Source organism: Salmo salar, chromosome 07 (assembly GCF_965601325.2).
Source record: "Salmo salar chromosome 07, fSalSal1, whole genome shotgun sequence".
Classification (NCBI taxonomy): domain Eukaryota; kingdom Metazoa; phylum Chordata; class Actinopteri; order Salmoniformes; family Salmonidae; genus Salmo; species Salmo salar.
The window spans coordinates 58,124,607-58,187,500 of NC_138297.1; the positions used below are offsets into that span (position 1 = coordinate 58,124,607).

Sequence of the window (62,894 nt, forward strand, 5' to 3'; positions counted from 1 at the left end):
TACCAGGGAGGAAGGATGGTAGCAGGGAATAAAGATGATAGTAGGGAGGAAGGATGGTAGTAGGGAATAAAGATGGTAGTAGGGAGGAAAGATGGTAGCAGGGAATAAAGATGGTAGTAGGGAATAAAGATGGTAGTAGGGAGGAAGGATGGTAGTAGGGAATAAAGATGATAGTAGGGAGGAAGGATGGTAGTGGGGAGGAAAGATGGTAGTAGGGAATAAAGATTGTAGTAGGGAATAAAGACTCTAGTAGGGAATAAAGATGGTAGTAGGGAGGAAGGATGGTAGTAGGGAGGAAGGATGGTAGTAGGGAATAAAGATGGTAGTAGGGACGAAGGATGGTAGTAGGGATTACAGATAGTAGTAGGGAATACAGATGGTAGTAGGGAATACAGATGGTAGTAGGGAATACAGATGGTAGTAGGGAGGAAAGATGGTAGAAAGGAATACAGGAATACAGTAAAGATGGTAGTAGGGAATAAAGATGGTAGTAGGGAGGAAGGATGGTAGTAGGGAGGAAAGATTATAGTAGGTAATAAAGATGGTAGTAGGGAATAAAGATGGTAGTAGGGAGGAAGGATGGTAGTAGGGAATACAGATGGTAGTAGGGAATACAGATGGTAGTAGGGAATACAGATGTTAGTAGGGAATAAAGATGGTAGTAGGGAGGAAGGATGATAGTAGGGAGGAAAGATTATAGTAGGGAATAAAGATGGTAGTAGGGAATAAAGATGGTAGTAGGGAGGAAGGATGGTAGTAGGGAATACAGATGGTAGTAGGGAATAAAGATGGTAGTAGGGAATACAGATGGTAGTAGGGAATACAGATGTTAGTAGGGAATAAAGATGGTAGTAGGGAATACAGATGGTGGTAGAGAATACAGATGGTAGTAGAGAATACAGATGGTAGTAGGGAATACAGATGGTAGTAGGGAGGAAGGATGGTAGTAGGGAATACAGATGGTAGTAGGGAATACAGATGGTAGTAGGGAGGAAAGATGGTAGAAAGGAATACAGGAATACAGTAAAGATGGTAGTAGGGAATAAAGATGGTAGTAGGGAGGAAGGATGGTAGTAGGGAGGAAAGATTATAGTAGGGAATAAAGATGGTAGTAGGGAATAAAGATGGTAGTAGGGAGGAAGGATGGTAGTAGGGAATACAGATGGTAGTAGGGAATACAGATGGTAGTAGGGAATACAGATGTTAGTAGGGAATAAAGATGGTAGTAGGGAGGAAGGATGATAGTAGGGAGGAAAGATTATAGTAGGGAATAAAGATGGTAGTAGGGAATAAAGATGGTAGTAGGGAGGAAGGATGGTAGTAGGGAATACAGATGGTAGTAGGGAATAAAGATGGTAGTAGGGAATACAGATGGTAGTAGGGAATACAGATGTTAGTAGGGAATAAAGATGGTAGTAGGGAATACAGATGGTGCTAGAGAATACAGATGGTAGTAGAGAATACAGATGGTAGTAGGGAATACAGATGGTAGTAGGGAGGAAGGATGGTAGTAGGGAATACAGATGGTAGTAGGGAATAAAGATGGTAGTAGGGAGGAAAGATGGTAGTAGGGAATAAAGATGTTAGTAGGGAGTGAAGATGGCAGACACTACTTCCTCTACTATGTTCTCTAACATTTTTTTTCTCTCTCTTTCTCTGCTCACAATCCCGAAGCGGAAGTGGGGCCTTTGCAAAAAAAGCAAACCAAGACCCTTTAGGGTTAAGCAGTAACCCCAACACACCATAACATCAACACACAGTAACAAAAACACCATCCTCCCGGAGTCAGTTTTGTATTTTCCCCACTGATTTATTTAAGATAATCTTTGGTCGTAGTCCAATGACCGAACGTCAATGGCAAGGGTATAACACATTCAGACGATTTCTTCAGGTGCCAGAGAGTCCCACAAAAGAGACATTCTTTGGTATGGATTACCTTTGACCTTAGTACAACATGGCATGTGACCTGATGGCTTCTGGGGTCCGGTGTCACGGTCCCTGGAGAGGTCAAGCCTAGTTTCAGGGGTCAACTATCCTCCAACTTTGCTTCCTGTTGTGTGGGGCTCGTTGGATCAGGAGTAGGCTCAAAAGGGTGTAAACCACGGAAAATGAAGCCTGCTGGGTATTTGCGCAGTGTCATGAGCTGTTGTGAGTTTGTTTGTTTGTATCATATTTCAAGCAGTCTATTTTAAAAGGAAACATGCTGTTTTTCCGTAGCGAGAGCAAGACGCCAACATTGGGTAGGGTGAATAATAATCTCCACTGGCTTCCTGTTGAAGCTCGCATCCGCTACAAGACCATGGTGCTTGCCTACGGAGCTGTGAGGGGAACGGCACCTCCGTACCTTCAGGCTCTGATCAGGCCCTACACCCAAACAAGGGCACTGCGTTCATCCACCTCTGGCCTGCTCGCCTCCCTACCTCTGAGGAAGCACAGTTCCCGCTCAGCCCAGTCAAAACTGTTCGCTGCTCTGGCACCCCAATGGTGGAACAAGCTCCCTCACGACGCCAGGACAGCAGAGTCAATCACCATCTTCCGGAGACACCTGAAACCCCACCTCTTTAAGGAATACCTAGGATAGGATAAAGTAATCCTTCTAACCCCCCCCCTTAAAAGATTTAGATGCACTATTGTAAAGTGGTTGTTCCACTGGATATCATAAGGTGAATCCACCAATTTGTAAGTCGCTCTGGATAAGAGCGTCTGCTAAATGACTTAAATGTAAATGTAATATAACGTTAATTAACCTTATGGCTAAAACACTGATTCTCAAACAACTAAATTACTGTACAACATCATCTTTCTAGCTATCCCAACAAACATACGCCAAGACAGATGTGTCATATCATGTGCAGACAAAAGGATAGTCACAAACCTAACATCTTTAAGTTCATAGGTGTAGGGTGTGAGAAAAGTCGCTAAAGCAATTAGAGACCTGGGGGAGGATTGAGAGGAGGACGGGGGCGCTGGCGTGGGAATCCCCAGTGACTTCGACTGGAACGGTGGCCAAACGAATACAGGGTCCGGGTGATGATCGGTTATGTAACTCTGTGTCCCGGAACAGCTGAAGAACAGACCCGGGAAAAAATGTGTGTTCGATTGCATGCCATGTGTTTTATTTTGGATTTGGCGAAGAAGTCTGGAGTGAGGGTTGTGTATTAGTTTAGGGGTCTGTGTATAAACAGAGAGGAGTGGTTTAGGGGTCTGTGTATAAACAGAGAGGAGAGCTTTAGGGGTCTGTCTATGGATAGAGAGAAGAGCTTTAGGGGTCTGTGTACAGACAGAGAGAAGAGCTTTAGGGGTCTGTGTACAGACAGAGAGAAGAGCTTTAGGGGTCTGTGTACAGACAGAGAGAAGAGCTTTAGGGGTCTGTGTACAGACAGAGAGAAGAGCTTTAGGGGTCTGTGTACAGACAGAGAGAAGAGCTTTAGGGGTCTGTGTACAGACAGAGAGAAGAGCTTTAGGGGTCTGTGTACAGACAGAGAGAAGAGCTTTAGGGGTCTGTGTACAGACAGAGAGAAGAGCTTTAGGGGTCTGTGTACAGACAGAGAGAAGAGCTTTAGGGGTCTGTGTACAGACAGAGAGAAGAGCTTTAGGGGTCTGTGTACAGACAGAGAGAAGAGCTTTAGGGGTCTGTGTACAGACAGAGAGAAGAGCTTTAGGGGTCTGTGTACAGACAGAGAGAAGAGCTTTAGGGGTCTGTGTACAGACAGAGAGAAGAGCTTTAGGGGTCTGTGTACAGACAGAGAGAAGAGCTTTAGGGGACTGTGTACAGACAGAGAGAGGAGAAATGAAGGGGCCCATCCCAGCTGGCTCTGGTAGTATGTGGATTATACTGGGATAGATAAAGGACTTTGTTTTGGGGCAGACTGCAGGCCTCCCAGGCCCTATCGCCCTCCTGCTAACGCTAACCAGATGCTGCTATGAGTGCGTCTGCTGAGGGTCTGCTGAGAGGGTTGATGCTGTCAACACACACACATAGGAAGTGCAAGCAGACACAGGCAGCCACTCATACACACAAACAAGCACATGAACAGACACACAGATGGGTGTTGGCCTGAGAAAGACAGTAGAGAGCCCAGATTATTGGCCCTGGACACACCTGATGTTACACAAGTTGTAGTTGATTGTTGTCAGCTTTGACAGAGTAATTTATCCAATATTTTATGGGTCTACAGAAGATGCATTTGATGAAAGCCACATGGTTTTGACTGTGTTTTGTTTACTTTAATGAGTGAAAGTAGCTGAACCTGTGGCAGTAAACTGGATATTCTTTCTTCCTGTACTCTACCCCCCCCCATTCTCTCTTTCTCTTCTCCATATCTCCATCCCTCTTACTCTCTTTCCTACCTCCCTCCTTCCCTCTTCTCTCTCCATCCCTCTCTCCCCCGTCTTTCACTCCTTGCCTCCCCCCTCTCTCTCCCTCTCCCTCTCTCTCCTTGCCTCCCTCTGTCTTCTCCCTCTCCCTCTATCTCCTTGCCTCCCTCTCTCTTCTCCCTATCTCCGTCCCTCTCTCTCTTTCCTACCTCTCTCCTTCCCTCTCCTCTCTCCTCCCTCCACCTCCCTCGTCTTTCACTCCTTGCCTCCCCCTGTCTCCCTCTCCCTCTCTCTCCTTGCCTCCCTCTCTCCTCTCCCTTCCTCCATACCTCCCATTCTCTCTCCTACCCTCTCTCTCTCTCTCTTACTCCTCCCTTCCTCCATCCAGCATCCCCCTCCCTCCATCCATCCCTCTCACTATCTCTAACTCCATCCCTCTCTCTCCCCCCCCTCTCTCTCTAGGTGTGGCGTGATGCAGGGACCCAGGTGTTTTTCTCCTACGCTGTATGTCAGGGGGTCCTCACCTCTCTGGGCAGCTACAACAAGTACAACAACAACTGTTACAAGTCAGTGTGACACACCACTGCACACAGCTTCCCCTTCAAAACTATATTTGAATCGTCACATAAAAACTAAAATATTTTTGAGTACTTCAACTGTGCTTGATTTAGTTTGCGCTTTACGAAAGGAACCAATGGAATAGTCACAAAACTGAAAAACTGCACATCGCAGTACCTTCCTGTGAGGTTGCATAAGCAAACACTACATGATTGTGATTTTACACACCTTGTTGTGTTCCAGGGAGTGATAGGGATTTTACACACCTTGTGTGTTCCAGGGAGTGATGGTGATTTTACACACCATGTTGTGTTCCAGGGAGTGATAGGGATTTTACACACCATGTTGTGTTCCAGGGGGTAATAGTGATTTTACACACCATGTTGTGTTCCAGGGAGTGATATTGATTTTAACTACCATGTTGTGGTCCAGTGAGGGATAGTGATTTTAACTACCATGTTGTGTTCCAGGGTGTGATAGTGATTTTACACACCATGTTGTGTTCCAGGGAGTGATATTGATTTTAACTACCATGTTGTGGTCCAGGGAGGGATAGTGATTTTAACTACCATGTTGTGTTCCAGGGAGTGATGGTGATTTTACACACCTTGTTGTGTTCCAGGGAGTGATAGTGATTTTAACTACCATGTTGTGTTCCAGGGAGTGATAGTGATTTTACACACCTTGTTGTGTTCCAGGGAGTGATGGTGATTTTACACACCATGTTGTGTTCCAGGGAGTGATAGTGATTTTACACACCATGTTGTGTTCCAGGGGGTAATAGTGATTTTACACACCATGTTTGTGTTCCAGGGAGTGATATTGATTTTAACTACCATGTTGTGGTCCAGGGAGGGATAGTGATTTTAACTACCATGTTGTGTTCCAGGGTGTGATAGTGATTTTACACACCATGTTGTGTTCCAGGGAGTGATAGTGATTTTAACTACCATGTTGTGGTCCAGGGAGGGATAGTGATTTTAACTACCATGTTGTGTTCCAGGGAGTGATGGTGATTTTACACACCTTGTTGTGTTCCAGGGAGTGATAGTGATTTTAACTACCATGTTGTGTTCCTGGGAGTGATAGTGATTTTACACACCTTGTTGTGTTCCAGGGAGTGATGGTGATTTTACACACCATGTTGTGTTCCAGGGAGTGATAGTGATTTTACACACCATGTTGTGTTCCAGGGGGTGATAGTGATTTTACACACCATGTTGTGTTCCAGGGGGTAATAGTGATTTTACACACCATGTTGTGTTCCAGGGAGTGATAGTGATTTTACACACCATGTTGTGTTCCAGGGAGTGATAGTGATTTTACACACCATGTTGTGTTCCAGGGAGTGATGGTGATTTTACACACCATGTTGTGTTCCAGGGAGTGATAGTGATTTTACACACCATGTTGTGTTCCAGGGAGTGATAGTGATTTTACGCACCATGTTGTGTTCCAGGGAGTGATAGTGATTTTACACACCATGTTGTGTTCCAGGGAGTGATAGTGATTTTACACACCATGTTGTGTTCCAGGGAGTGATGGTGATTTTACACACCATGTTGTGTTCCAGGGAGTGATGGTGATTTTACACACCATGTTGTGTTCCAGGGAGGGATAGTGATTTTACACACCATGTTGTGTTCCAGGGAGTGATAGTGATTTTACGTACCATGTTGTGTTCCAGGGAGTGATGGTGATTTTACGTACCATGTTGTGTTCCAGGGAGGGATAGTGATTTTACACACCATGTTGTGTTCCAGGGAGTGATAGTGATTTTACACACCATGTTGTGTTCCAGGGAGTAATGGTGATTTTACACACCATGTTGTGTTCCAGGGAGTGATAGTGATTTTACACACCATGTTGTGTTCCAGGGAGGGATAGTGATTTTACGTACCATGATGTGTTCCAGGGAGTGATAGTGATTTTACGTACCATGATGTGTTCCAGGGAGGGATAGTGATTTTACACACCATGTTGTGTTCCACGGAGTGATAGTGATTTTACACACCATGTTGTGTTCCAGGGAGGGATAGTGATTTTACACACCATGTTGTGTTCCAGGGAGGGATAGTGATTTTACACACCATGTTGTGTTCCAGGGAGGGATAGTGATTTTAACTACCATGTTGTGTTCCAGGGAGTGATGGTGATTTTACACACCATGTTGTGTTCCAGGGAGTGATATTGATTTTGACTACCATGTTGTGTTCCAGGGAGTGATAGTGGTTTTAACTACCATGTTGTGTTCCAGGGAGTGATAGTGATTTTACACACCATGTTGTGTTCCAGGGAGTGATATTGATTTTGACTACCATGATGTGTTCCAGGGAGTGATGGTGATTTTGACTACCATGTTGTGTTCCAGGGAGTGATGGTGATTTTACACACCATGTTGTGTTCCAGGGAGTGATATTGATTTTGACTACCATGTTGTGTTCCAGGGAGGGATAGTGATTTTACACACCATGTTGTGTTCCAGGGAGGGATAGTGATTTTAACTACCATGTTGTGTTCCAGGGAGTGATGGTGATTTTACACACCATGTTGTGTTCCAGGGAGTGATATTGATTTTGACTACCATGATGTGTTCCAGGGAGTGATAGTGGTTTTACGTACCATGTTGTGTTCCAGGGATTGCGTGGCACTCTGCATTCTCAACAGTGCCACCAGCATCTTTGCTGGATTTGCCGTCTTCTCCGTACTGGGATTCATGGCTCACTCACTCAACGTGGACATGAATGAAGTCGTTAAAGGAGGTGGGCCTCTTTCCTCGTCTTCATCCCTTTTTCAAAGTCACACTCCATACTGCAGAGGTGAAGTTCGTCAACACCTTGATATAGAATGAGATTCCTTCATTTCTGTTATATATCGTGTGAAGCTGGGATCTCCAACTCTGGTCCTAAAAATGTACTAGGTGTATAGGTGTTTGTTCCAGAACAGACATATTTGATCAAACAAATTGTGGTCCAGACTGAAGATTATAATTAGTTGATGTGAAATAGGTATGTTAGTGCTGTGGCGGAACAAGAGCCTGCAGTCCCAGTATCTCTCCCAGTAGAGATGGAGAAGCCTGTGCTATAGGTACGATACTGCTCACTGTCATAACCAATAATGGCCACAAGAGGGCCCTTCAGCCCAATGTACCACACCATAAAACTATCTCAACTGGTCTCCACACAGCATTAAGCCAACACATCAACAGCTGAACAATTCCATATGCATTTTTCAGTCCGGTGATATTTACCTGCAAACATTAATAAACGAATGTGTGTGTGTGGGCTATTTCCCACAGGACCTGGTCTGGCTTTCATCGCCTATCCCAAAGCCGTGTCCCTGCTACCAGGGGCCCAGTTCTGGGCCGTCCTCTTCTTTATTATGGTTATCTTACTGGGCCTGGACAGCCAGGTACTGTACAGGGACATGTTGGGGTGTGTGTGTGTGTGTGTGTGTGTGTGTGTGTGTGTGTGTGTGTGTGTGTGTGTGTGTGTGTGTGTGTGTGTGTGTGTGTGTGTGTGTGTGTGTGTGTGTGTGTGTGTGTGTGTGTGTGTGTGTGTTTGATAGAGTTGTATTTAATTTATTAAGCTTAAATCAGATAATGTGTAATTTTCAGTTGACAGGATACATCTTTGTGCATGTGTGTGTGTGTGTGTGTGTGTGTGTGTTGTGAACATGTTGTGTGTGTGTGTGTTCCCTCCCAGTTTGTGTGTGTAGAGAGCTTGGCCACATCCATCACTGACATGTTCCCTGATGTACTGCGGAGGTCTGGCCGGAGAGAGATCTTAGTACTAGTCATCGCTGTAGTCTGCTTCCTACTGGGTCTGCCTCTCATCACTGAGGTAGGAGAGAGGGAGAGAGGGAGTGGTGGAAGAGAGATATATATAGAGGGTGGAAGTCAGAGAAAAAGAGAGATGGAGGGAGAGAGAGAGAGACGGATGCTAGTAAACTCTTCAATAGCACTAGGAACAGCAGTTCACCTCTGACATCCATGTCCTTCTGTCCTTCCCATCAGAATGGGATAGTCCTCTTTCAGTTGATTGACTCGTACGGCGCCAGTGGGACCAGTCTGCTGTTCATTGCATGTTTTGAGTGCATCGCCGTCGCCTGGGTCTACGGTGAGTGACGTCACTATTAACATGATTGTACCGACTATGTTTACTGTAGTAACTGTTCTAATCGTTAAAGTGAATCTATACTCTAAGGGCCAGTTTCCTGGACCCAGATGAAGCCTGGTTCTGGACTAAAATGCTATTTCTAGGAATATTCTCCATTGGGCATGCTATTTAGTCCAGTACTACAATGGGTCTAAGGACAGTCCCAGCCAGTCACAACATGTTCATACCTGTACATGAAGTGTTTCCATACATTCACAGTAACATTACGTCTACATTGAAGTTCTATTACCAGTCTACAAGTGGGACACATGGTAGACCACTGTGTCTCAACATGTTTTCAGTCAATCGAGGGGGGATCATGTGTGTGTGTTTCTATCAAAATGAAGAGATGGATCTCCACTAAAAAAAAAGTGTGGATGGATTGGCTTTCCAGGTGCGAACCGTTTCCTTGACAACATTGAAGACATGATAGGCTACCGTCCTTTCCCTTCGGTGCTGAAGTACTGCTGGCTGTTTGTGACACCTCTCATCTGTGGGGTGAGTAAGACAGACACCTGTGTCACCTCTCTCTCTCTCTCTTTTCATCTTTCTCTCTGCGTCTTTCTTTATGCTCATGTTCTCTTTTTCCCATTATCTCTCTCCTGCTTTCATCTTGTTCTATTTCTTTCTCTGTACCTTTTGCTCTCTCTATCTTAATGTTTCCTGTCTCTCCCTCGTGGTCTGTCTCTCCCTCGTGGCCTGTCTCTCCCTCGTGGCCTGTCTCTCCCTCGTGGTCTCTCTCTCCCTCGTGTTCTCTCTCTCCCTCATGGTCTGTCTCCCTGGTGGTCTCTCTCTCCCTCGTGGTCTCTCTCTCCCTTGTGGTCTCTCTCCCCCTCGTGGTCTGTCTCTCCCTCGTGGTATCTCTCTCCCTCATGGTCTCTCTCTCTCCCTCCCTCTTCCTTCTAAATTTGCATTAAAACACATGTATATATTCCTTCTATCCGCAAATGATTAGCAAATTACATTTGTTGATCACTATCTTTCTAATACCCTTTTCACAATGCTGAGCTGTACTGGAATGGCCTGGGTACGCATCACCCAGTTGCTGGAGCTGTGCTGGAAAGCACAATGTGAAAATAAAATATCCCAGCCAGCACAGTACAGTTCAGGCTGGCCCTATAGTGGGAACCAGGTTTAAGTCGACAGTATCCAAGGCTAACCTTCCATCTCCACCTCTTCCTGGTTCTCCTCAGATCACCCTGGTGTATGACACACTGACCAGTTCATCAACCAATCTAAATCTAGAGTACGCACCTGGGCCCTGGGCCTCCCGAGTGGCCTCTCTCCTCATCCTCACCCCGCTGATGTGCATCCCTGTCTACATTCTGCTGTGTCTGTGGAGGGTGAGTGTCTATACCTCACCTACCGTCACTCCATCATCACCCGCCAGGCACCTACTGGGTGTCTACTCATAGATGTGTTGGTTTAGGGGTGGGTGGTGGAGGTATATGTGTATACATTTTAATATCTGTGTGTGTGCGCGCGCGTGTGGGGATGTGTGCATGAACGTGGGTATTGTGGTTTTTCTTCAGTGTTTTGACCATGTCCTTCCTCCCAGAATCCTAAAGGGATGACCACTCCGTCCAGTGACCTGCGCCAGGCACGGCCACACGAACCCAGACTCACCGTGTGTGAGCGTGTCATCATCCAGGGACAAAAGAAACCCCCCAGGATTGCAGGGGATCGGGATGAGAAGCTGGCCATGGAGGAGATCAGTGGAGTCTTGTGTTGATGACATCATAGAACCTCGACCGTCAGGGTGCCGGGCTGCCTGGTTGGTCTATGCAGGGATACCATGAAAGTCTGGGTCGTATTCATTATGGCGTCAGGTAGCCTAGCGGTTAAGAGTGTTGTGCCAGTAACCGAAAGGTCAGCTGGTTCGTATCCCCTAGCCAACTAGGTAAAAAATCTGATGCGCCCTTGAGCAAGGCACTTAGCCATAATTGTTCCTGTAAGTTGCTCTGGATAAAAATGACTGCTAAATAACTGAAATGTAAAAATTTGCCACCAAGCGGAAGAAAAAGGACTGAAAAAGGAGGGACAGCCTGAACTTGTTCAATAAAAAAAAATGCTACGCTGTGCTCTAATGAATACCTCCCAGACTTCAACTGACCCGACATGAATGGCTGATACATTAGGGCAAAGTCAACACCAACAAAAACAAATGGTTGACATTTCAGATGCATCATGCTACAAATGTTTACACCTGCTCTTGAATATTCAGAGGTGTTTTCTCTCTGTTGTATCTGTTATTGTTTACTTTTCCTCCTGGATTGTTATTTTTTTTTACCATTTTGATAACCTAGTCCAGAACCCTTTCATATACCTCATATGTTACACTAATGAACCTTGTATATTTCAATGTGCTACATTTTTTTACTTGCCCCATAAACAACTTCCTCATAATTAATCAAAAGTTTTTTTTGTATGTTTACTTTTAACCTTTATTTAACAAAATTCCTATTTACAATGACGGCCTACGCCAGCCAAACCCAGACGACGCTTGGCCAATTGTGCACCGCCCTATGGGACTCCCAATCACAGCCGGTTGTGATACAGCCTGGATTCAAACCAGGGTGTCTGTAGTGACACCTCTAGCACTGAGATGCAGTGCCTTAGACCGCTGCGCCACTCGGGAGCCCCCAAAGATGCTAATGACTGATACCCGTTGTATTATTCAACATATTTTCACTATACATGGCATCCATGTTGTTACTTTCCGTCAATCACTCGGTCTGAAACAACAAGCGGCCAGCCTCAACTTGTTCCCACTGTCAATTACAAATCAATCTATTCTAAACAGGACTTTCCCTTGCTCCTGCAATACAGAACACCATGTTGTTCACCAATACCATACCTCGCCCTCCCCTCTCGCCCATATGTACAGACCTGGGTTCAAATACTACTCAAAATAATTTCAAATAACTGATATGTGCTTGATTGAGTTTGCCTGGCTTAATGGACCCATAGAATAGTCCCAACATGTTAAACCCCGCCCACCTGGCACTCCAGGCAGACAAGAGCCAACACTCAAAGATTATAAATAATATTTGAACCGAGGTCTGACACTGTATGAACTTGGACAACCTACAGTATATTGGTTGGTGGGTAGGTCTACATATGTGATGTCACAGGGGGCATGGGGGGCGATGCCGGAATGGGATCCTATCGTCTCTTTCCTGGTTCTGTGTCTCTGTCATCAGGCCACTGCTCATCCGGGGCTGCCATCCATGTAATCTGAAGCGGCATTCAATTAACTGGCAATTCATCCATATGTCCTTGGGCTCCTCGCAATACCATCCGCACTGTGGAATTGTGGTACCTAACCTTGGGGCAATGCCTCTCTGTCGGCCAATTATAATCTGGGAGAGATTTTTTTGTTGTTGACGTCAGGTAATTAAATATGAGGAAGTGGTTGTTGGGGGCCAATGAGAATGCTAGGCTTGTGTGAAGGGTCCAGTCAGCAGGCCAATAAGAGGATGGGGATTACGGGTGGGGGAGTTAATAAAATTCAAACCACCATTTTGGATGGATGGGTTGGCTCCAGTTAAGGGCCCCTAGGGGCCTCAGGGAAACCGAGAACAAGAGGCCAGGAGGTCCATCCAACTAATTACAGTATCTGCTCATCCACAATGACTGGTCATTCTATCCCCACTTCCTTCCATGCATACACACTAGGAGTAAAACATACACTAAATATACACTGCTCAACAAAAATAAAGGGAACACTAAAATAACACATCCTAGATCTGAATGAATGAAATAATCTTATTAAATACTTTTTTCTTTACATAGTTGAATGTGCTGACAACAAAATCACACAAAAATAATCAATGGAAATCCAATTTATCAACCCATGGAGGTCTGGATTTGGAGTCACACTCAAATTTAAAGTGGAAAACCACACTACAGGCTGTTCCAACTTTGATGTAATGTCCTTAAAACAAGTCAAAATGAGGCTCAGTAGTGTGTGTGGCCTCCACGTGCCTGTATGACCTCCCTACAATGCCTGGGCATGCTCCTGATGAGGTGGCGGATGGTCTCCTGGGGGATCTCCTCCCAGACCTGGACTAAAGCATCCGCCAACTCCTGGACAGTCTGTGGTGCAACGTGGCGTTGGTGGATGGAGCGAGACATGATGTCCCAGATGTTCTCAATTGGATTCAGGTCTGGGGAACGGGTGGGCCAGTCCATAGCATCAATGCCTTCCTCTTGCAGGAACTGCTGACACACTCCAGCCACATGAGGTCTAGCATTGTCTTGCATTAGGAGGAACCCAGGGCCAACCGCACCAGCATATGGTCTCACAAGGGGTCTGAGGATCTCATCTCGGTACCTAATGGCAGTCAGGCTACCTCTGGCGAGCACATGGAGGGCTGTGCGGCCCCCCAAAGAAATGCCACCCCACACCATGACTGACCCACCGCCAAACCGGTCATGCTGGAGGATATTGCAGGCAGCAGAACGTTCTCCACGGCGTCTCCAGACTCTGTCACGTCTGTCACATGTGCTCAGTGTGAACCTGCTTTCATCTGTGAAGAGCACAGGGCGCCAGTGGCGAATTTGCCAATCTTGGTGTTGCACAAAGGCGGAGGTAGCGGTCCTGCTGCTGGGTTATTGCCCTCCTACGGCCTCCTCCACGTCTCCTGATGTACTGGCCTGTCTCCTGGTAGAGCCTCCATGCTCTGGACACTACGCTGACAGACACAGCAAACCTTCTTGCCACAGCTCGCATTGATGTGCCATCCTGGATGAGCTGCACTACCTGAGCCACTTGTGTGGGTTGTAGACTCCGTCTCATGCTACCACTAGAGTGAAAGCACCGCCAGAATTCAAAAGTGACCAAAACATCACCCAGGAAGCATAGGAACTGATAAGTGGTCTGTGGTCCCCACCTTCAGAACCACTCCTTTATTGGGGGTGTCTTGCTAATTGCCTATAATTTCCACCTGTTGTCTATTCCATTTGCACAACGCATGTGAAATTTATTGTCAATCAGTGTTGCTTCCTAAGTGGACAGTTTGATTTCACAGAAGTGTGATTGACTTGGAGTTACATTGTGTTGTTTAAGTGTTCCCTTTATTTTTTTGAGCAGTATAGTATCTTCTCATTAGGCCATCACATCACTTTGGTGTCTAATTTGGAACCTGTGGAATATAGACCATTCTGGTACAACCAACCTGGGAATTGATCTAGTGTCAACAACACAATTCGCACTCCAAAGGCTAGCGTTCTGAACATTACCCTAACTAAACTGCACGAAGCTAACCAACTCCGCTACACCTGCACCAACAGCATCCAAGTTTTAAGTCAGTTCCGAATCCATAACATTGTGCCATACTGCTGTCTGCAAATCACCAATGAGGATGCTTGTTCCCACATGTACCCAAGCTAACAGTGAGGAGGCTACAGTCCAAAATACATTGCTCTCTGATAGCTGTGACTTCAATGAAAGAGAAATATATTGAGTGTAAATTGTGTTTTGGACAGTGTGATACAGTGTAGTACTGGATGATCTCCGTTCCAGACTATCCTATCAACGGGACCTGAAAAACTGTAATATCCTATGTTTCTCAGAGTCATGGCTGAGCAAGGACATGAATATACATCTCACTGGTTTTTCTATTCATTGTTAAGACCAGACGGCAGACTTGGGTAAGACGAAGGGAGGAGGGGTGTGTCTCTTTGTTAAGAACAGCTGATGCACAATTTCTAATGTTTTTACTCGCCTGAGTTAAAATACCACATTTATAAGCTGCAGACCATTCTATTTACAGAGAGAGTTTTCATCAATATTTTTCATAGCTGTCTATTTGCCACCACAAACCAATGGTGGCACTAAGACCGCATACAAGAATCTGTATAGGGACATAGACAAGAAACAAGAAAATGCTCATTCAGAGGCAACGTTTCTCAAGGCCGGTGATTTTAATGCAGGTAAACTGAAATTCTTTTTACCTAATTTTTATCACCTCTGCAACTAGAGGCGACAAAACTCTAAATCACTTTTACTCCACACAAAGAAGGCCGTCCATCACCTTCACTTTGGGGAATAAGACCATAACTCTATCCTCCTGCTTACAAGCAAAAACTCAAACAAGAAGTTGACCAATGAAGCTAATGCTAAGCTACAGACTGGAATATGTTCCGGGATTCATCCAATAACATTGAGGAGTTTACCACATCAGTCACCGGCATCATTAATAAGTGCAACAACAACATCGTCCCCACAGTTACCGTACATACCCCAACCAGAAGCCATGGATTACAGGCAACATCTGCACTGAGCTAAAGGCTAGAGCTGCCGCTTTCAAGGAGTGGGACACTAATCCGGTCTTGCTACAACCTCCAATAAGTCACTAAACTTTGCTGGCTCTGGCGCTCAACGGATTTGGCAGGGCTTGCAAACTATCACAGATTACAGGGAAACCCTGCCACGAGCTTCCCAGCGACGTGAGCCTACTAGACAAGCCTTCTATGCTTCACGGCATGCCACACTGGACCATGCATGAGAGCACCAGCTGTTCCGGATGATTGTGTGATCTCACTTTCTGTAGCCGATGTGAGTAAGACCTTTCAACAGGTTAACATTAACAAGGCCGCGGGGCCAGACAGAATACCAGGACACGTACTAAGAACATGCGCTGACCAGCTGGCAAGTGTCTTCAATTACATTTTCAACATATACCAGACCACCGTAGTCCCCCAAGAACGCCAATGAACCTGTCTAAATTACGATCATCCCATAGCACTATTGCCATCTATAGCCATTAAATGCTTTGAAAGGCTGGCCATGGTTCACATCAACACCACCATCCCAAACACCCTGGATCCACTCCAATTCGCATACCGCTCCAACAGATGCACAGATTACACCATCTATATTGCACAGCACACTGCCATCACCACCTGGACAAAAGGAATACATATGTAAGAATGCTATTCATTGACTAGAGCTCACCATTCAACACCATAGTCCCCTCCAAGTTCATCACCAAACCCAGGACCCTGGGACTGAACAGCTCTCTCTGCAACTGGATCCTGGACATCCTGACAGGACACCTCCAGGCGGTAAGGGTAGGCAACAACACATCCGCAACACTGACCATCAACATGGGGGCTCCTCAGTCAGTCCCCTCCTGTACTGCCTGTTACCCACGACTGTGTGACCGCACACTACTCCAACACCATCTTCAAGTTTTCTGACGACACGACAGTGGTAGGACTGATCACCGACAACGATGAGGCAGCCTATAAGGAGGTGGTCAGAGACCTGGAAGTGTGGTGCCAGGACAATAACTTCTCCCTCAACGTCAGCAAGATAAAGGAGCTGATCCAGAAATGGAGGGCTGAGCAGGCGCCCATCCATATCGACGGGGTTGTAGTGGAGCGGGATTGAGAGCTTTAAGTTCCTCTGTGTCCACATCACTAAGGACTTAACATGGTCCACACTTCCAGGTGAGCTCTCTGCCATCCAGGACCCCTATACCAGGCAGTGTCATAGAAAGGCCCAACATATTTTCAAAGACTCCAGCCACCTAAGCCATATCCTGTTCTTTCTGTTATCGCACAGCAAGTGGTACCAGTGCACCAAGACCGCTAAATAGATAATCAAATGGCTACCCAGGCTACCTGCATTTACCCTTTTTTGCATTGCCTTTATGCACACACACTGGACTCCCAGACCACTCACACACACGCACTACATAGGCACACACACTTTTACAGTCATCACACAAGCTGCTGGAACTGTCTATTATCTATGCTGTTGCCTAGTCACTTTAACCCTACCTATATGTACATAGCTACCTCAATTACCTTGTACCCCTGTACATCAACTCAGTACTGGTGCTGCCTGTATATAGCCATGTTATTTTTCCTGTTATTTACTGTGTATTTATTTGTCTTGTCACTATTCCTATTTTTTTGTTAATTTAGTATCTTTATCTCTAACTTTATCTTTAACTCTGCATTGCTGGAAAAGGACCCATGAGTAAGCATTTCACTGTTAGTCTACACCCGTTGTTTATGAACAACATTGACCTGGCCAAGGCTTTCGACTCTGTCAATCACCACATCCTCATTGGCAGACTCAATAGCCTTGGTTTCTCAAATGATTGCCTAGCCTGGTTCACCAACTACTTCTCTGATAGAGTTCAATGTGTCAAATCGGATGGCCTGTTGTCCGGGCCTCTGGTAGTCTCTATGGGGGTGCCACAGGGTTCAATTCTTGGGCCAACTCTTTTCTCTGTATACATCAATGATGTCGCTCTTGCTGCTGGTGAGTCGCTGATCCACCTCTACACAGACGACACCATTCTGTATACATCTGGACCTTCTTTGGACACTGTGTTATCAACCCTACAGATGAGCTTCAATGCCATACAACTCTCCTTCCGTGGCCTCCAACTGCTCTTAAATACAAGTAAAACTAAATGCATGCTCTTCAACCGATCGCTGCCTGCACCTGCCCGTCCATCCAGCATCACTACTCTGGACGGTTCTGACTTAGAATATGTGGACAACTACAAATACCTAGGTGTCTGGTTAGACTGTAAGCTCTCCTTCCAGACACACATCAAACATCTCCAATCCAAAGTTAAATCTAGAATTGGCTTCCTATTTCGCAACAAAGCATCCTTCACTCATGCTGCCAAACATACCCTTGTAAAACTGACCATCCTGCCGATCCTCGACTTCGACGATGTCATTTACAAAATAGCCTCCAATACCCAACTCAATAAACTGGATGCAGTCTATCACAGTGCCATCCGTTTTGTCACCAAAGCCCCATATACTACCCACCACTGCGACCTGTACACTCTCGTTGGCTGGCTCTCGCTTCATACTCGTCGCCAAACCCACTGGCTTCAGGTCATCTACAAGACCCTGCTAGGTAAAGCCCCCCCTTATCTCCGCTCACTGGTCACCATAGCAGCACCCACCTGTAGCACGCGCTCCAGCAGGTATATCTCTCTGGTCACCCCCAAAGCCAATTCCTCCTTTGGCCGTCTCTCCTTCCAGTTCTCTGCTGCCAATGACTGGAACGAACTACAAAAATCTCTGAAACGGGAAACACATCTCCCTCACTAGCTTTAAGCACCAGCTGTCAGAGCAGCTCACAGATCACTGCACCTGTACATAGCCCATCTATAATTTAGCCCAAACAACTACCGCTTCCCCAACTGTATTTATTTATTTATTTTGCTCCTTTGCACCCCATTATTTCTATTTCTACTTTGCACTTTCTTCCACTGTTTTACTTGCTATATTGTATTTACTTTGCCACCATGGCCTTTTTTGCCTTTACCTCCCTTATCTCACCTCATTTGCTCACATTGTATATAGACTTATTTTTCTACTGTATTATTGACTGTATGTTTGTTTTACTCCATGTGTAACTCTGTGTTGTTGTATGTGTCGAACTGCTTTGCTTTATCTTGGCCAGGTCGCAATTGTAAATGAGAACTTGTTCTCAACTTGCCTACCTGGTTAAATAAAGGTGAAATAAAAAAAATTACAAAAAATGAAGCATGTGACAAATAAAAATGGATTTGATTTGTAAACGAGGAATAGATTTGACAATTATGTTGTGCAACAGTTCAAGCCTCACACTCCATCATCCTGTAGTTTTATGTAAGGGATATTTCCCAAGTCGAATGACAGACAATCACAGAATCATATTTGAATCCATTGAAACAACAGCAAAGCATATAACTATAATGATACAGGGAGAGACCCAGATGCAGACCCGGGAGGCAGATGGTTTGAGTCTCTGATATTTATTATAAAACAAGGGGCAAGCAAGAGACAGGTTGTGGACAGGCAAAAGATCATAAACCAGGTCAGAGTCCAGGAGGTACAGAGTGGCAGGCAGGCTCGAGGTCAGGGCAGGCTGAATGATCAGACAGGCGGGCTAAATGTCAGTGCAGGCAAAGGTCAGAACCGGGAAGACTAGAAAAACAGAAACTTGGAAAAATCAGGAGCACAGAAAAACCACGCTGGTTGACTTGACAAGACAAACTGGCAACAGACAAACAGAGAACACAGGTATAAAAACACTGAGGGTAATAGGGAAGATGGGTGACACCTGGAGGGGGGGGGTGGAGACAATCACAAGGACAGGTGAAACAGATCAGGGTGTGACAATAATGGCTATTGTATACTCAACAGATACATGATGTGGCCATATTATAACGTGCTCTGTACCTCATTATTTACAGGGCTGGATAATCATTTGGAGCTGGTTAGGTCATTTTTGAATATAGCATCCTGGCTAGGCTACTGGGACTGACACTGCTCAAATAAAACTACACAAGGGACAATGCTGAGAATAAATAGCATCACTGTTTATAGTCACTACAGTACAACACACACACGAACACGCACTCTTTCTCTCTCTCTAGGCCATTTTCCAGCCTAGCAGATCGGTAGGCTAGGCTATTAAATGCTCTGCAGCCATGCAAAAGTGCTGAGTCAAAACCCCCATAATTAATAGATTAAAGTCAAGCATGTCATAGTGGTAATGTGTTGTTCACAACTTATATACCGTGCTATGAAACAATCTATAATGGTTCATTCAAACTATAATGAGGTGACCTGCACGGATAGGATAAATGTGGAATGTTTTTTTCCTGGTCCGGCACATTTAACATATACGGGCAGATCACCCAATTTCAGCATGTTTAGCCGTTATAAATCGTTGCATACTGTATATAAAGTGTGAACAACACATTGCCGCTATGACATGCTCTTACAGCTGGGGTCATTGGGTCTAGTGATAAAGAATGTAGAAATTGTCTGCCACTGACCACAGTAGTTATGGTGTTAGCTAGCTCAGTATCATTGTGGCAGACAACCAACTGCCAAACCTCTGCATAACCTCTGCATAACTTCAGTAACACACATGCCAGACTTCATCCTCAATGTAAAAAAATAGGAAAACCCATTTGCTTGCTGGCCACAACAATAAACAGGCTTGTCTACATTTCAGGCCCCACATCGTTTTACACTAGGGACAACATGGTTTCTGTGAGGGTCACCTTTAGTGCTGGTGTGCGTTTTTCTTCACAACACCACACAGTGCAGACTCTCATTCGCTGTTCAGTGGCGCCTGAAAGTGTCCCATCATCTTGTACATACATCACTCTGCGATCCTTCAGTCGGCCGATACCCCATGTCCACACACACACACACACACACACACACACACACACACACACACTTCATGGTCCTTCAGTTAGCCGATACCCCATGTACACACACACCTAACTCCGTGGTCCTTCAGTTAGCCGATACCCCATGTACACACACACCTAACTCCGTGGTCCTTCAGTTAGCCGATACCCCATGTACACACACACCTAACTCCATGGTCCTTCAGTCGGCCGATACCCCATGTACACACACACACACTTCATGGTCCTTCAGTCGGCCGATACCCCATGTACACACACACACACACACACACACACACACACACCACACACACACACACACACACACACACACACACACACACACACACACACTTCATGGTCCTTCAGTTAGCCGATACCCCATGTACACACACACCTAACTCCGTGGTCCTTCAGTTAACCGATACCCCATGTACACACACACACTTCATGGTTCTTCAGTTAGCCGATACCCCATGTACACACACACACACACACACACACACACACACCACACACACACACACACACACACTTCATGGTCCTTCAGTTAGCCGATACCCCATGTACACACACACCTAACTCCGTGGTCCTTCAGTTAGCCGATACCCCATGTACACACACACCTAACTCCGTGGTCCTTCAGTTAGCCGATACCCCATGTCGCACGCACGCACGCACGCCGCCCACGCCCCCCCCCCCCCCCCCCCCCCCCCCCCCCCCCCACACACACACACACACACACACACACACACACACACACACACACACACACACACACACACACTTCACTCCATGGTCCTTCAGTTAGCTGATAGTGCTTGGTGCCTATACATCTTCATCAAAGCTTAATGGAGCCGGCAACTGTTTGCTGCTCTCAGCAAGAAATCACATCACAGAAAGCGGAGGGAATAAAAACTTGGATATGCTGCCGGACATTTCTGAGTGACCTGACGTCGTTCGAATGAGAGCGTCTGTGAAAAAAGAAATGCCACAGTTTATAGCAGACAAAGAAAAGATCCAAAAGAGAGTGAGTGAGAAAAGGCTTTGATGAAAGTACTGCGGAAGAGAAAGTAAAGTACAACCTTTCCTCACAGACCCAGAGTCATCAACCAACATATTCACAGCCATATTCTCTGTTCAATCAGTGCAATTTCCCATATGATGGGGCTGTGAAACTGGGGGACCTTTTATAGTGAGCTGCATATTCCGAGGCATAAAAATACGTTATCTGGAGTGATTGAACATGGCTCAGGGTTTTGAGAGGTGGAGAGTGAGTGAGAAGTCTGTGGATGGGTCCTGTAGGAGAGATACATTATGTCACACTGCTCCAAGTCCCCGTGAGCCATAGATCAGACAAACTGTGAAGGGAGACCTCTATTTGTCCTCATCTCCCCCTCTCTTTAACTCTCTCTCCCTCCAACCTCTAACTCACCTTATAAACTATCTTAACATAACTTCTTACTTGTTCTCCTTTTATCCTCTCCAGACTCTCTCTCTTTCGCTCTCTCTATTTCTCTCTTTCTCATTCCAACTCCCCTACACACTCTCTTCGTTCTCGTTTCTCCCTAAATTGCGCCAATAAAGGTTGTTTTAAAATGAGAAATAACCTTTCTTCCTCCCAGCTCCCTCTCTACACCTCCCTCTCCCTCTCTACCTCTTCCTATCCTTCCTCTCCCCCTTCCTCCCCTCTCTCCCCCTTCCTACCCTTCCTCTCCCACCCCCTCTCTACCTCTTCCTATCCTTCCTCTCCCCCTTCCTCCCCTCTCTCCCCCTTCCTACCCTTCCTCTAACTTGCTCCCTCTTCCTCGCTCCACTTTCCTCTCCCTCTCATCACCTTCCTCTTCCCCTTCCTACCCTTTCCTCTCCCTCCCTCGCTCCTCCTTCCTACCCTTTCCTCTCCCTCGCTCCCCCTTCCTCTCCCTCTCTCCCCGTTCCTCTCCCTCTCTCTACTTGAAGTGTCCCTACTGCTAGGCCCATTAGCAGTGGAGAGATTTATACTCCCGGTGTCCCCTGCTTTACCGGATGAGACCTCCACAATATTATCTATCTATATATATACTGCTCAAAAAAATAAAGGGAACACTTAAACAACACAATGTAACTCCAAGTCAATCACACTTCTGTGAAATCAAACTGTCCACTTAGAAAGCAACACTGATTGACAATAAATTTCACATGCTGTTGTGCAAATGGAATAGACAACAGGTGGAAATTATAGGCAATTAGCAAGACACCCCCAATAAAGGAGTGGTTCTGCAGGTGGGGACCACAGACCACTTCTCAGTTCCTATGCTTCCTGGCTGATGTTTTGGTCACTTTTGAATGCTGGCGGTGCTTTCACTCTAGTGGTAGCATGAGACGGAGTCTACAACCCACACAAGTGGCTCAGGTAGTGCAGCTCATCCAGGATGGCACATCAATGCGAGCTGTGGCAAGAAGGTTTGCTGTGTCTGTCAGCGTAGTGTCCAGAGCATGGAGGTGCTACCAGGAGACAGGCCAGTACATCAGGAGACGTGGAGGAGGCCGTAGGAGGGCAACAACCCAGCAGCAGGACCGCTACCTCCGCCTTTGTGCAAGGAGGAGCAGGAGGAGCACTGCCAGAGCCCTGCAAAATGACCTCCAGCAGGCCACAAATGTGCATGTGTCTGCTCAAACGGTCTGAAACAGACTCCATGAGGGTGGTATGAGGGCCCGACGTCCACAGGTGGGGGTTGTGCTTACAGCCCAACACCGTGCAGGGCGTTTTGCATTTGCCAGAGAACACCAAGATTGGCAAATTCGCCACTGGCGCCCTGTGCTCTTCACAGATGAAAGCAGGTTCACACTGAGCACGTGACAGATGTGACAGAGTCTGGAGACGCCGTGGAGAACGTTCTGCTGCCTGCAACATCCTCCAGCATGACCGGTTTGGCGGTGGGTCAGTCATGGTGTGGGGTGGCATTTCTTTGGGGAGCCGCACAGCCCTCCATGTGCTCGCCAGAGGTAGCCTGACTGCCATTAGGTACCGAGATGAGATCCTCACACTCCTCAGACCCCTTATGCTGGTGCGGTTGGCCCTGGGTTCCTCCTAATGCAAGACAATGCTAGACCTCATGTGGCTGGAGTGTGTCAGCAGTTCCTGCAAGAGGAAGGCATTGATGCTATGGGCTGGCCCGCCCGTTTCCCAGACCTGAATCCAATTGAGCACATCTGGGACATCATGTCTCGCTCCATCCACCAATGCCACGTTGCACCACAGACTGTCCAGGAGTTGGCGGATGCTTTAGTCCAGGTCTGGGAGGAGATCCCTCAGGAGACTATCCGCCACCTCATCAGGAGCATGCCCAGGCGTTGTAGGGAGGTCATACAGGCACGTGGAGGCCACACACACTACTGACCCTCATTTTGACTTGTTTTAATGACATTACATCAAAGTTGGATCAGCCTGTAGTGTGGTTTTCCACTTTAATTTTGAGTGTGACTCCAAATCCAGACCTCCATGGGTTGATAAATTGGATTTCCATTGATTATTTTTGTGTGATTTTGTTGTCAGCACATTCAACTATGTAAAGAAAAAAGTAGTTAATAAGATTATTTATTTCATTCAGATCTAGGATGTGTTGTTTAAGTGTTCCCTTTATTTTTTTTAGCAGTATATATATATATCTATATATATATATATTTTATCCTTTTATCTATGCATGCCAGTGTGTGTGTGTGTGTGCGTGAGTGTGTGTGTGTGCGGGGGGACGGCATTGATTCTTGGCCAGGTCAGAGCGTGACCTGAATTAACACAAAGGCACAAGGATGCTGCAAAGACATCGCTTTTCACACACTTTCTGTTTTCCAGAGTCACAGACAGAACTGGAGAGCTGTATTTGTAACAGTTTAGTTTTATTGTTGGAATGTTAATGTGGAGAGAGAAATGAGAAATGAGCGAGTGACTAAAAGCTGTACATCCATTTGTTTTATTTTGTTGTAATACAGTTCACAGAAATCGTCAATGGTTCAAATGATACCCGCACCCTTGCTGCAACAGTATTTGCAGATATATATTTTTTGGAACTTGTCTTGCTAATGCATTTTTGGAAGTAACCCGTTGCCATAGTGATTGCCTAGTTGCAAGGTCATCATATAAAAATATAAATGCTATTATGGATGAAATTACAAGATTAAAAAAGGACCCCAGTTTTTTCACTGTATTGCACTGTATTGCTCTGTATTGCACTGTATTGCTCTGTAAATGAGCATTTCTTTGGACAAGTCAAGGTAGTGCCTCACTGTATCGCTCTGTATCGCTCTGTACTGCACTGTACTGCACTGTATTGCTCTGTATTGCACTGAATTGCTCTGTAAATCAGCATTTCTTTGGATAAGTCAAGGTAGTCCCTTCCTGTTTCAGTCTGTTTTCTTCATTCTGGTGCCTAACCCAACCCAGGCCTATTTCTGATTGGCCCCGATCAGTGCAAGGTCACAGCACCTTGACTAAGTCAGTTGAACACTAACGGGAAGATAGTAAAATACGGATGATAACAATACATATATATTCTATAACAATAGAAATACAATAAGAATCTAGCTATAACACAAAATCGAGAGATCTAGATATCAATATATGAGGTCTGTAGATCTATTGGGAGAAACAATATCTCCTGTGTCTTGTACGTAGATAATGTTGTGAAACAAATCGTTAACCGTTAAATGTTTTCTGCTCTGAAGCCGAAGTTAGAGACCAAGGGAAAATAAGCTGTCCCAAAAGCTTCACTGTGCAATGTTTACAATTGCTTTTCACAAAAAGTCTGTTGACATGTCATTTGTTGGGGATTTTACTTCAGGGCCAAAATGGGTTTTGTTCACAGACATCATTGTTCACATCTGACTTACACCCGGTCTACTTTTTGCTTACGATCGTTTACAGTTTGTATTTGTTTACTGTCCTGTCATCAAAGAGCCAACCATACAGTATGTCTGATGCAGGCTTTCACAGTCACTTATTGATGAGAAAACAACCTGTGAAATACATCAGAGCAGAATGGCACCAGGATACACTCTCAGTAAACACTGCTTTGTACTCAGATGACAGATGTCAGTCAGGAGAACAACAAGACATGTACAACCAAACACCAAGCGTCACGCGGTTGTCTGAAGTTCGGCAAAGTTTACTTGATCGTTGAAGTAATGATTTTGTTTAACTCTCTCCCTTTCTTTTTTCTGTCTTTCTCGCTCATTCAAGATGGCCAATGCTAATAGGGATCCTTGGGACGTCCCTACCCTAAACATAACCTTAAACCCTACCCTTACCCTAACCATAACCAAAAGGCTTACCTAACCCTAACCTTAACCCTTACCTTAACCATTTTAAATGTAAACTTCAATGGGGTAGGGACGTCCTAAGGATCCCAGAGAGCACAAACCATTCAAAGACACGTACCATGCAACCGAACACCGAGCACCATGTTGTTAAATTGGATGTTAGGGTGCTATGTTTTTCTTCAACTAACCTCTCTCTCTTTCTGTCTCCCTCCTCTCCCCCTGTACCCCCGTCCCCATCTCTTTCTCTCATTCATTATTCTCAGAGTGACTCTCTAGCCTTGCTAGAGTAGCGGGATAATTAGCCTCCATTGATCACAGGGGCCACCACAAGCAGATTGATGAAAACCAGCTCTGACAACACTAATTCTGCCAGCCATCAGCCAGAGAGTCCCAACTCCCACACAGATGACAAACTTTCACAAACCTCCAACCGATGACTCCCATCTCCTGATCTGCTATCGACAGGAGTTGCATCTCAAATGACACACTATTCCCTATATACTGTAGTCCACAACTTCTGAAGTGCCCTGGTCAACAGCGGTGGTCTATATAGGGCATAGGGTGCCATTTGGGATGCAGCCTCACTGTGGGCATTATTAGGCTCCCATTATGATTTTAATCTCTCCTTTTTTAATAAAAGCCTGTGGATAAACAAGGGTTGCAGAGCTGGTCGTCAATGCCAAGGCTTTGTTGTGGCGTGTATTAATGTTCAATTAGCTCTAATTGGCTTGTATAATTGGATTTGAGGGACAAGATATTGGAGTGAAAATGGTTCAGGAGAGATAGTGGAGTCTCTGAGGTCCTTGTGTGAAAGTAATTTAATTCCTTGGCTAGATGGATAGATGATAGATGGATAAATGGTTTTACTATTGCTAATTCCTATGATCTAATGGCAACTTGGTAATGTGATAGAAAAATTACACATTTACCTGATTTGTTTGATATTAATAGTTAGCAATTAATACTTAACAAATAGGATGATATTTCTGTCCTGTTAGTGTCTGTCACAGTCGTCTTCGTCTTCAGAAGAAATAGAAAAGTCCTCATCAGAAAAAGTAGACCAATACGCAGCCGAGTGTCACGTCCTGGCCAGTATAAGGTTAATTGTTTTTGTAGTTTGGTCAGGACGTGGCAGAGGGTATTTGTTTTATGTGGTTCGGGGTGGTGTGTTTGTGTAAAGGGTGTTTGATTTAGTATTTCCGGGTTTTGGTTTATGTTCTAGGTTGAATTCTATGGTTAGTCTAGGTGTGTGTGTTTCTATGTTTGGTTGATTGGGGTTGGGACTCTCAGTTGAAGGCAGGTGTTGTCTATCTGCCTTTGATTGAGAGTCCCATATATTAGGGTGTGTTTGTGTGTGTGATTTTTGGGTGATTATTCTGTGTATAGCCTTGTGCCTTACCAGACTGTTTATTTGTCGAGTGTTCGTTTTTCGTGTTTTGTTATTTTGTATGTTCATTTTTGAGAGTAATTAAAAATCAAGATGAGCATTCACGTACCTGCTGCGTTTTGGTCCTCATTCACCAACAACAACCGTGACACCGAGGTCGTGTTCATCTTTGAGTTTAATTAATCGATCACTTGAACACTATACAAAAACAATAAACAGTACTTACAACGGTAACAGTTTTGCAGGCTATACAAAAACGCAGTGCAAAATCAATCTCCCACAAAAGACAAACACACCCTCATATATGGGACTCTCAATCAAAGGCAAATAGACAACACCTGCCTTCAATTGAGAGTCCCAACCCCAATGAACCCAAACATAGAAACAGACACACTAGACTAAACATAGAATACATGAAAATCAAACAGTGCCCAAAAACCCCGGAATACCTAAATCAACTGCCCTACAACAAACACACCACCCCTAACCACATAAAACAAATACCCTCTGCCACGTCCTGACCAAACTACAATACCAATTAACCCTTATACTGGCCAGGACGTGACAGTGTCTGTGTTTTTATGGTCTCCACTCTAGTTCCCTGCAGCTAATCTGGGTGTATGGTCACTAGAGATGGCTTGAGCTGACAAATGAGTTAAAGACTGCATTACATAGACAAGATGTGGTGGGTGTAACCGAGATAGAGATAGCCAGGAGGAGTTTAGAACAATTCCTCGTTATCTCTAAATCATCATTTCATCTGGGAAACTAAGCCAGGGTGTGGTTAAGACAACAACCCATGTGCAGATAACAACAGGATGAACCCAGAGTGACTTATGATGCTCCTTGGTCTGGATGAGGGGGGTTGAACCAACCATGACTGAGCATTGTTAGTGTCAGCTATATATAGTACTCTGCATTTGCGTAAAGGTTAGGTTACTCGGTCCAACACTCAAGGGTGGAGGGGGTCGACCAACATCATTATTGCAGTAATTAATCAATATTAAATAAAGATGATTGTTTGAAGAAATGACCAAATCATCAGTATCGTCACCTGTCTTGCAAAGCTGCACCATATCCCGCTATATCACCGTTGATATAATAACCAGGGACAGGAGTTTTGCCTGAGGTTCACCAGGTTACGTGGTCAGGAAGAAATCCTGGCCCTACATATAACTGTGAAAAACTCAGAACTGCTACTAGTCTATGTGGTCACTTTCAGATGGAGGGAGAGAGTTCTGGACAAGCCTTGCTGAACAACACACTATGTATCTGGAAGACAAACTCAGCTCACACTGCAGAGAGAGTGCTGCCTAGTGAGTCTCTCTCCTCCACCCTGTCTCTCCATTTCCTCCTGGAAGAGTGTGAAGTAGACAAAGAAGGACAGTCTGTCTCTCTATATATATATATATATATATATTCCTTTATTCTCTTGTATCTGTCTGTCTGTCCGTCTTACCCTATCTCTTCTACTTCTCTCTCTCACTTTCCCTCTCTGATTTTCTCAATAATCAAAATCTTTGGATTATTGGGTCTGGGCCTCCAGCGCTGGCTACGATGACCCATTTGGCAGCAGAGTGGGTCTACAGTATGTCCCAAATGACACCCTATTCCATCTATAGTGCACTACTTTTGAGCCCTAGTCAAAAGTAGTGCACTACATAGGAAATAGCCCACTGGGCACAGACGTCAATTCAAAGTCTATTCCATGTCGGTTCAGTGTAATTTCATTGAAATGACGTGGATACAACGTTGATTCAACCAATGTGTGCCCAGTGGGAGGGTGCCATTTGGCAGCATTGAAGTCTCAGCAGAAGCTGGATTTGCCTGGAGACGCAGGCCCAGATCCAGCATTGAGATGGCAGACATGCTGCTGGGACTGTTGTTTTCACCCAACTCCACACCTAGTCATACACACTATACTGCAGCCAGCTATAGTCTGCAAAGGAACAGCATTAGATGACTGCTCTTTCTAAAGGTATGAATGGAATGACTTGTTCTCTTGAGGCCACACAGTATCATTGGAAGATATTTGTGGTTTGTGTTAGATCTGAAAGTTTTAAATTGTGTGATATCTGCAGAAATAACTGCGGTATGATTGACAACGTAGAATTATATAAGGTTGCAGTAAAAGATCAGTTCTGCCACTCAGGTTAAGTCCTAATTATCTCTCCTTTCTCCCAAAGTGTGCACTTGCTCACTTCCCTTCACTGATTTGAATGGAAATTGTGTGGAAAAGCCCTCGGGCCCATGCCTCCGCCAATCCACTGCTTTGTGGGAAGATATGTGGGAAGTAGTGAACAAGTGCACAGTTCAAGAGAAAGGAGATATTATAGGGATCACCCTCAGAGTCGTATGACTTCACATTATGTTCTGTGCTCTTCATATTCCAGGCCTAGTGCCAGTAAGCAGTGAGCAGTGGCTGTTTCATTTTCCAAACTTCCAAATGTCTTTCACAGCTCGGATTAGGCCCTACTCTATTGGGAAATACCATGGTAACGGCACTGGCAAAAGCTGACTGACCCTCAAACACAAACACACACATATTCAAAGATGCATATTCGCACACTCTAGGAAACACACATATACCCACACTCTGCGATACACACTGTGACACCACCACACACTCATTAGCACTGTGACACACACACACAAACACTGCGCACCCCACACACACACACTCTCCACCCCCACCCACACTGCAACACACAATGCACGACACCCTACCGGAATCAGGAGATTGACTTTCCCTCATGGCCTGGGGCCTCACCGGGCAAAATAATAATCCGATCACACAACAGGTCGAACTTTATTATCCGCCACTCAGTACCAGCCAAAGGAAGAGACACCACCAGCTAGAGAGAAAAAAGAGAGAGGGTGAAGAAGAAAGAGGGGGAAGCAATTTTTTTTTACTTTCTTTCCAGCAGCGTTGACATTATGACAGTTCCCTTGGGTGGGGCAGCGGATGAAAGCTTTTCATAGAGGGGATAGCTGGATCCTTTCTCCTTTGGATGGTTTTACTCATTTTGCCTTATGCTACAGATGTAAAGGTATAAGGAAGGGACACTGATCACCTGACAAGGGACATTAAGACTTCAGATACAGGTATGCTGCAGATCCTTCTCCACCCTCCTCCTCCTCACAGAGCTCTGAGTTAACTCCAGGAAGAGTAGCTGCTGCTTCAGCTAATGGGGATGCTAATAAAATACTAAAACTACTAGTTATGGTTGAATACTGTTAGATACAGATGCCTAGTGAAGTATTTAAAGCAAAGTATGTACTGTATACCAGGATGAGTACTATACACTGTTAGAAAAAAGGGTTTTCTTTGGCTCTCCCTGTAGGATAACCCTTTTTGGTTCCAGGTAAAACCCTTTTTGGTTCCAGGTAGAACCATTTTGGGTTCCATATAGAACCCTCTGTGAAAAGGGTTCTACATGGAACCCACAACAGTTCTAGTTGGAACCAAAAGGGTTCTACCTGTTACCAATAAGGGGTCTTCAAATGATTAACCTATGGCGATAGCCGAAGAACCCTTTTAGGTTCTAGATATAACCTTTTTTTTGTAACAGTGTAGTATAATATAAAACAATGGATACTGTACAAAAATAATACCAAAACTTAACTTATGATACCCCAAAGTTGTCTCAATGTAATGGGTGCGTATCGGTGGCAGGGAAGTCAGGCGCAGGAAAACGAACTTGGTATAAACGGAATCGTTTAATAAGTGCTCATAAAACAAAACAACCCAAAAAATATACAAAAAATAATATAAGTGGGTACAAAACCCGTTGCACACCGACACATGACTTGCACATAACATACAATAAAACAATCTCCGACAAGGACATGAGGGGAAACAGAGGGTAAAATACACAACATGCAATTGATGGGATTGGAACCAGGTGTGAAGGAAGACAAGACAAAACCAATGGAAAATGAAAAATGGATCAGTGATGGCTAGAAGGTCGGTGACGTCGACCGCCGAACACCGCCCGAACAAGGAGAGGGACCGACTTCGGCGGAAGTCGTGACACTCAGGCTGTGACAAAAATAAAATGTATGGGCGTATATAGAGTTTTCAGACAGTATCCGAAGATCACTTTGGTAATGTGACACTGAAATGACAAATGACGAGACTATCTTGTTTAACTTTTCAAACCAATGAGATCATACGGTCCAAACAAATGGTGTTTTCATCATTTCTCCTCTCTTTTATCTGTTTATTTTACAATGTGGAGAACCATTCTTTTCCACAGCTCTTCTGGGATTTTGTTTGGTGTATCCAATTCATCCAAAACACTAGTTTAATTGCAGGTGAATACTTTAATACAAAGCATTGTGCCAATAGCAGCCGTACTTCTGTCTAAATGATTAGTAGCAAGGTTACACAAAAGAAGTATCTTTGAAATGGTCATTTGAAAAAAAAGTTTTTGGTTAACAAGGCAAATTGCCCATGAGCTAAAAACTCCCAGATATGCCTAAATTGGGCATGAGCTAAAAAGCAAAGAGTTTTACATTTGAATAGGGAATAGAAAGTAAAATATGAAAAGGGGAATAAAGACAATAAAGCAAGGAAAAACAAACAAATACTTTAGGCCATTTTCCAAGGTTATTGCCATGAAAATAAATATGCACATTTACCAAGCTAAACCACATTTCCAAGAAATACCGTAGGTCAAAAGTTTGCAATTTAATACATTTACATTTGAGCCAGACAAACAGAACTTATAGCCTGCTGAAGTTTAACATGCTCCGGGACTTTGGCGACTTGTTTGTTGTTTAAAGTATTGTTTAATCCTCCTGCTTTGGGCTGGATATGTCAACGTGAAGTTCATACATACATAATCTATGAATTACTGTTTTACAAAATCCCTAGTTGGAAAACGACTGTCTTTCTGGAAGTTGTTCCGCAGCATTTACCCTACATATTCCCCCACGTGTGCCAGCCTCCTAGCAATTTGAGTTCTAGCCAATGAGCTTTAACCCATCGCCATTTGAGTGACAGCTAGCAAGACAGCAGAGCAAGAGAGACAGCAATCACATAGTGTGCATATCTACACATATGTGATGTAGTAAGCAATTAAATCCACTGAGAAAATATTTTAGCATCTTTGTAGACAGAGTTACAGTATGTCACAAACATGAAATACATAGTGCATTACAGACACACAGCACGTCACAAACATTAAATACATAGTGCATTACACATACAGACACACAGCACGTCACAAACATTAAATACATAGTGCATTACAGACACACAGCACGTCACAAACATTAAATACATAGTGCATTACACATACAGACACACAGCACGTCACAAACATTACATACATAGTGCATTACACATACAGACACACAGCACGTCACAAACATTACATACATAGTGCATTACGCATACAGACACACAGCACGTCGCAAACATTAAATACATAGTGCATTACAGACACACAGCACGTCACAAACATTAAATACATAGTGCATTTTTGACACACAGCACGTCACAAACATTAAATACATAGTGCATTACACATACAGACAGACAGCACGTCACAAACATTAAATACATAGTGCATTACAGACACACAGCACGTCACAAACATTAAATACATAGTGCATTACAGACACACAGCACGTCACAAACATTAAATACATAGTGCATTACAGACACACAGCACGTCACAAACATTAAATACATAGTGCATTACACATACAGACACACAGCACGTCACAAACATTAAATACATAGTGCATTACACATACAGACACACAGCACGTCACAAACATTAAATACATAGTGCATTACACATACAAACACACAGCACGTCACAAACATTAAATACATAGTGCATTACAGACACACAGCACGTCACAAACATTAAATACATAGTGCATTACACATACAGACACACAGCACGTCACAAACATTACATACATAGTGCATTACACATACAGACACACAGCACGTCACAAACATTAAATACATAGTGCATTACACATACAGACACACAGCACGTCACAAACATTAAATACATAGTGCATTACAGACACACAGCACGTCACAAACATTAAATACATAGTGCATTACACATACAGACACACAGCACGTCACAAACATTAAATACATAGTGCATTACAGACACACAGCACGTCACAAACATTAAATACATAGTGCATTATACATACAGACACACAGCACGTCACAAACATTACATACATAGTGCATTACACATACAGACACACAGCACGTCACAAACATTAAATACATGGTGCATTACACATACAGACACACAGCACGTCACAAACATTACATACATAGTGCATTACACATACAGACACACAGCACGTCACAAACATTACATACATAGTGCATTACAGACACACAGCACTTCACAATCATTAAATACATAGTGCATTACACATACAGACACACAGCACGTCACAAACATTAAATACATAGTGCATTACAGACACACAGCATGTCACAATCATTACATACATAGTGCATTACACATACGAGGGGCAGTAATGGCCACACTCAATATCTTTGAATTGATTATGCCCCCATACTCAAACACATTAGTGTATGTCGTCATTGAGGGTTCAGAGTTAGCATGAATGCACCACAACTCACAGTTACCTCTGTTCTATATCTATCTATCTATCTATCTATCTATCTATCTATCTATCTATCTATCTATCTATCTATCTATCTATCTATCTATCTATCTATCTATCTATCTATCTATCTATCATCTATCTATCTATCTATCTATCTATCTATCTATCTATCTATCTATCTATCTATCTATCTATCTATCTATCTATCTATCTATCTATCTATCTATCTATCTATCTATCTATCTATCTATCTATCTATCTATCTATCTATCTATCTATCTATCTATCTATCTATCATCTATCTATCTATCTATCTATCTATCTATCTATCTATCTATCTATCTATCATCTATCTATCTATCTATCTATCTATCTATCTATCTATCTATCTATCTATCTATCTATCTATCATCTATCTATCTATCTATCTATCTATCTATCTATCTATCTATCTATCTATCTATCTATCTATCTATCTATCTATCTATCTATCTATCTATCTATCTATCTATCTATCTATCTATCTATCTATCTATCTATCTATCTATCTATCTATCTGCTAGATAACTATTTCTTTGTTTCTGTGTCATACATCTACCATAAATTTGCAAGTCAATGAGATTAATCTCTGTTGCTTCACAGCTCCACCTCATCTTCAGTGTCTCCATCTCCCTGTGAAGTACACTGGTTAAGGACAAAAAGGACCAAACACACTAACTGAGGCTCAATTTGACCGTACATCATTTCATCACACATGGTGGACCGTACATAGTGGACCGTATAGGATTGTGAGGACTGGTGGTTCAACCCGAGTGAACCGTGGTCCAGTGAACCGTGGTCCCGCCCTATGGGGAAGACTGGTAAGAGCACAGTGGACCTCAACTCCCCGACAGAGGTCAAACAGGCAGTCCCATTCGAGGTCATGGAGACGGTGGCGCCCCCAGATGGCGAGGAGAAGGAGGAAGTACTCCCTGACAGGGGCTCCTGGAAGGGCAAGTTTGACTTCCTGTTGTCATGCGTGGGCTACGCCATCGGCCTGGGGAACGTCTGGAGGTTCCCTTACCTGTGCGGCAAGAATGGAGGAGGTAAGATAAACTGTCCGGGGAGGGAGGCCATTTGGGCCTGGAGAGCCAAAACGGCGTCTGGGAGAAATCATTGTTACAGGCTTTGAAATAGTGAGATTTCAAAGGGGTGCCTGAAGAGGCAGGAGGAAAACTACACATTTCAAAATATCATCAGTATAAAGCACAACCTATTACAGTTCATGGGAGTGCACTGTTTGATAAACTAACACATTGTACTAAAAAAAGTATTTGAAGAAACATGCTTTAATATTGTGGGTGTCCAATGTCCACATTTGCTATAATGTGAACTATGGGAACTGCAGGATGTGTAACATGACATGGAAAATGAACAGGCATTGTTAAAATAGGGAGCTTTCAATGAATACATTTGGCTATCCATCTTATTTTCTTTAATGCAACCTGAGTGAGAGAAAATCTAAACATGTCATTAAAACCACTGCATGGAATTTACCATGATGATTATTTAATGACCGACCTGGATTTTAATTGATGAGGCTATTGTTAATAATGAAATTGTCATTAGGAAACATCTATATTTCATCACAATGTACTGTACACTGTGCTAGTATGCAGCATCGTCTTAATGGACTATTGAGGTCACTTTCTGTGTGAGCGAATAATTACAAATACATTTTTCATGAGGACTAGATACATAACATAGATACATAACATCAACAGTGTTAGTGTTCACGGAAACGTTTTTTGTAAAAGTGAGAGTTTTTCGAGGTAAAACATCCTTAAAGTGTAACGAATACCACCTTTCTATTAAGTTAAATTGGTTTTTGAAATGAGCACCTTTCCAGTATTGTAAAATCAAATAAATCACAGAGTGGATATTTTCTATTTTGAACATCAATAACTTTGAGAAGTGAGCAAAGATTAGAAGCAAACACTTTAGATACTATACTTCTGACTGGTATTTAATCATTTACAGATTGATTTTACTGACGTCATGTATTCTTTTTTGCATTTTACACTTGAGAGGGACTGATGTAATGCAGTGTTTCCCAAACTCAGTCCTCAGGACCCCCTGGGTGCACATTTTGGTTTTTGCCGTAGCACTACACAGCTGATTCAAATAACCAACTAATCATCAAGCTTTAATTATTTGAATCAGCTGTGTAGTGGTGGGGCAAAAAACTAAACGTGCACGCTTGGGGTCCCGAGGACCGAGTTTGGGAAACACTGAAGTAACCTATTGATACAGAATTCCACAGTCCCCTTGTTTTCATGCATAGTTCATTCTATTGATTTCTGTAGATGTCATATATTTAACTCGTTCCACCATACATCAGGGCTCAGGTCTATATGTAAGCATCTGTGTATGTTACTGTCTGTGTTCTACATCCAACTTCTCCTTTGGAGATCAATCAAGTGTTTTGAATTGAATTGAATATGGATATCCATATAACCCTTGCAGGAGTGTGCTTGTTTGGCTCAGCAGCGTGTCCGTGTGTAGGGAGTTGACACTTGATATAGAAATTGTGAGTTTGGTTGTGTGCTCTGGATGATTTGTCAGCCAAGTTTACCGTCAAACCTGAATGGGTCATGTCATCCCACTGGGCACACAGTGGTTGACTCAGCATTGTTTCCACATCATTTCAATGAAATAACATTGAACCAACGTGGAATAGATGCTGAATAGATAGGATAGACTGCTAGTTTGTTAATCACATGTGATGAAGCTAATGTCCAAATCACACTTCTGAAATCCCCTATCTGTAACGATGTGCACTGAGTCAGGAAGCAAGTGTGTGTTTTAATAAATAAACACAACATAATACAAAACAAGAAACACAGACATAAAACAGAGTCAATAAAGCCTGGGGAAGGAACCAAAGGGAGTGGCAGATATAGGGAAGGTAATCAGGGAAGTGATGGAGTCCTGGTGAGTCTGACGATGCGCAGGTGCGCGTAACGATGGTGACATGTGTGCGCCATAACGAGCAGCCTTGTGACCTAGAGGCCGGAGAAGGAGCACACATGACACTATCCATAAATCCACTATCTAAAACTGATTGAAAACTGGCCAATGAGTGTCTTAACCACATCCGAGTCTCAATCCTTCAACCTTCTCTCGAAATGTGCACTTGCACAACCCTCATGGTAAAAACTACAGAAGCCTGCCGAGGGGAGAACGTCTCATAATAATGGCCGGAACAGAGCTAATGGAATGGCATCAAACACCTGGAAACCATGGAAACCATGTGTTTGATGTATTTGATACCATTTCACTTATTCTGCTCCAGCCATTACCACAAGCCCGTCCTCCCCAATTAAGGTGCCACCAACCTCCTGTGGTAAAAGCTGTCTCCAGCACAGGAGGTTGGTGGCACCTTAATTGGGGAGGACGGGCTTGTGGAAATAGTTGGAGTGCAATAGGTGGAATGGAATCAAATGCATCAAAGAAATTGTGTCCTTTCGCACCTTCCTTGCCATTATTATGAGCCGTCCTCCCCTCAGCAGCCTCCTGTGGCTCCAGACAATGCTTACACCAATCCCATGCTTTTAAAATCCATGATAGTAAGTGTGCAAGTGCACAAGTTAGAGAAGAATTGAGAATGGGGATGCAGACCGTAAGTGAAAGTGTAAACACAGATGAAAGAGGATATCTTTGGTGTACATGTGAAACACACTTCCTGTTCTATCACACTGTGCCCTGGTCCGGTGACAGGGGCTTTCCTGATCCCGTACTTTCTCACCCTGGTGTTTGCTGGCATACCTCTGTTCCTGTTGGAGACGTCACTGGGCCAGTTCACCTCGGTGGGGGGACTGGGGGTGTGGACCAAACTAATGCCTATGATGAAAGGTGAGATATGTTGAAAATCCCCCCACATATTGACAGATAGTCTAGGTAGGTGATTGATTGTTTGATTACATTAATTAGACAATTAAAGAATTAATATACATACAAATGCAACACATGCAAAATCATTGAGGAGTCAAGCTCATTGTAGTTCATATAAAAATCCAACAGAATAGATATACTCATATCCCAAAGACAAATAATAGTTAGCTACAGCAGTTCCTAGTTAGTTAACTATTTGTTTGTTAATACTGACCTGTACCTCTCCCTCCCCTACAGGGGTTGGTCTGGCCTCAGTGGTGCTCTCCTTCTGGCTCAACATCTACTACATTATCATCATCGCCTGGGCCCTTTACTATCTCTTCAACTCCTTCAGAGCGGTAGGTGACATCACCACACTACATTATCATCATCGCCTGGGCCCTCTACTACCTCTTCAACTCCTTCAGAGAGGTAGGTGACATCACCACACTACATTATCATCATCGCCTGGGCCCTCTACTACCTCTTCAACTCCTTCAGAGCGGTAGGTGACATCACCACACTACATTATCATCATCGCCTGGGCCCTCTACTACCTCTTCAACTCCTTCAGAGAGGTAGGTGACATCACCACACTACATTATCATCATCGCCTGGGCCCTCTACTACCTCTTCAACTCCTTCAGAGCGGTAGGTGACATCACCACACTACATTATCATCATCGCCTGGGCCCTCTACTACCTCTTCAACTCCTTCAGAGCGGTAGGTGACATCACCACACTACATTATCATCATCGCCTGGGCCCTCTACTACCTCTTCAACTCCTTCAGAGAGGTAGGTGACATCACCACACTACATTATCATCATCGCCTGGGCCCTCTACTACCTTTTCAACTCCTTCAGAGCGGTAGGTGACATCACCACACTACATTATCATCATCGCCTGGGCCCTCTACTACCTCTTCAACTCCTTCAGAGAGGTAGGTGACATCACCACACTACATTATCATCATCGCCTGGGCCCTCTACTACCTCTTCAACTCCTTCAGAGAGGTAGGTGACATCACCACACTACATTATCATCATCGCCTGGGCCCTCTACTACCTCTTCAACTCCTTCAGAGCGGTAGGTGACATCACCACACTACATTATCATCATCGCCTGGGCCCTCTACTACCTCTTCAACTCCTTCAGAGCGGTAGGTGACATCACCACACTACATTATCATCATCGCCTGGGCCCTCTACTACCTCTTCAACTCCTTCAGAGCGGTAGGTGACATCACTACACTAGAAAGCAGTAGCCCAGTCAAATCAAATCAACGTTTATTGGTCACATGCACACGGTACAGTGAAATGCTTGCTTGCTAACTCTCCTCAACAATGCAGTAAAATATCTGTCCCAGTTCTGTTCCTGCTGTCTTGCCAAATTTTACATTATTTATTTCACCTTTTATTTAACCTGGTAGGCCAGTAGATAACAAATTCTGATTTACAACTGCGACCTGGCCAAGATAAAGCAAAGCAGTGCGACAAAAATAAACAACACAGAGTTGCACATAAACAAATGTACAGTCAATAACACAAAAGAAAAATAGAAAAATCTATGTACAGGGTGTGAAAATATAAGAGTAGGGAGGTAGGCAATAAATAGGCTATAGAGGCAAAAGAGCAAGAGGGTAAGTAATAATATGGGGATGACGTAGTTGGGTGTGCTATTTACAGATTGGCTGTGAACAGGTACAGTGATCGGTAAGCTGCTCTGACAGCTGATGCTTAAAGTTAGAGAGGGAGATATAAGACTCCAGCTTCAGTGATTTTTGCAATTCGTTCCAGTCATTTGCAGCAGAGAACTGGAAGGAAAGGCGGCCAAAGGGGGTGTTGGCTTTGAGGATGACCAGCGAAATATACGTGCTGGAGCGCGTGCTACGGGTGGGTGTTGCTATGGTGACCAGTGAGCTGAGATAAGGCTGGGCTTTACCTAGCATAGACTTATAAATGACCTGGAGCCATTGGGTTTGGCGACGAATATGTAGTGAGGGCCAGCCAACGAGAGCGTACAGGTCACAGTGGTGGGTAGTATATGGGGCTTCAGTGACAAAACGGATGGCACTGTGATTGACTACATCCAATTTGCTGAGTAGAGTGTTTGAGGCTATTTTGTAAATGACATTGCCGAAGACAAGGATTGGTAGGATAGTCAGTTTTACGAGGGTATGTGTCACGCTTGTCGTCGGTAATGGAGGACCAAAACGCAGCAGGTATGTGTATGCTCATCTTGCTCTTTTAATAAATACAAAATGAACACCAAAATAACAAAGAACGAACAATCGACAAAAAACAGTCTGGCAAGGCACAAGGCTATACACAGAATAATCACCCACAAATCACACACACAAACACACCCTAATATATGGGACTCTCAATCAAAGGCAGATAGACAACACCTGCCTTCAACTGAGAGTCCCAACCCCAATTAACCAAACATAGAAACACACACACCAGACTAACCATAGAATTCAAACACATAGACCATCCACCAAAAACCCGGAAATACTAAATCAAACACCCTTTACACAAACACACCACCCCGAACCACATAAAACAAATACCCTCTGCCACGTCCTGACCAAACTACAAAACAATTAACCTTATACAATGAGCCTTAGGACCGTAGACAGTATGTTTGGCAGCATGAGTGAAGGAGGCTTTGTTGCGAAATAGGAAGCCGATTCTAGATTTAATTTTGGATTGGAGGTGCTTAATGTGAGTCTGGAAGGAGAGTTTACAGTCTAACCAGACACCTAGGTATTTATGGTTGCCCACATATTCTAACTTCAACGGTCATTGACTCCTATGGTCATAGTCTGGTTCCAGATCTGTTTGTGCTCTGTTGCCGACTCAGCAGAAAGCACAAACAAATCTGGAACCAGGCTATCGAATAAAAAATCAGTGTGGGTTGAATACGTTATAGACTATAACTAACAAATGCTCTAAGAAATATGCAGGCCTTAGTCAGACTTAGTCAATAGAGTTACTGAGTAGTTCACTTAATAGTGTTCTCACTCCTGTTGTTCACTGTGGCTGTTCATTTTGTTCCACACAAAGACCTGAGACAGAGTTATTATCTCTTTACAGACAGTCTCCATCACCACTCTTCTCACACCAGACAGGAGCACAAAGAGATGGGTCAGGAGAGTGCGGGGAGAGAGAGAGGCAGTTGGAGGTAGAGAGAGAAAGAGAGCTGGAGGTAAAAAGAGAGAGAGAGGGGGGAGGGAGACAGGAGGGAGAGAGAAGACATCACTGAAATGAAGCAGACAATCTGAAACACTAAGAGCTTTCCACTCAGAAGTGGTGAAAAAATACATATATGATGATGACCTGAGAACAGGAAATAAAATAAAATGGTTCTAAGCACAGAGTGTACCTGAGACTCCATTACGGGTTCTTTCATCTCGGTTAACTGAGATGTCATTTGGTCAGATACGTAGTCCGTCCACGGGAGATTGGTGTTTTTAGTGGTTTGTAATTTTTACATATAGCTTACAGTAACATAAATGAATGAAAACGCTATTATGTTCTTTGACCTTACCTATGACCTTCATAAATATAACCAAAGGATTGTTTGCAGCAATTAGATACAAGGTGGAAAGTAGAGGTCGACCGATTATGATTTTTCAACACCGATACTGATTATTTGAGGACCAAAAAAGCCGCTGCCGATTAATCGGCCGATTGTTTTTTATTTATTTTTGTGTTAATTTATATGTAATAACGACAATTACAACAATACTGAATGAACACTTATTTTGACTTAATATAATACATCAATAAAATCAATTTAGACTCAAATAAATAATGAAACATGTTCAATTTGGTTTAAATAATGCAAAACAAAGTGTTGGAGAAGAAAGTAAAAGTGCAATATGTGCCATGTAAGAAAGCTAACGTTTAAGTGCCTTGCTCAGAACATGGGAACATATGAAAGCTGGTGGTTCCTTTTAACATGAGTCTTCAATATTCCCAGGTAAGAAGTTTTAGGTTGTAGTTGTTATAGGAATTATAGAACTATTTCTCTCTATACGATTTGTATTTCATATACCTTTGACTATTGGATGTTCTTATAGGCACTTTAATATTGCCAGTGTAACAGTATAGCTTCCGTCCCTCTCCTCGCTCCTACCTGGGCTCGAACCAGGAACACATCGACAACAGCCACCCTCGAAGCAACGTTACCCGTGCAGAGCAAGGAGAACAACTACTCCAAGTCTCAGAGCGAGTGACGTTTGAAACGCTATTAGCGCGCACCCGGCTAACTAACTAGCCATTTCACATCGGTTACACCAGCCTAATCTCGGGGGTTGATAGGCTTGAAGGGGTGGGTATAATTTGTGGAACGTTCCAACAAGAATCTGTTCCAAAAAGCGTAAAGTAAAAGGTTGCCAACCAACAACGCATACAAAGTAGCAACGCATACAAACCTAGCTAACTAGCTGCCGAATAGGCATCAACTCACCACGTAGCTTATTCTTAATGTTTGTCCATAGGCAACTAGAGTGAGGACAGACATTTTTCGGAATATTCTGCCGCTATACAACTTTGTATTCGTTGTTTTTTGGCAACCTTGTTATTTACGAAGTTTTTGGAATAGATTCCTGTTGGAATGTTCCACAAATTATACCCACCCGGCTTGAAGTCATAAACAGTTTGAAGCACAGCGAAGAGCTGCTGGCAAAACGCACGGAAGTGCTGTTTGAATGAATGCTTACGAGCCTGCTGGTGCCTACCACCGCTCAGTCAGACTGCTCTATCAAATATCAAATTATAGACTTAATTATAATATAATAAACACACAGAAATACGAGCCTTAGGTCATTAATATGGTCGAATCCGGAAACTATCAACTCGAAAACAAACGTTTTTTCTTTCAGTGAAATACGGAACCGTTCCGTATTTTATCTAACGGGTGGCATCCCTAAGTCTAAATATTCCTGTTACATTGCACAACCTTCAATGTTATGTCATAATTACGTAAAATTCTGGCAAATTAGTTCGCAACGAGCCAGGCGGCCCAAACTGTTGCATATACCCTGATTCTGCGTGCAATGAACGCTAGAGATGTGACACAATTTCATGTTAGCAGGCAATATTAACTAAATATGCAGGTTTAAAAATATATACTTGTGTATTGATTTTAAAGAAAGGCATTGATGTTTATGGTTAGGTACATTGGTGCAACGACAGTGCTTTTTTCGCAAATGCGCTTGTTAAATCAACACTCGTTTGTCAAAGTAGGCTGTGATTCAATGAGAAATTAACAGGCACCACATCGATTATATGCAACGCAGGACACGTTAGATAAACTAGTAATATCATCAACCATGTGTAGTTAACTAGTGATTATGTTAAGATTGATAGTTTTTTATAAGATAAGTTTAATGCTAGCTAGCAACTTACCTTGGCTTCTTGCTGCCCTCGCATAACAGGTAGTCAGCCTGCCATGCAGGATCCTCGTGGAGTGCAATGTAAGGCAGGTGGTTAGAGCGTTGGACTAGTAACCGAAGGTTGCAAAAACGAATCCCCGAATCCCCCCTGAACAAGGCAGTTAACCCCCGTTCCTAGGCCGTCATTGAAAATAAGAATGTGTTCTTAATCTGACTTGCCTAGTTAAATAAAGGTGTAAAAAATAAATAAATAGGCAAATCGGTGGCCAAAAATACCGATTACCGATTTGTTATGAAAACTTGAAATCGGCCCTAATTAATCGGCCATTCCGATTAATCGGTCGACCTCTAGTGGAAAGACCTTTAGTTTCTACATGACAATGAAAACCCTGCACCCATTGACTTCAATTCAAATGACTCTATTTTCTTGTGAGGGAGCTTCTTGTGTGGAATGGTTCCTATGACAAACTAACAGCACATACAAATAAATACAAGCAGGCAGTAGAGGACAGGACAAAGGTGACACAAGTTACTCATTCCATCATAAAACATCATAGATTCCTACCATAATAGTCTCCTGTACCAGCCAGCTCTGAGCCTGGGGAGGAGGCTCCTACCATACATTATTGATTACTACCCTACTGTATGAGTTAAATAGCTCTCTGCTCTCCAATGTTCTCCTTTATGCAATGGCCAATGCTAATGCATGTTGGTGCTAATCTTATGTCTGTCTGTCTGTCTGTCTGTCTGTCTGTCTGTCTGTCTGTCTGTCTGTCTGTCTGTCTGTCTGTCTGTCTGTCTGTCTGTCTGTCTGTCTGTCTGTCTGTCTGTCTGTCTGTCTGTCTGTCTGTCTGTCTGTCTGTCTGTCTGTCTGTCTGTCTGTCTGTCTGTCTGTCTGTCTGTCTGTCTGTCTGTCTGTCTGTTCCCCCCCCCTCAACTCTTTGTTCTCGTCTCTTTCTGTCCTCCTCTTTGTCTCTTTGGATGACACAATGACACCTCCTCTCCCCTTTCTTTCTCCCCCTCTGTCTCTCCATCTCTCTCCATCCATCTCTGTCTCTATCTCTCTCTAGGATTTGCCATGGGAGGGTTGTGATAACCCGTGGAACACAGAGAAATGTTTCTCCAACTACAGTTTGACAGACACCACCAACCTCACCAGTGCCGTCACTGAGTTCTGGGAGTACGTCAAATCATTTATTTGAACACTTCAATTGTGGGGTTTCTAATGGTTTTTCATTTTTACATCTAGCCTACATTAACATAAATCAATGAAAACGCTGTTATGTTCTTTGAAAAAAAAAGAATCATATACTAATGACCTTCATAAATATAACCAAAGGATTGTTTTTCTCATAGCATACATGGAAAGTATTTATTAGACTGTTATGTTGTTGACGTCCAAAAGACACGTCATTGGCTGGAAGTGGGGTCCCTCGAGGCCAGGCATTTCTAGTGTTAAACTTCTATAATTTTTCACTGAGTCGTGAAAAGCATGGTGGAAAAGGTGGAAAATTTGTGTGTGTGCATATTAAACGTGTGTGTGGGTTACCTGAGAGTGTGCATAACTGTTTGTTTGTGAGTGTGGCCTGTCTGTCTGTATGTGTGCGTGTAATCATGTGTGTGTATAACCTGTCCGAAAGTATGTATGCATGTGTCTGTGTGATCCAGGTGTGTGTGACTGCACTGACCGGTGTGTGTGTGTGACTGCACTGACCGGTGTGTGTGTGTCCGCCAGGCGGAACATGCACCAGCTGTCCAGTGGTCTGGAGGAGCCTGGTGAGGTGCGCTGGCCCCTGGCTGGAACTCTGGCTCTGTCCTGGATCCTGGTCTACTTCTCTATCTGGAAAGGAGTGGAGTGGACAGGGAAGGTCAGCCCTGCTCTTATTATTACTCTCTTTTTGCCTTCTCTTTTCTTTCATGTCTCTTTCTCTCTCTCTTTTTCCATCTCTCTTTTTCTGTCTTGGTGCTTTCGTCTCGGTCTCCTTATGTCTGGGTGTCTCCTCTCTCTCTCTCTCTGGCACTCCATCTGGCACATCTCCATCTCTCTCTCTCTCTCTCTCTCTCTCTCTCCCTCTAGCACCTTTCTCTCTCTCTCTAATGAAACCTCTCGTCACCTGTAAGACACATCAACCACAATACAATTGATAGAATGGTAAATCCATTTCAGCAACATCATATACTAAACTTCAACCCTGATATATGCAGCAGGCCACAGCCTCCCATGACGGTAACCTGGCAAAAAAAAATGCATTAACAACTTACTCGAGTTAGGGGGTGTTAAATTAACGCTCACTTTTTAGAAAATAAATGTATGAGCAAGGAACACATCTTCGCATTCTGCTCCGAGGGTAATTGGAATTTAATGTGAATGGCACAAAGCAGAAAATTAACTCCCCCAAGGCCCTGGCCTTGATGGAATTTACCAATTAAACACAATCATTATTTGACAAAGTGCAAAGCACGTTCACAGATCTCTGTCAGGAGAGGAAGGCGAGGCAGGCGAGCAGGAAGTAAAATGTTTCAGTCTGCTCATGTACCATTGAGGCTGGAAGTTCACCCTCATTTGGGGTTTTTAGTTAGTCAACTACCCACCATTTCACTCCTCACCAATACACCATGTCTGTTATTCAGGTGGTCTATGTCTCTGTCCCCTATCTGTTATTCAGGTGGTCTATTTCTCTGTCCCCTATCTGTTATTCAGGTGGTCTATTTCTCTGTCCCCTATCTGTTATTCAGGTGGTCTATTTCTCTGTCCCCTATCTGTTATTCAGGTGGTCTATTTCTCTGTCCCCTATCTGTTATTCAGGTGGTCTATTTCTCTGTCCCCTATCTGTTATTCAGGTGGTCTATTTCTCCGCCACGTACCCCTACCTCATGCTGTTCATCCTGTTTTTTCGTGGGGTCACTCTCCCCGGGGCCAAGGAGGGCATCCTTTTCTACATCACCCCCGACTTCAACAAACTCCTCAAGTCTGAGGTACGGTGGCCCCTAAGAGTCACACACTCACAAACCATATGTCTATGTACACACTGAAATGTCAACAGGAAAAATAAGATATGTTTAATGTCTTGAAATGTGAAAACTGTCCTTAAAAAATGTGTGTGTATGTGTGTTTTTGTCTGACTACTCTCCCAGGTGTGGCTGGATGCTGCCACTCAGATCTTCTTCTCCTATGGACTGGGTCTGGGTTCGCTCATCGCCTTGGGAAGCTACAACTCCTTCAACAACGATGTGTACAGGTAGGCAACCCCCACAGCCTCTCCTGTATGCCTTATGTCCCTGTTAGTGACCCACTGGTTTCAAACCTGGGTCTCATGTGTGCATCAAGAATGAGCTAAAGCCTGTGCATTTTCTCAGGGAGCTAACACACATCTTCAGGTAAGGCTCATCAAACCACCTCTGTTACATGTTAAAAACCTAGGTGATGGAACCATTCTATTTGCTTTGATTCTATACTTCTGGGTTCCACTCCATCTTTCCTTTATTTGCTTTAATTTGTTCTGTCCTTTTCTTGTTTCTTTCTTCTGTGGTGTTCTACTATGGTGTTCTGTCTACTTACCAACACCAAACATGGGTTGTGTTTTTCTCTCCTGTCAGGGACTCCCTCATCGTGTGCTGTATAAACTCCTTCACCAGCATGTTTGCGGGCTTCGTCATCTTCTCTATTGTGGGCTTCATGTCGTACATCACCAAGAAGCCTGTCCAGGAACTAGCTGCCTCCGGTACAGTGCAGTTAGCTCACCCTACTGCAGCATTCACTGTTATTGACGTTGGAGTCAGCTGTTCCTGATTAACACTACAGAGTCAAACCGAGCTGTACTGACCTGGTCTAATTACACATCCAGTATAGTTTCTGAAACAGTGCTGGAAAGGACAATGTCTAAATAAAATATAGAGTATGTTCAGACTCTTTAGCAGGGGAGTCAAACTCATTCCATGGAGGACCTAGTGTCTGAGGGTTTTTGGTTTTTCCTTTCAATGAAGACCTAGACAACCAAGTGAGGCGAGATCATTACTAATTAGTGACCTTAATTCATCAGTCAAGTACAAGGGAGGAGTGGAAACCTGCAGACACTCAGCCCTCCATGGAATGAGTTTGACACCTGTGCTATAGTGTCATTGCGTCACTGGTTATCTTCTTCTTGATACAGTAAAAGTAATGAATTGATTAATGCCACTGATTGGCCATAGACTCCACTCAACTTGTGCCCGAGGGCCTGAATTAGTCCCTGATTAGAGGGGAAGAATTTAAATCAGCAGAACTTCTTCTGACACAAGATAAAAGGGGTAATAGTGATCCTAATCAGTAAATTATTGGTTTCTTAGATACATGTAAGACACAATACAGGACGGAAGTAAAACATACGCTTTTTATTCAACAGAAGAGATTTCATATGGTACAATAATTATCATGGTGTGCATTACTGTGTCCATTTGAGGTGTGCAGAGAAGTGTGATTATGCAATGTGGTCTGAGGCTCAATGATGTGGTTTGGTGTCTAACTCAAGGCCTAGACTTAGCTCTCTGTGATTGGTGTGGTGTCTAACTCAAGGCCTAGATTTAGCTCACTGTGATTGGTGTGGTGTCTAACTCAAGGCCTAGACTTAGCTCACTGTGATTGGTGTGGTGTCTAACTCAAGGCCTAGACTTAGCTCACTGTGATTGGTGTGGTGTCTAACTCAAGGCCTAGACTTAGCTCTCTGTGATTGGTGTGGTGTCTAACTCAAGGCCTAGACTTAGCTCACTGTGATTGGTGTGGTGTCTAACTCAAGGCCTAGACTTAGCTCACTGTGATTGGTGTGGTGTCTAACTCAAGGCCTAGACTTAGCTCTCTGTGATTGGTGTGGTGTCTAACTCAAGGCCTAGACTTAGCTCTCTGTGATTGGTGTGGTGTCTAACTCAAGGCCCAGGCTTGGCGTTCTTGGCCTACCCCCAGGCCGTGACTCAGCTGCCCATGTCCTCCCTGTGGGCCATCCTGTTCTTCTCCATGCTGATGATGCTGGGGCTAGACAGCCAGGTGAGGATCCCACCTCGAGTCACCTGACACCCAGATAACTAGCAAGGGAAGAGAGGTGTTAGTGGTGAGAACCAGACAGACAACAGACAAGCCAACATTACAATTCATTACAGCAGAACAAAGACAATAACAGAACGGCAGGTAGATATGTTACAAGGGGCTTGTTGCTACTGAGTAGACGTTATATAGAATTACCACTGTTATTTTCATTTTCAACAGAAGCGTCCAGGTGACCCTGCAGAACTTGGTAGCCTGTTAGAGTTCTCTGGTGCAAGACCTGAGTGAACCAACATGTGTGTGTGTGTGTGTGTGTGTGTGTGTGTGTGTGTGTGTGTGTGTGTGTGTGTGTGTGTGTGTGTGTGTGTGTGTGTGTGTGTGTGTGTGTGTGTGCGTGTGTGTGTGTGTGTGTTAACCTGTGTGCTCTGCCTGTAGTTCTGTACCGTGGAGGGCTTCGTCACAGCTCTGATGGATGAGTTCCCCATGGTGCTGAGGAAGAGGAAGAAGGTCTTTATCCTCTGCATCTGTCTAATCTCCTTCCTCATCGGCTTCTCCAACATTACACAGGTAACACAGTGTGTGAATGTGTGTGTGTGTGTGTGTGTGTGTGTGTGTGTGTGTGTGTGTGTGTGTGTGTTTAGCCTTTTAACAATCCTCTATGGCTGCGATGCTTCCCCAGGGTGGTCTGTACGTCTTCAAGCTGTTTGATTACTACTCTGCCAGCGGGATGTGCCTCCTCTTCCTCGTCTTCTTCGAAACCATCTCGATTTCCTGGTTATATGGTAGGACACTGTCAGCTTCTATACCATTAGAAAAATATAGGATCTATCATTGTTGTTTTCTACAAGCATACATCCTGTTTAAACATGATCCATGTGTACAGCTACAATTAATACTAATAATACAGTCTCTTTACATACACAAGAAAACCAGCAGGATCAACAGTTATAAAATCACATAATAAAATAAGTATAAGTACCCTAAACATGATGACAGACTGACCATGGAGAACACTAAACATGATGACAGACTGATCATGGAGAACACTAAACATGATGACAGACTGACCATGGAGAACACTAAACATGATGACAGACTGATCATGGAGAACACTAAACATGATGACAGACTGACCATGGAGAACACTAAACATGATGACAGACTGACCATGGAGAACACTAAACATGATGACAGGCTGATCATGGAGAACACTAAACATGATGACAGACTGATCATGGAGAACACTAAACATGATGACAGACTGACCATGGAGAACACTAAACATGATGACAGGCTGATCATGGAGAACACTAAACATGATGACAGACTGATCATGGAGAACACTAAACATGATGACAGACTGACCATGGAGAACACTAAACATGATGACAGACTGATCATGGAGAACACTAAACATGATGACAGACTGATCATGGAGAACACTAAACATGATGACAGACTGACCATGGAGAACACTAAACATGATGACAGACTGATCATGGAGAACACTAAACATGATGACAGACTGATCATGGAGAACACTAAACATGATGACAGACTGACCATGGAGAACACTAAACATGATGACAGGCTGATCATGGAGAACACTAAACATGATGACAGACTGACCATGGAGAACACTAAACATGATGACAGACTGACCATGGAGAACACTAAACATGATGACAGACTAACCATGGAGAACACTAAACATGATGACAGGCTGATCATGGAGAACACTAAACATGATGACAGACTGACCATGGAGAACACTAAACATGATGACAGACTGACCATGGAGAACACTAAACATGATGAGAGACTGATCATGGAGAACACTAAACATGATGACAGACTGACCATGGAGAACACTAAACATGATGACAGACTGATCATGGAGAACACTAAACATGATGACAGATTGATCATGGAGAACACTAAACATGATGACAGACTGACCATGGAGAACACTAAACATGATGACAGACTGACCATGGAGAACACTAAACATGATGACAGACTGACCATGGAGAACACTAAACATGATGACAGACTGACCATGGAGAACACTAAACATGATGACAGACTGACCATGGAGAACACTAAACATGATGACAGACTGACCATGGAGAACACTAAACATGATGACAGACTGACCATGGAGAACACTAAACATGATGACAGACTGACCATGGAGAACACTAAACATGATGACATATACAGTTGAAGTCGGAAGTTTACATACACCTTAGCCAAATACATTTAAACTCAGTTTTTCACAATTCCTGACATTTAATCAGAGTAAAAATTCCCTGTTTTAGGTCAGTTAGGATCAACACTTTATTTTAAGAATGTGAAATGTCAGAATAATGGTAGAGAGAATTATTTATGTCAGCTTTTATTTCTTTCATCACATTCCCAGAGGGTCAGAAGTTTACATACACTCAATTAGTATTTGGTAGCATTGCCTTTAAATTGTTTAACTTGGGTCAAACGTTCCAGAAAGCCTTCAACAAGCTTCCTACAATAAGTTGGGTGAATTTTGGCCCATTCCTCCTGACAGAGCTGGAGTAACTGAGTCAGGTTTGTAGGCCTCCTTGCTCGCACACGCTTTTCAGTTCTGCCCACAAATTTTCTATAGGATTGAGGTCAGGGCTTTGTGATGGCCAGTCCAATTCCTTGACTTTGTTGTCCTTAAGCCATTTTGCCACAACTTTGGAAGTATGCTTGGGGTCATTGTCCATTTGGAAGAACCATTTGTGACCAAGCTTTAACTTCCTGACTGATGTTGCTTCAATATATCCACATACTTTTCCTGCCTCATGATGCCATCTATTTTGTGAAGTGCACCAGTCCCTCCTGCAGCAAAGCACCCCCACAACAAACGGGATGCTGCCAGCCCGTGCTTCACGGTTGGGATGGTGTTCTTCGACTTGCAAGTGTCCCCCTTTTTCCTCCAAACATAATGATGGTCATTATGGCCAAATAGTTCTATTTTTGTTTCATCAGACCAGAGGACATTTCTCCAAAAAGTACAATCTTTGTCCCCATGTGCAGTTGGAAACCGTAGTCTGGCTTTTTTATTGTGGTTTTGAAACAGTGGATTCTTCCTTGCTGAGCAGCCTTTCAGGTTATGTCGATATAGGACTCGTTTTACTGTGGATATAGATACTTTTGTACCTGTTTCCTCCAGCATCTTCACAAGGCCCTTTTCTGTTGTTCTGGGATTGATTTGCACTTTTCGCACCTAAGTACGTTCATCTCTAGGAGACAGAACACGTCTCCTTCCTGAGTGTTATGACAGGTGCACGGTCCCATGGTGTTTATACTAGCATACTATTGCTTGCACAGATGAACGTGGTACCTTCAGGCGTTTGAAAATTGCTCCCAAGGATGAACCAGACTTGTGTAGGTCTACAATTTTTTTCTGAGGTCTTGGCTGATTTATTTTGATTTTCCCATGATGTCAAGCAAAGAGGCACTGAGTTTGAAGGTAGGCTTTGAAATACATCCACAGGTACACCTCCAATTGACTCAAATGATGTCAATTAGCCTATCAGAAGCTTCTAAAGCCATAACATAATTTTCTTGAATTTTCCAAGCTGTTTAAAGCCACAGTCATCTTAGTGTATGTAAACTTCTGACCCACTGGAATTGTGATACAGTGAATTATAAGTGAAATAATCTGTCTGTAAACAATTGTTGGAAAAATTGTCCTAACCGACTTGCCAAACCCATAGTTTGTTAACAAGACATTTCTGGAGTGGTTGAAAAACGAGTTTTAATGACTCCAACCTAAGTGTATGTAAACCTCCGACTTCAACTGTACATTTATGTGAAATAACACATATGAAATCATGTAGTAACCACAAAAGTGTTAAACAAATCAAAATATATTTTATAAGTGTGCCTTGAATTCTAAATAAATCACTGACAGTGTCACCAGCAAAGCGCCCCCACACCATCGCACCTCCTGATACATGCTTCACAGTGGGAACCACACATGCGGATATCATCCGTTCACCTACTCTGCGTCTCACAAAGACACGGTGGTTGGAACAAAAAATCAAAAATATGGACTCATCAGACCAAAGGACAGATTTCCACCGGTCTAATGCCCATTGCTCGTGTTTCTTGGCCCAAGCAAGTCTCTTCTTATTATTGTTGTCCTTTAGTAGTGGTTTCTTTGCAGCAATTCAACCATGAAGGCCTGATTCACACAGTCTCTTCTGAACAGTTGATGTTGAGATGGGTCTGTTACTTGAACTCTGAAGCATTTATTTGGACTGCAATCTGAGGTGCAGTTAACTCTAACCAAGTTTTCCTCTGAAGCAGAGGTAACGCTGAGTCTTCCTTTCCTGTGGCGGTCCTCATGAGAGCCAGTTTCATTATAGCGCTTGATGGTTTTTGTGACTGCACTTGAAGAAACTTTCAATGTTCTAGATATTTTCCGGATTGACTGACCTCCATGTCTTTGCTTATTTGAGCTGCTCTTGCCATAATATGGACTTGGTCTTTTACCAAATAGGGCTATCTTCTGTATACCACCCCTACCTTGTCACAACACAACTGATTGGCTCAAACTTATTAAGAAGGAAAGAAATTCCACAAATGTACTTGTAACAAGGCATACCTGTAATTGAAATTCATTCCAGGAGTGTGCAAAGCTGTCATCAAGGCAGCTTTGCACACTACTTTATATTTGAGAATCTACTTTGAAGAATCTCAAATATAAAATTAGATTTTGATTTAACACTTTTTTGATTACTACATGTGTTATTTCATAGCTTTGATGTCTTCACTATTATTCTACAATGTAGAAAATTGTAAAAAATAAAGACAATGACTTCTTGTGTCCAAACTTTTGACTGGTACTGTATCTACACTGCTCAAAAAAATAAAGGGAACACTTAAACAACACAATGTAACTCCAAGTCAATCACACTTCTGTGAAATCAAACTGTCCACTTAGGAAGCAACACTGATTGACAATAAATTTCACATGCTGTTGTGCAAATGGAATAGACAACAGGTGGAAATTATAGGCAATTAGCAAGACACCCCCAATAAAGGAGTGGTTCTGCAGGTGGGGACCACAGACCACTTCTCAGTTCCTATGCTTCCTGGCTGATGTTTTGGTCACTTTTGAATGCTGGCGGTGCTTTCACTCTAGTGGTAGCATGAGACGGAGTCTACAACCCACACAAGTGGCTCAGGTAGTGCAGCTCATCCAGGATGGCACATCAATGCGAGCTGTGGCAAGAAGGTTTGCTGTGTCTGTCAGCGTAGTGTCCAGAGCATGGAGGCGCTACCAGGAGACAGGCCAGTACATCAGGAGACGTGGAGGAGGCCGTAGGAGGGCAACAACCTAGCAGCAGGACCGCTACCTCCGCCTTTGTGCAAGGAGGAGCAGGAGAAGCACTGCCAGAGCCCTGCAAAATGACCTCCAGCAGGCCACAAATGTGCATGTGTCTGCTCAAACGGTCAGAAACAGACTCCATGAGGGTGGTATGAGGGCCCAACGTCCACAGGTGGGGGTTGTGCTTACAGCCCAACACCATGCAGGACGTTTGGCATTTGCCAGAGAACACCAAGATTGGCAAATTTGCCACTGGCACCCTGTGCTCTTCACAGATGAAAGCAGGTTCACACTGAGCACATGACAGACATGACAGAGTCTGGAGACGCCGTGGAGAACGTTCATCCTCCAGCATGACCGGTTTGGCGGTGGGTCAGTCATGGTGTGGGGTGGCATTTCTTTGGGGGGCCGCACAGCCCTCCATGTGCTCGCCAGAGGTAGCCTGACTGCCATTAGGTACCGAGATGAGATCCTCAGACCCCTTGTGAGACCATATGCTGGTGCGGTTGGCCCTGGGTTCCTCCTAATGCAAGACAATGCTAGACCTCATGTGGCTGGAGTGTGTCAGCAGTTCCTGCAAGAGGAAGGCATTGATGCTATGGACTGGCCCGCCCGTTCCCCAGACCTGAATCCAATTGAGCACATCTGGGACATCATGTCTCGCTCCATCCACCAACGTCACGTTGCACCACAGACTGTCCAGGAGTTGGCGGATGCTTTAGTCCAGGTCTGGGAGGAGATCCCTCAGGAGACCATCCGCCACCTCATCAGGAGCATGACCAGGCATTGTAGGGAGGTCATACAGGCACGTGGAGGCCACACACACTACTGAGCCTCATTTTGACTTGTTTTAAGGACATTACATCAAAGTTGGATCAGCCTGTAGTGTGGTTTTCCACTTTAATTTTGAGTGTGACTCCAAATCCAGACATCCATGGGTTGATAAATTGGATTTCCATTGATTATTTTTGTGTGATTTTGTTGTCAGCACATTCAACTATGTAAAGAAAAAAGTATTTAATAAGATTATTTCTTTCATTCAGATCTAGGATGTGTTGTTTAAGTCTTCCCTTTATTTTTTGGAGCAGTATATATACACAGTACATATCTTTACAAAATATATTTTCCTTTATTATTTTCCACTAACTCTGTCATGCTAAGTTGACCAAGTTTCTTGATGAGGGAGTTGGGGCCCATGAGCATGATCTCAGTATTGTTGTAATTTACTTAAAAAAGTTATTGCTTATCCAAGTTTTCACTTCACTGAGTAAGTCAACAACAGCTGTCTGCCTAGCTAACTCAAAAGCACATCAACAGTCCCACTTGGGATATAGCCTACAGATAACATTTGGGCTGTCTTGACATATAACCTATAAATCGTCACCTTGTGTAGTTTGTTCAATGCTCTCTCTCCTCTCTCGCTCTGTCTTAGGAGCTGATAAGTTCTATGGGGACATTGAAGAGATGATCGGCTATCGGCCCTGCGGCTGGTGGAAGCTCTGCTGGAAGTTCTTCACTCCAGCAATCTGCCTGGTAACTGCCATTTCCATTCAGGCTTCTTCTCATTGGTTTTCAATGTGTTTAAATCCTCAGGGAAATCATACTTAACCCTATATCTCAGAAACACTGGTTACGTCCCAAATGGCATCCTATTTCCTATATAGTGCATCATTTATAATTTTTTTTCAGAATCCAGGAATTTTGTACAGATCCTTGCAACATGGGGCCGTGCATTATCATGCTGAAAGATGAGGTGATGGCGGGTGATGAATGGCAAGACAATGGGCCTCAGGATATCGTCACGGTATCTCTGTGCATTCAAATTGCCATAGACAAAATGCAATTGTGTTCATTGTCCGTAGCTTATGCCTGCCCTTACCATAACCCCACCTCCACCATGGAGCAATCTGTTCACAACGTTGACATCAGCAAACCGCTCACCCACTAGACGCCATATACATGGTCTGCGGTTGTGAGGCCGGTTGGACATACTGCCAAATTCTCTTCTAGCAACAGCTCTGATGGACATTCCTGCAGTCAGCATGCCAATTGTACGCTCCCATAAAACTTGCGACATCTGTGTCGTTGTGTGACAAAACTGCACATTTTAGAGTGGCCTTTTATTGTCCCCAGCACAAGGTGCTCCTGTGTGATGATCATGCTGTTTAATCAGCTTCTTGATATGCCACACCTTTCAGGTGGATGGATTATCTTGGCAAAGGAGAAATGCTCACTAACAGGCATGTAAACAAATTTGTGTACAAAATTTGAGAGAAATATGCTTTTTGTATGTATGGAAAGTTCCTGCGTTCAGCTCATGAAACATGGGAGCAACACTTTACATGTTGCATTTATATTTTTGTTCAGTATACGTGTATTTTATTTTAATGGATTTTCTTTTACCATTTAGTATAAAACAAAAACACACACAAAACAATACAAAAAACACAGCTGCCAGACACATGAAGTGAAGTATTGCTTAAGTAACAAATGGGACAAGAATAGAACAACACTACTCAGTGTTCACAATCAGTCTCTGTCCAGAATAAATCTGAGAAAAGGCATGTAGTGCAGTATGTTTTCAGTGGCCCATAGGGCTGTATCAATATGGGAAGATCAATGTTCTAGACATATCTATGGGCTGCTATCGTTATTCTGACTGTGTGATGGAGTATCTCTCTCCCCCACTCAGTTAATCACTTACTAACTGGCCCAACTTAACCTATTTGGCTGAACTTATGCTATCTGGCCGGCTGGCCAACCATGTCCTACCTGTCCGGACTGACTTGTGCTGTCTGGCCAACTTATCCTATCTGACTGGCTGACCAAACTTGTCCAGGCTGATTTGTCTTACCTGACTGGCCAGATAGGACCATCTCTTGTCCTATCTGGCCGGCTTGTTTTATCTGGCCAGCCCTCAAACTTGTCCTATCTGGCCGGCATGCCAACTTGTCCCATTTTGTCAGCTTGTCCTATCTCGCCGGCCATTGCTTGTTTTTTTTATAAAAAAAAACATTTTTACAGGGACAGTGCACATTAATCAACGTTTCAGTAGAAGTGCCGGTTTTAGCCAGCTGGCTAATTTTCAACCGCAGTCCCTGGGCAGGTTATTATTGGGAGATATGCGATGTAGTCGGCCTGGAGCATCACCTATTACCTCACCTAATGTAAATGTTTCTGTGTGTGCAGGGAGTGTTTACCTTCAGTGCCATTGAGATGACCCCCCTGACCTTGGGGAAGTACGTGTACCCGGCGTGGGGACAGGGGATTGGCTGGGTCATGTCTCTGTCATCCATGGTTCTTGTGCCAGGCTATGTCATCTACATGTTCTGCACCACCAAGGGTGGCATCAAACAGGTACACAGTCAACCAGCAGATCCCACTATGCTCCATATCCTTCCCCTTTGGCCCTAACCCCTCGATAATAGCATTTCTGTAGGGTCTGGATAGATAGATGCTTGCACCATATTGCTTCCACTATACAGATTTGCAAATATCGAGGGTTGGGGCTAAGGGAAAGGGGTAGAGAGAGATTCGGGATCGGCTTGACATCTCTACCTCTCTCAGGCTAAGGGGAAAGGATAGAGAGAGATTGGGGCCTGGCTAGAAAATCTCTACCTCTCTCAGGCTAAGAGGAAGGGGTAGAGACAGATTGGGGACCGGCTAGACATCTCTACCTCTCTCATGCTAAGGGGAAGGGGTAGAGACAGATTGGGGACCGGCTAGACATCTCTACCTCTCTCATGCTAAGGGGAAGGGGTAGAGACAGATTGGGTACTGGTTAGACATCTCTACCTCTCTCATGCTAAGGGGAAGGGGTAGAGACAGATTGGGGACCGGCTAGACATCTCTACCTCTCTCATGCTAAGGGGAAGGGGTAGAGACAGATTGGGGACCGGCTAGACATCTCTACCTCTCTCATGCTAAGGGGAAGGGGTAGAGACAGATTGGGGACCGGCTAGACATCTCTACCTCTCTCATGCTAAGGGGAAGGGGTAGAGACAGATTGGGGACCGGCTAGACATCTCTACCTCTCTCATGCTAAGGGGAAGGGGTAGAGACAGATTGGGGACCGGCTAGACATCTCTACCTCTCTCATGCTAAGGGGAAGGGGTAGAGACAGATTGGGGACCAGCTAGACATCTCTACCTCTCTCATGTTAAGGGGAAGGGGTAGAGACAGATTGGGGACCAGCTAGACATCTCTACCTCTCTCATGCTAAGAGGAAGGGGTAGAGACAGATTGGGGACCAGCTAGACATCTCTACCTCTCTCATGCTAAGGGGAAGGGGTAGAGACAGATTGGGGACCGGCTAGACATCTCTACCTCTCTCATGCTAAGGGGAAGGGGTAGAGACAGATTGGGGACCGGCTAGACATCTCTACCTCTCTCATGCTAAGGGGAAGGGGTAGAGACAGATTGGGGACCGGCTAGACATCTCTACCTCTCTCATGCTAAGGGGAAGGGGTAGAGACAGATTGGGGACCGGCTAGACATCTCTACCTCTCTCATGCTAAGGGGAAGGGGTAGAGACAGATTGGGGACCGGCTAGACATCTCTACCTCTCTGTTGCTCTTTCTTTCTGGTTCTTTCTCACTCTGTTCCATTTTATTTTTTATTTATCTTTTATATCTCCCTCTATGACTCTCTCTCTGCCCCCCACTCTCTCTCTTTCTCTGCCCCCCCCCCCTCACTCTGTCCCCCTCACTGTCTCTCTCTCTGTCCCCGTCACTCTCTCTCTGTCCCCTCTGTTTCTCTCTGTCCCCTCTATATATCTCTCTCTCTCTCTGCCCCCCCTCTCTCTGTTCTCTCTCTCTCGTCAGTCTCTGGTCATGTTTGAGAGCATCAATTCTGCTCAGTCTCTGATCACCAACTGAGTAGACTGACTGATCTACAAATCACCTTGCACCCTTAATAATGTTTTAATATGATTGTAGACCAGTCAGTCTGCTTAGTCGGTGATCAGCTACTGAGTAGAATTGATGCTTTCAAACACGGCCTTCATCTCTTTATACACCTTTTCCTTTCTCTCCGGTTTTCCCCTCACTCCACCTCTTTCACATATGAGAAGAATGAATAAATTGCTCTAGCTATAAAACGTAATTTATCAAACAGCCCCATTATAATAGAAAAGATTACCTTTATAATGTAGTCAAAAGCAGACCTGGGTTCAAATGGCATTTGTGCATGACTGAGCTTGCCTGGCACCATGAACCAATAGAATAGTCCCAAAAGATGGGCAAACACTACCCAAATGGAATTCCAGGTGGGCTCAAACAAAGTATTTCAAAGGCTATTTGAACCTAGGTCTGGTTGAAAGTATTATGAGAAATCACCTTTAAACTGTAGTTGAAAGTATCCCTCATTGCTGGTTTCCTGTCTGTCCTGAACAGCGTTGGCACAAGATGACCACCAGCGCACCTTGTGAACATGCTGCCGTCACACACCAGAATTCACACACAGGAAGTGTGGGCGAAGCCGCCGTCTAACTGGGAATAGGATACAGTTGACTCCTGGGCACTGATCTAAGGTCAGTTTAGCGTTTTCCTCCTAATGGTTAAGATTAGGATTTTTGGGTGGGTAAACCGATCCTAGATCTGTTCCTACAGGCAATTTCCACCCAGAATTCCTGACTATGCCGAACACCTAGTCAACACAGGAGTGTATTCACTAGGAACCAAACGAACCAAATGAAAGCCAACAGAAGCAAATAGAATGAAACGGGGAGTGACCTACCTGAATTTGTTCAATAGAAACTCTTGTTTCCTTTAGGAGTGAACGATTTCCGTTGCGAAACGTTTTGAAACTATTTGCTACGGTCTTGCTCTAATGAATACACCCCAGTATTCAGACAGAGAGAGGCATCATGGGAGATGCCCTGGCCAAAATGCTTCCATTCCATATGTATCCTCTGGAACTGAATGGTCACATAATATAATGGACTGTATTATTGAACAATACAATGTTTTTTCTTCTATGGTACATCGCTGTATACAATTCATAAGGTGACACCAACTTTTTCAGATCTATACAAAGTCATTGTAGCCCACTTTGGCTTACTTTACAAAATGCTTTGTATTTGTTCGTATCTGAATAAATTGAAAACATTTTTTTTATTTGAATGTGTTATGGCTGTTTCTTCTATGATGCTGTATACAGTACATGTACATTAGAGGTAGCGTTCACCAGTTTAGCGTTTGATGTAACAGTTTTAATAACAGTTTGTACTATAAATAACGGCTTGTACAATATATTAACATTTCTTAAATGTTTATAACTGGCTCTTACGTGAAGATACTGTGTTTGTTTTCAATAGTGTTGACCTGTAAATATTATTCTGCGAGTCCAAATGCTGTAATAGTGTATGAAATGAAACAAAATGTGGTCAATAATGTACTGTATAAAGTAGCCCTCTATAAAGGTACTGTACAAGCCAGGAGTAAAACAAATTAAAATGTCTCATGGCTAAATGTGTACTATGAGAAGGGATTTGGTTGGGTATTCTTTCAGTTCAATAAAAGCAAACATAACCACCAAAATACATTTAATCGAGTGTCAACTCTTTTATGCTAGCATCCCTTTTCACAGATAGGCCTGCTGTATACCATCTCTCACAATACAAAAAGGTCAATACACTTGAATTTGAATCATCTCTACAAATGGAACGGACATGCACTCAGAGGAGAGAGTTTTTTATCTCTCCTCTGTTTATCTGTTGCACTGTGCGAGCCATTTAGTGTTTCTACTTAACTAGCACATTAGTCAGGCAGCCACAACAGCTGAAATAATGCAGAGAGCTCTGATATCTCCTTCCCAGTACTGCTAAAACATGGGACACAGTTTGGGACACAAAAAAACAACAGACACAGTGGGAGAAGCCACTCACTAGCCAGGAGTAATTCCTCGCCTAACCTGACCAGAATAAACTACCCACTGGGCACAGACGTCAGTCCAACATTTATTCCACATTGGTTCCATGTAATTTCATTAAAATAACGTGGAAACAACATTGATTCAACTAGTGTGTGCCTAGTGGGTATGGGCTCTAGTTATCGGCTACAACTTGGGTCCAAAGGTTTTCCTGATCAGGTCACTTGGTCAGGAAAACCTCTCAGCCTCAACTAGTGAACTGGAGGTATATTTTACAGTACTAGAACATGTTATGTACTATAGTCACTCACATACAGTTTCATAGAACGTTGTGTGTACTCTACTTACTCACATACTGCGCCAGCTGAGGAAACTGGTTTGGTTCTGCACATCCATCATCCTCACTTGTACTATCACTGTCTGGTTTGGGTCTGTCTGCCTGCTGCACACGCAAACTGCGTCACCTGCTATCCATCAAGGACCTGCACGCCTTCAGGACAAGGAAGAGTGCAGGTAAGATCATCGCCTACCCTGCCCACCCTGCCCACCCCGGACACCCCATCTTTCACTGTCAATGCACTGAATATATTCACCACGGCAGCATCCCTCCCTATGCTTATATAGATATAGCCCCTCTGTAAATGGTATATTCTCACTGTAATCAGCCTATACTCCAGAGTTTTAGGTTTACTGTTCTGATATTGGACATTCTGTATGATGTCTATGTTGACTTGTGTCTGTATTCCGCTTGGATATTGTCTATTGCTGGCTTCACCTTCTCACCGAGGCACATTGCATTGTGGGTATGTGTAAATGTACTTGGGAGAATAAAGGTGACTCTGATACAGTGTAATATGACGTTGTGTGTACTACACCCAGTCATACAGCACAACAGAGGGAAAGAACAGGAGACATCCAGTATGGTGAATAGACTGAAACCATCTTTAATAGCATGTTGATATACTGCAGAACAGAAGACAGGTAAAGAGGGATTCAAAGCCAACCGAGGGAGGTGATGGTTAAAACCTATGCCCAAATTCAACAAGTCCGTCCTCCTAAAACGTCCCCTTCCTCATTGTGTGACAATAGAACAACATAGGTGACAGAAAACCCCCAGAAGGGAAGAGTTCCACACGTCACCCGAAACGACAGCAGTGCATTTTTAGCATCACAGAGCCCTTTCGTCTATATCCAAAGAAAAAGGTTACTCATTTGAACTAACTTACAGTAGCATTCAATCAATTCCACTAAACCTCATTTGGGAGACAGTCACATTTTTGCCCACAAAGACAATGATAGGCTTCTCACATTCTGATGCATTGTGGGTGAACAGACAGAATGACATATTTATCCCCTGTGCTGCACTCTGTCAACTTCAGTCATGCACAACAAACTTGACTTTGAAGGGAAAGCATGTATCACAGTATCAATAGGCCTCCTATACATACAAAACCAATGTCATGCCTGGTTGAAGAATCACATTCACTCCACATGTTGAACTGACAACGACGAAAGGAACAGGAAACAGATTACCTTGTTCTTAGAGTGTGAAATGGATACAGACACAGCTCTCTGGTTTGCCATAGGCTGTTAAACCCTAAAGAGACATTGAGCGTCCCAAATGGCACCCTATTCCCTTTCTAGTGCTCTAATTTTGACCAGGGCCTATAGGTCAAAAGTAGGGGACTATGTAGGGAACAGTGCACTATTTGGGACGCTGACACAGTGAAGTATTTGAAATATGTAACCCTGTTTTAAACACCCTTCAGCAGTTAATATAACAGAGCCTTGTGTCTATTGAAACTGACACGTTAAATAAAGAGACAAAAAGGGGAAGGATCTCCGCTGAAGAGATTTATGTGAGATCTCCTCTTGGTGAGCAGGAGTCACGATGCTGCGGTGGGCATGGGACAATCTCCACACACACACACACACACACACACCACAGTCAACCTCTCAGCCCCCACAGCAGCGTGGTGCAATAGATTGTTTTTCCAGGAGCTCGCTCCTCACAGATGAAGTAGACTGAGATTGGAGATGAGATGGAGACCTCCACACAGCAGGTTGGTAATTATCTGAACTAACGGCAGGGATGAGAGGAGGCCAGGAGGGCCAGCCGAATACATATTCCACACCGCCTGATGTAGCTCATGTTTTTAACATGGGCACATTCAGACCAGAGCAGTCGATGAACTATTTCAGATAAATTACATTTTGTTGACCTTAGCATTTACATGGATGGAGATAACTCGGTTGTCCTCTCCGACAACCCAATTTGATATTTAACAAACTAAGCTGAGCGAAAAGCGAGGGACTAAGATTATTCTTGTTCCCTTCAATACAGATGAGCAAATAACAGACAAAACACTTGAGTGCTGTTATGAGTGATGTGAATATTGGAGTACTAAGCTTTTAAAAAGTCAAATAAAAAGGCTATCTTGATACACAGCAGCATTGAGAAATTACAAGTGTCATGTTTATCCAGTGTATATGTTTAACATAATGAGTGTGTTGCACTCCAAAATACACTGGGAAATCATTTTGGTTGGATTGTATTGGCAGACAGATCTGCAGACTGGCAAAGGGCGAATAGTGGGAATTACCAGTCTCATTGGCTGTGATTAGGGCCTGGAGTTATTCCTGGTCCTAGTTACGCTCTCAGCATAACAGCACATGCATACAATAAATGTGCAATCTAAACCATTCCAGAACATTCCAGAACATTTACGTCAAGAATTCCTGAGCTGAATATAACAATGACGACAGCAAATAAAGAGCTTATTTCCTGGGCTGTTATTGGCTTTTGGTTTGGCAGTA

At 43.8% G+C, this 62,894-nt stretch overlaps 2 protein-coding genes and 1 long non-coding RNA gene across 3 annotated transcripts in view; 2 read left to right on the plus strand and 1 right to left on the minus strand.

The window, feature by feature from the left end:
• LOC106592063 (sodium- and chloride-dependent GABA transporter 2) overlaps positions 1-18,563 on the plus strand; it is a 29,286-nt gene extending 10,723 nt beyond the window's left edge. The window contains exons 9-16 of the mRNA XM_045722251.2: positions 4,780-4,883; positions 7,513-7,637; positions 8,174-8,286; positions 8,580-8,717; positions 8,891-8,993; positions 9,427-9,530; positions 10,226-10,375; positions 10,591-18,563. Of these exons, the coding sequence (XP_045578207.1) occupies positions 4,780-4,883; positions 7,513-7,637; positions 8,174-8,286; positions 8,580-8,717; positions 8,891-8,993; positions 9,427-9,530; positions 10,226-10,375; positions 10,591-10,764 (1,011 nt within the window). The 3' untranslated portion in view covers positions 10,765-18,563. The remainder of the gene's footprint in view (positions 1-4,779; positions 4,884-7,512; positions 7,638-8,173; positions 8,287-8,579; positions 8,718-8,890; positions 8,994-9,426; positions 9,531-10,225; positions 10,376-10,590) is intronic.
• Positions 18,564-30,592: 12,029 nt separating this feature from the next.
• LOC123743788 (uncharacterized) lies at positions 30,593-43,222 on the minus strand. Its single transcript, XR_006770675.2, has 3 exons — positions 42,848-43,222; positions 37,323-37,397; positions 30,593-34,578 (listed from the first exon to the last, which is right to left on the minus strand). It is a non-coding gene; the product is annotated as an uncharacterized LOC123743788 (long non-coding RNA).
• A 686-nt stretch (positions 43,223-43,908) lies between these two features.
• On the plus strand, positions 43,909-59,738 carry LOC106609598 (sodium- and chloride-dependent GABA transporter 1). Its single transcript, XM_045722252.2, has 11 exons — positions 43,909-44,014; positions 44,570-44,702; positions 45,676-45,810; positions 45,970-46,073; positions 46,432-46,556; positions 47,739-47,851; positions 48,284-48,415; positions 48,528-48,630; positions 54,640-54,740; positions 56,397-56,564; positions 58,601-59,738. The coding sequence occupies exons 2-11, from the start codon at positions 44,577-44,579 to the stop codon at positions 58,694-58,696; spliced, it is 1,203 nt and encodes a 400-aa protein (XP_045578208.2). The 5' UTR covers positions 43,909-44,014; positions 44,570-44,576; the 3' UTR covers positions 58,697-59,738.
• The last annotated feature ends 3,156 nt before the right edge of the window (positions 59,739-62,894 follow it).

Bases quoted from the DNA above. Each gene is read 5' to 3' on its own strand.
- LOC106609598 (XM_045722252.2), top strand. From the start codon at position 44,577: ATGCACCAGCTGTCCAGTGGTCTGGAGGAGCCTGGTGAGGTGCGCTGG. The intron at 47,852-48,283 runs GTGAGGATCCCA...CTCTGCCTGTAG, and splicing joins TGCTGGGGCTAGACAGCCAG to TTCTGTACCGTGGAGGGCTT. The intron at 54,741-56,396 runs GTAACTGCCATT...CTGTGTGTGCAG, and splicing joins TCACTCCAGCAATCTGCCTG to GGAGTGTTTACCTTCAGTGC.